The sequence below is a fragment of the Vicia villosa genome, linkage group LG1 (genome assembly GCF_029867415.1).
Source record: "Vicia villosa cultivar HV-30 ecotype Madison, WI linkage group LG1, Vvil1.0, whole genome shotgun sequence".
NCBI classification, from domain to species: domain Eukaryota; kingdom Viridiplantae; phylum Streptophyta; class Magnoliopsida; order Fabales; family Fabaceae; genus Vicia; species Vicia villosa.
In genome coordinates this window covers 13,176,002-13,248,090 of record NC_081180.1, presented here as the reverse complement: position 1 = coordinate 13,248,090, position 72,089 = coordinate 13,176,002, and the positions used below count along the sequence as shown (strand labels likewise).

The 72,089-nt window shown below is 33.7% G+C and overlaps 5 protein-coding genes across 13 annotated transcripts in view; 1 reads left to right on the top strand and 4 right to left on the bottom strand.

Moving 5' to 3' along the window:
* LOC131628896 (choline monooxygenase, chloroplastic-like) overlaps nt 1-942 on the top strand; it is a 3,365-nt gene extending 2,423 nt beyond the window's left edge. The window contains exons 8-10 of the mRNA XM_058899708.1: nt 115-208; nt 641-691; nt 791-942. Of these exons, the coding sequence (XP_058755691.1) occupies nt 115-208; nt 641-691; nt 791-928 (283 nt within the window). The 3' untranslated portion in view covers nt 929-942. The remainder of the gene's footprint in view (nt 1-114; nt 209-640; nt 692-790) is intronic.
* Nucleotides 943-1,375: 433 nt separating this feature from the next.
* On the bottom strand, nt 1,376-9,842 carry LOC131628866 (calcium-transporting ATPase 8, plasma membrane-type-like). 5 transcript variants are annotated; one of them, XM_058899692.1, is made up of 31 exons: nt 9,672-9,837; nt 7,875-8,052; nt 7,665-7,781; nt 7,535-7,574; nt 7,346-7,446; nt 7,119-7,250; nt 6,940-7,029; nt 6,715-6,784; nt 6,525-6,595; nt 6,364-6,447; nt 6,191-6,268; nt 5,951-6,106; nt 5,790-5,872; nt 5,594-5,702; nt 5,433-5,488; nt 5,283-5,325; nt 5,125-5,208; nt 4,884-5,021; nt 4,736-4,801; nt 4,427-4,654; nt 4,172-4,345; nt 4,004-4,063; nt 3,685-3,849; nt 3,477-3,593; nt 3,161-3,259; nt 2,919-3,056; nt 2,722-2,822; nt 2,322-2,502; nt 1,758-1,865; nt 1,579-1,670; nt 1,376-1,505 (listed from the first exon to the last, which is right to left on the bottom strand). In XM_058899692.1, the coding sequence occupies exons 2-31, from the start codon at nt 8,037-8,039 to the stop codon at nt 1,397-1,399; spliced, it is 3,255 nt and encodes a 1,084-aa protein (XP_058755675.1). In that variant the 5' UTR covers nt 8,040-8,052; nt 9,672-9,837; the 3' UTR covers nt 1,376-1,396. The 5 variants fall into 5 exon arrangements, with proteins under 5 accessions (XP_058755675.1, XP_058755670.1, XP_058755663.1 ...); XM_058899687.1 differs by having other exon boundaries at nt 7,346-7,455; nt 9,672-9,833; XM_058899680.1 differs by having other exon boundaries at nt 4,004-4,345; nt 9,672-9,842.
* Nucleotides 9,843-13,657: 3,815 nt separating this feature from the next.
* Nucleotides 13,658-15,796, bottom strand: LOC131601271 (protein transport protein Sec61 subunit gamma). 2 transcript variants are annotated; one of them, XM_058873055.1, is made up of 4 exons: nt 15,726-15,796; nt 15,432-15,551; nt 15,200-15,315; nt 13,658-13,861 (listed from the first exon to the last, which is right to left on the bottom strand). In XM_058873055.1, exons 2-3 carry the CDS (start codon nt 15,523-15,525, stop codon nt 15,200-15,202), a joined length of 210 nt encoding a protein of 69 aa, XP_058729038.1. In that variant the 5' UTR covers nt 15,526-15,551; nt 15,726-15,796; the 3' UTR covers nt 13,658-13,861. The 2 variants fall into 2 exon arrangements, with proteins under 2 accessions (XP_058729038.1, XP_058729046.1); XM_058873063.1 differs by lacking the exon at nt 15,726-15,796 and adding an exon at nt 15,674-15,721.
* A 14,968-nt stretch (nt 15,797-30,764) lies between these two features.
* Nucleotides 30,765-34,609, bottom strand: LOC131628839 (uncharacterized). 4 transcript variants are annotated; one of them, XM_058899654.1, is made up of 7 exons: nt 34,299-34,609; nt 33,243-33,307; nt 32,495-32,535; nt 31,850-32,361; nt 31,415-31,507; nt 31,253-31,314; nt 30,765-31,056 (listed from the first exon to the last, which is right to left on the bottom strand). In XM_058899654.1, the coding sequence occupies exons 1-7, from the start codon at nt 34,521-34,523 to the stop codon at nt 30,951-30,953; spliced, it is 1,104 nt and encodes a 367-aa protein (XP_058755637.1). In that variant the 5' UTR covers nt 34,524-34,609; the 3' UTR covers nt 30,765-30,950. The 4 variants fall into 4 exon arrangements, with proteins under 4 accessions (XP_058755637.1, XP_058755649.1, XP_058755641.1 ...); XM_058899666.1 differs by having other exon boundaries at nt 31,850-32,355; XM_058899658.1 differs by having other exon boundaries at nt 31,850-32,355; nt 32,495-32,538; nt 34,299-34,608.
* A 6,223-nt stretch (nt 34,610-40,832) lies between these two features.
* On the bottom strand, nt 40,833-41,327 carry LOC131601266 (uncharacterized). Its single transcript, XM_058873041.1, has one exon. The coding sequence runs from the start codon at nt 41,236-41,238 to the stop codon at nt 41,026-41,028; it is 213 nt and encodes a 70-aa protein (XP_058729024.1). The 5' UTR covers nt 41,239-41,327; the 3' UTR covers nt 40,833-41,025.
* Between the last annotated feature and the right edge of the window lie 30,762 nt (nt 41,328-72,089).

The following is a 72,089-nucleotide window of genomic DNA, read 5'->3' as shown; positions in this document are numbered from 1 at the left end:
TTAAACTTTTTTTTTTCTTCTATGCATGCTCTTGCTTAAGTATTGGCATCTTCCCCTAATTGTTTTGCAAATTAGCATGGTTTTTATAACTTGGGGTGCTTACATGCTTGATAGGTATGGACCTTGGATGGACACCAATCTTGTACTTCCACTAGGAGCCAACAAATGTCAAGTGGTTTTTGACTACTATCTTGAACCCTCGCTCCTGGTAATTTGTAGTTATCGCTAGGGTATGCAATATTAATCAATGCGAAGTTCAGTGGTTTGCTTTCGTATTTTGAATGACTCCATAAAAAAATACTATATTGAAAAAAAAAATTCAAGTCTCACATTGAATAGAATTTATAGAGGGACACTCCTCGCCTTAAAATCCGGTTTTGTAGGTTAGACCAAACTCAAATTCTAATATGATATCAGAGCCTATCTAAAATTCGTTGAGCCGTTGGCTTTTAAACCACTCAGATCACACTTTAGATGTCTAGTCCTAGACATCAGGGGTGTGTTATGTGTCTCATTTTTTATTTTTTATGAGTCAACTTCAAGAGTTACGACTTTAGAAGATAAATAGTTCAATACTTATTCGAACAATTAAGTCCATTCAAAAACCTTAGTGCCTGCTGACTTCTCTTTGACTGAGCAGGGTGACAAAGATTTCATAGAGAAAAGCTTACAAGACAGTGAGAAAGTGCAGGTACAAACATTTGTTTAGCAAACTCGATTGTAAATTTTCCTCAAGTTGCAACATACCTATTATTGTAAATTTGTAATGCATTTAGTAACTCATGAGCAGATAGAAGATATTGTGTTGTGTGAAGGTGTTCAAAAGGGCCTCCAATCTCCAGCGTATTCTGTCGGAAGATATGCTCCTAAAGTTGAGCAGGCCATGCACCATTTTCACTGTCTGCTGCACGAAAACCTGACAACATAAATCACGTCACTCACGATGGATAATAAATTACCGCAGCAACCAATAGGTGACTGTCTGAATTTGAAACCAATGCATGGTATGTAATTACTCTATCAGAGTGGATTTTATTTTAATCAAATATAATCTCTCGAAGTTGTTGTATATATCCAGTAATGTAGGCTCGTTTAACTTGCAATAGTAGTATAGTAGCTTTGGAATGAATTGAAAAAATTAATTGGAATTATCCTCCATTTCTAGCAGCTTGTCAAACATACGACATTAAACTATAAAATACACTCTAAAAAAGAGACTGACTGAAGTTCGTATCCTAAGCATAAAACAAATCAAACATTATCTGTTCAAAAAGAAACCTTTATCTACAACCAATTTTCTCGTATCAGCCAAATGCAGGTCATCTCCGATAAGAAAAGACGGTGAGGAGAGAGTGAACCAGAAAGATATCTATACTATACATTACTATTGAGAAGCTTAAGAATCCATCTTTCTTCTAGTTCTTCCACATTGAAATCTTCTAAAACAGTTATTCATGGGAGTCGTAGGTACTGGTATCAGTTTTCCAATCACTGCAAGAGGCCAGCTGCAAGCATTGGGAATAGAATGTTAAGAGCAAGTTGCATCATGCATTCAAGTGCATATGATAATCAACTGACCTGATAAATCCTATAAAAACACATATGAGCCACTGCTTCCAATTAAGCTTGACTGTTTTAGTGAAATTTCCAAGAAATTCAATGATGACAATCTGAAAAAAACACGGAAATTTTTTATTGCAGTCTCTACTTTCCTAAATAAAGTTAAACAACCACAGAGGACTTGTAGCAAGACTTACCTGGATTACTATAGTTAATCCCACTATCCCCATAAATAGATAGTTTTTGGTAACCCCCTTGAAAATGTTGAATTCATCTGGCTTTCGCGCGTTAAATTCATTAAATACCTGCAGTTTGGAAGAATATTTTTCTGTCATCATTGAAAAACAGAGAAACCAAATATGAAATGAAGAGGAGGACTTATGATAGAGACACGAGTACAAGAAATATAGGAAAAGGGCTATTATTGTAATAAAGAGTATGGTGAGGTTATTTGGTATATAATGAGTGGGGTAGGCTGCTTAGTTGGCAAGTTTGTTATGCCTCTTAGTAGTATATCGAGTGAGGCCAGGGAGGGTGAGATTATTATGGAAGATTATAGTTTGTTATGGACAGTTGGCGTAGTGCCTCTGTAGGAGCTTTGCTCTGTGGTCATTAGGATATTCATCCTCTTGCATTTACTTTTCTTTTCCAGAAATAATACACTACTTTCCATTTTGGAGCATTTTAAATTCATTTCTTATATATTCTGTGTTTTTATCCATTAATTCCTATATCTCGAATTCGGGTTCCTAACAACTTACTTGACATAGAACAAATGCATTGAATATTATAGTGTTCTTCACTTTGACAGCATAGGCGTTGATCTCGTGCCTTAGACTCAGTATGCTCCTGCCTTGGAAATTGAGTATAAGCAAGACAGAAACTTGGTACATAGCCTGTATTAGCAGATTCCTCCACATAATATTTGTTACAAGAGGATCTCTGAAAAATAAACAAGATAGAATCAATTTCGTAACACAAAAAAGATTGAAGCATAAAGTCAACACCATCTGATGTTTTGGTAATGGAGCTTCAAACTCCGTAGGTCCTTTTTTCGTGAATGCATTAAGTGAACCTATGCAAACATGAAGAATTCGCTAACAAAACTTATGATCCACTAAACCAAGTTCGAAACCAAAAAACAGAAGAAACATGATTGACCTTCTACCAACTGGAAGCTGATCCATAAGGTGATCTGTTGGTGATTCAGTTGCCAAGGCTAGTGCTCCTAGAGTATCCATGATTAGATTTACCCAAAGAAGCTGTTGACAAAGCAAAAGCAATAAAGAAATAGAGTCATAAGGTTGGCCTTTTGCGACTGCGAGCACAAACCAGCGAGTGACAGACAGAGAGCAAACCTGTACTGTATTTAGTGGGACATCGCCAGTGGAAAATGAAGCAATGACATTTATAACAAGAGCTGCTATATTGATTGTAAGCTGAAACTGGATAAATTTCTGAATATTTGCGTACACAGATCGCCCCCATTTAACAACCTGCATCGGTCCAGAAAATTGAAAGGTACACGAATTATGCTTCAAACATCAATTTTATAACAGTTCAAAATCAAAATCCCCCAAAATAAGAACTGAGCACTAACCTTCACAACAGAAGCAAAATTGTCATCCAAAATAATGATATCAGAGCTCTCTTTAGCAACTTCTGTTCCTTGAATGCCCATTGCAAGACCTATATCAGCCTAGACTCCAAAAAGTATACAATTTCAAAAAAAAAACTAGGTTTGAATCAGAAAATGTGTGTTAGACCAACAGGTTCAAACTGTGAATATTAGATTGACATATCAGTAACATATTTGGCATCGGTTACAATCATGACTCATCTGGTGCACCATGACAATTATTCAAATTATAAACATGATCGACTGAATCCAAAAACATGAAAAATGCTGTACAAACCTCATGCAGTGCTGGAGCATCATTTGTTCCATCCCCGGTTACGGCCACAACATGCCCCTTCCTCCTCAATGCTTGCACAAGCAGAAGCTTGTCATTAGGAGACGACCGTCCCATAACCTATTACATTGAATTCAAACCTCATCTCACTTGTCCACTTGTCAATGATATATCACTAAAGCTGTTATAGACTATAGTAGTTCGATTATACCGAGATCTTTTCAACAATGTCTTCTCTCTCTTTGTCTGACAAGGCTCGAAATGTTTTTCCTTCAATGATGTTTGGCTCTGTAGCATCCGCCAATGAACCAAGTATTCCACATTCCACAGCAATTGCTTTTGCAGTTTTAACATTGTCACCAGTGACCATTTTTACCTAGAGTTAGAGGTGATAAGTTACTGCCATTGAACCATGCATGGATTAATTTCAGGACAAACTTCTAAGTTTTCTCATTTACTTGTTTCTCAAGGAAACAAAATTTTAACAAATAGTCATTTTATGTTTTTAAGATCTTCACATATCTAAATACCTTAACACCAGCTTTTTGGCAAAGGTGCACTGCATCTTTGACGCCAGGTCGACAAGGATCCTGCATTTCGATACATAATTTACAAGGAATGGATCCTTCAAGAATGGTTATGGATTCTAAAAAAGACAAAGATGACATTATAGTATTAATTCTGGAGGAAATACATACCTTCAGACCGACAATAGCCAGTAAAACAAGATCGTCCTCTGGTAATGACCAGCAAGCAAGTTCTTCTTCGCCGGTTGGAATGTTCTCCGTTTTATCTAATAGTCTATATGCAATGGCAACACAACGTAGACTATTGGCAGCCATATCTTCTATGACATTTCTCAAAACTGTCATCTGCAAGCCAATAAGTTTTAACTTAAAAGAACTCTCAAGAATTATTGAAGATTTAGACTGAAAATCACAATGTTCTCAAACCTTTTCTTCATCCATATCCACCAACTGATCATTTATATCAAAATACCGAGTACAGCTGGCAAGAACTATCTCAGCAGCACCTTTCCAATGTATATGGATTTCAGCGTCGGGCTGCAAAGAAGGTGTTACCATTTGTAATGCTACTCCGCCTCTTTTCTTGTCCGAGTTGAATGGAAAAACATGTACGATTGATGATTCTGATCTGGTAGCCTCAAAATCCATCCCAAGCTGAGATTCAATATGATAGTCAATAACTATATGTGGAGACATAAAGCTCGGTGAAAAGAAAATCCAAGCTTAAAAATAGACCTGAAATCCCCAATGTAAAATTGCCTTTTCTGTTGGTGATCCAGAAACCTCAACACCATTGCCACTCTTCAAAGTGCAAAGAACATAATTATACATAAATGGAAATTGTTATAGAGGCAGAGTGGGGGGGGGAAAAATTGTAGCACACCTCAGGTACAAAAACACTTCCATTAGTGTTCTGTGCAGCACCTTCAATCAGCAAAGAATAGAGGATAGGAGATAGCTGCGACTTATCATTAGGCGGTAAAATCTTCTTTCCACCAACACATGCCTCAACAACAGTCATCTGTCTCAAGAAAATAAGTGTTGTTAAATAGCGGCAATAACGCTATAGCCTAGTAGAATTTGAACGAATTGTTATTGTTCTGGTTTAAATACTGCATCAAAACCTGATTCATTGTCAATGTTCCAGTCTTATCACTGCAGATAGTTGTGGCTGATCCCATTGTTTCACAGGCAGAAAGCCTCCTCACCTGCAATCAATGTGATGTATTATATTGAGCTTCGCAATCGAAATTCGAGGAAAGTGCAAACAAAATGAACATACCAAAGCTTTATCTGCCATCATTTTTTTCATTGAGTAAGCAAGTCTACAAAATAATTGACATAAAAAAGTGTTACTAGGGAGAAATAAGATCTGGAAGGAAAAAAGTAAAAAGTAAAACTAGAAGTTCAGATTTTAATTCGTAAAACTTACGTTAAGGTAACAGCTAAAGGAAGTCCTTCGGGTACTGCAACCACTACAATGGTGACCTTCATATTCAAGGAGTCACAATCATCTCAGATATTGAATTTAAATTGTGGCACTATGCAAGTACATGCATGTACTTGCAGTCTAATTCTGATCGATGCACGTACCGCAATAGTGGCTATCTTAACTACTCCATTAATAGCATCCCCGACCGAGGTCTTTCCCGCTATAAATTGAACACTTCCATCGGGATTTTTAGTGTGCCCGGAGAAATATCTATGCATAAACAGATTACCATCTCAGAGACACGTACCGTAAAAACAACCAGGTTATATCGAATCTTACAAAGAAGCAGATGGAAACCTGGCGAGTAACACAACTAGAACAATTATAGCCACAGCGAGGCCAGCGATACCGATGAAGGTAGCGAGACCATTCAAGCGAACCTATTTTAAGAACTCATAGATCAACAGACAATATAATTAAAGGAACAACGGTGAAACCTGATGTGAAATAGGATAAACCTGCAAAGGTGTTTCTTCACTAGTGTCTTCTGAAATGCTAGTCATTAGAAGCCCCCATTCGGTATTAATACCGACAGCGGTTACTAGCATAGTGCCGCTTCCGTCTGCAACTTTACATCCCGACATCAAAAAAGGTTCCTTAGAATGCTTATTGACCTGAAAAAAAAAGAAAAATCATTGTCAACTTAGAGAAAGAAAACCATAGTTATTCTTCTCTACATGGTAGAGATAAACACTTACGATCTTGCTCTCCCCGGTCATACTTGATTCATCAACTGCAAGAGAGTGACCGGTGATCAAAATTCCGTCGGCAGGAACCTAGAATTAATCAGTTAAGAACTAAATAGTTAGAAGCAAAAACAATCATTAGGTACAATAGGAAATTTTTCTAAAAGATAAACTCAGGTACCTACCTGGTTACCGATATTGAGTGGTATAACATCACCTACAACAACATCATATATGGAGATCTCGATTCTTCTTCCATATCTAATAACCTTTTCAAGCACAAATCAAAACATAATAAGGTTAAAAATATGATAAATTTGTAGCTAAGCCAGAAAAACACACAAACCTGCAAATGTATGTTTCTTTTATGCTCATTTAAGTCTTGAAACTGAAGAGATTGTTTGTAATCGGTTATCGCTACCAATAAAAAGGAGGAGAAACAAATGCGGATAATGTGAGAATCTCTAGATATATAATTATTGTGACAACATTCACAATAAACGGCAAAAGTCTATACCAAGGCCAAAAATTAATACCTGTAACAGAAATAACAAGAATAACTGCAAAAGCAATGCTTCCGCCATCATACCATCCTTCCTTAATACCCTGAAACAGAAAAGTCATCCATCGGCATGAAGGCTTATATTTTAGGATAGAATATTTCATTCTTGTCTTTCGCTTTTCTTCTCTAAATTCATTATTTTGTTAAGTTGTTAGTTTCTAGAAATACCTTGCAACTCAAGAAAAGCTCATGATCTCACCTCAGATTTTATCCCAAGTGCTAATGAAGCCACCGCAGCGACCATTAAAACAATCAAGGTCAGATCCTTGCAAGCATCCCAGATAAACATCTATTGAAGGCAACCGAAAACAAAGACATAAGTATAATACTCCGATTAAAAGAGAATCATCAAATAATCAACATCCGTCGAAATTTTACCAAAAAGTTTTGTCCTTTCTTTCGAGGGTAGTTGTTGGAACCAAATGCATTCCTTCGGATTACCAAGTCAGCTTCATCGCCTTTAGTCCCCTTATCTAAATTGGTTTTCAACAAATTTGACAACCCTATAACCTTATAAATTCAGAAGAAACTTGTGAATTTATATGAAGTTATGATACTAATTAATGTCATTACCGAGTTAAGAAAGTTGTTTTTGGCACACTTACCCCTCCATAATCCTTTAGAGCATTTGTATCATGCTCTCTTGAGATTGAAGAAAGTTGCTCTTGTCCTATTGAAAATTCTCCATTGGAGCTTGAAGGAAGTACTATGGTTCCTAATCATAGCAGTTAAAAGTGTTAGTTCATCAATATTGTACCGAAATTTCGAATATGTTAAGAAATTTTAGTTCTCACTGTTTGTGTTCTTCGCAGCTTCCTTGAAACGATATGCAGCCTGGTAGAGAAAAATAATCAACAAGTCAGTGCACTTAGCAAGTGTAACATGAGCAATAATAAGAAATAAAATCAACCAAAAGAACCGAACTTGAATGGCTCGTATATGAACTATAATCTTCCTCAGTGTTTGCTTCCTCTCTTCTTCTTTCTTCAAGTCCAAGGTGTAACGAAATCGACGAGAAGCGTTAAGCACAAGTGCAGCTTGCTAGAAAAACAAAATGAGAGACTCACAAGATGTTCAAAATAGTAACCAAAGATCCCAAAACTTGAGTGAGTTGGCTGTTGATATGAAACTTACCCTCCAACGGTTGAGTCGTTGGATGGAAGCATCCTTTGTTCTGCTAATATCAAATGGATCCGTTGAGTAATCTTCGCCATCCACATCAGCAGAACAGGTAATAGCATTGAGAGAACCGGACTCTAAGTCACGATGTGCCGGAGGAGAATCCTTTGACGAAGTCATAGTTTCCAGGAACCTGTCGCCGAAATGATGCCAAGTATTACATTATGCTTATATACTGCTAATCCATAGGCAAATTCTGAAAACTCCATTCATGATACATTCACCATGCTTAATAAAATATCCAAAAGGAGAATATATGCGATCTCTTTAAACTGATATAGTTTTCCACATTGTTGAATATTTAGATGGCTTGCTTTTTAGTTTTCTAAGATGCTTTTTGCTTTTGCATGTGTGCATATATATATATATACAAGAAGAATAACTAGTACACAAAAATGCACTAACTTGTAGCACAATCTCCACAACACATATGCTCCAAGTCCCACTTCTAAATTAAGTGTAACTTTATGTCTAACTTGACCTTTTCGAAATTTTGATCTAGCCTATTGTAAAGGGTTTGTCCTTGTTTACAATAAAGAATAATTTAAATTGTTAATAGAAAATGAAAGCAGTTGAATTAGATTTACTTGAATGAAAGTGAGTCGAACTTAAACACAGTCGAATGCGAGTTAGACTAATCTTTCTTAAGCATGTTTCGTATAAATCCGTTTAAGTTTAAGAAGATTGTGAGAGTGTCAGAATTAGTCAAAGGTACTTGAAACTTGAAATTTAGCAATATGACTTGAAACTTCTCGAGTTAGCATTAAACTCAAGGACTTCAAAAATACCGATGATTTTAAACCCCATAAATGACATTGTAAGATTTTTGTTTTTAAAAGACAATTTTTCAGCAGCCATATTTCCATTATGAACATATAGAGATATTTTTGGCAGTCATGCCCCTCAAAAACATTTAGCGCTAAAATTTTGGCGGTTTTTGGATTCGAAAACTGTCTAAAGTGAGAAAATTTTCGAAAATTGATAGTTTATGCTATCGAAAATAACCATAATGGCTAGCTTGTGCTTGTGGTAAAGATGACTTCTATTTGAGTTGTGCTTGGATTAGCACCCAGCATGAAGCTCAAGGCTCAATAACTTGATGTGAATGTAGTGTTCCTTCATGGTTTCTTAGAGGAAGAGATCTATATAGAACAACTTGAAAGCTTTGAAATCAAAGGTAAAGAAGAACTTGTGTGCAAATTGAAGAAACAAAATGTACAAACTCAAGTAGAGGCACCGCGATAATGGTACAAGAATTTTTATTCTTTAACGGAGAATCATGGGTATGGTGACACAACTGTTGACCATTGTGTATTTGTCAAGAAATTCTCTAATGGTAATCTTATTAGTCTCTTACTATATGCGGGCAGAATGTTAATTGTTGTTCATGACACTAAGAAGATTCAAAGTTACATGATGGTTTTTGCATGGGGTTCAAATTCTTGAATATCAAAGTTACATAGTGTTGTCTTATCTACTATTGAGGTTGAATATATTACATCTATTAATTGTTGAAGTGATTAAAGATTTTTCTTAATAGAAAATTTTCTATAATAGTTTAAGAGAAATTTGTGTTGTTGACATTCAAATATTAGTTGGACATAACAACATTAACAAGTATACCAAATTATTATAAGTGAGTGAACATATCAATTTTTCAGTGAACAAGTATAACATATTACTATAAGTAAGTTAACATATCAATTTTTCATATTTACTTTTCCAAATATGAAAAGGCTATACAATACTTACACTGATGAAGTTCTACTTCAAACTTTCAGAAGAACATAAAAGCACACGTACGTATATGGAATAAAGTTTAGAATGTGCAGTGTCCAAGTTCTATATGCATCATAGAAATTAGAAACAACTTATATTTATACTTGGTTCTTGATTTTTCTGTCGTCAACATCGGTCAGGATTGAAGGAAACTTCTTGGAAATTCATGTCGGAGCTATAATAGCCTATTATTATTCTGGCCCCATATGGATATATTTGTTTTCTTATATCTAGATAATTGTGTAATTGTAGTTTAGATGATTTTAATCTATAAATGGAAGCAAATGAGGAAAAAGGACTATATCCTTTCTAAGCCAAACATAATTAGTAGTGAAAACCATCAATAAGATGTTTATTTCTTTGATAGTTTATTTCTGTATGTATGGTTTAATTACGTACAGAAGAAAGTTCTTAGTAATTTCACTAAAACATCTATTCGTGGAGTGTTTAATATAGAACATATTTAAGTGAATTTTAATATATTTTTTAAGTAAATTTCAATCATTCTTATTTTATTTTTTATTTATTATACAACTTATTTTTCATTAAAAAAAGTTATAAGAGTCTATTTTTTTTATTTTTTTTAAATGTTCATATTAGATACTTTTGACTTTCTAACATGCTTTGAATATTTTACAAAAAAGTTTAAAAGATCATGCATAACAATATATTGTTTCTTCTAGGTTTAGTGACGCAGTTTGTTGCTTTTTTGTCATACATTCATATCTATATAATATTTATGTTTTAGGTAGGCCAATCAATCCAACATGATCGGCTCAAATTCGAGGTCCAATTCAATTAAAGAGGAAAATGATGGAAGAAGAATTAAAACCTATACATGTGAATAAAGGATTGAGAGTTGTAGTTGGTGAAGCTTGGAAGGAGGTTCATTCTGAGCTTGATGAAGGTTTTTAGATGAAGGTTGTGGAAGAGAAAATATTTGAAAAAGATGAGAGGAATGGATGAACCCCTCTTTATAAGAATTTGAAAGTAAGGCCTAGGAGAAATGAGTAACCTTTCATTAGGTACATCAATAATTACAAAAAGATTCCTCATGTCTCTGACACGTGCAAGGAACTTAGGCCGATTTGACTTCCTAAAACAATCTCATCATTAGTTTTATTTAACGATGTGCATGTGTTTACCTATGATGCTTAAAGAATCACCTCAATTGATGTTTGGGGACTCACCTCAAGTGACACTTGAGGGACTTGCCCAAAGGATGATTTTAATTGCCTTGCAGGGGTAGCCCAAACGTGAAAATTTTAGGTGATTAAAGTAAATCACTTAGTCCTTTACAAGCTCTCGGGCTTGAGGGACCTTGTATCAATATAATTATATTGAACCCTATATTGAGATAAGGTTACCAAGCCTAGAAGAAAAAGTCCTAAATGAAACGACACAAAGCTCATTGGTGGTGAGTCAATACCACTGGAGTTGGTCAGTCCGTCCCTCACCCACTTATAAAACATACGGAATAATGTGCCCTTACACAATGATATAAAAATATCATTCGAAGGGGAAAGTCATGTTCTATATCATAATAGGGTGAATAACAACTTCCACGTCTCACACTCCTATGAGAATAGTATGATAGCCATTCTCTGAGTTCTAAGACACATGCCCAAGAGATTTCTATAAATAAATACCTCGGTCATGGGATTGAGAAGATAGATCAATTGATTCATCGAAAAACCATATACACGAAGCTTTTTACCATTCTGCATGAACATAGTCTAAGCACCTGAAACAACCCTAAAACATCACATAAAACCTTTCATTCAAATATAGGATTACTCTAATTGTAGGTTTTTAGCAAGTACATAAAATATCTCAAAAAGAAAATGTTATGTTGAAAATTTAAAATCAAATCAAAAGTGTTAGAGGAAAAAATAATAATCAATCAGTACAAGTAGATATGTTGATAGAAAAAGAAAGGGTTAATAGTAGTTCACCCCCCGGTAATATGAACATGTGTCGGTAATATGTTGAAAAAACCGTTGTCAAAAGGTAGGGAGGGGAAAAGCAAAATTCGCTAACATTACAGAGGTGGATTACTATTAACCCAAAAAGAAATATAGCACGATGTGAGTGGAATAACTCAAATGGTAATGTTAGTTGAGATAGATGAGTGTATAATTTTAAAAAATTAAAAAATGTATATAGTTTGATAGAATCAAGTCTGATGATAAAGCAAACAAAACGAATAGAGAGGAAAAGTAAATATAATATAAAACATTAGGATTGAAAATGTCTTGCAAGAGTTTGAGAAAAGTTTTAACAAAAAGTTTTTTTTTTTTAAATTAAATAGAAGATGAATGCTAAAAACACTCTTTTCAACACTCTTTTAAATATTATTTTTTTATTGAATGAAATACATGTGAGTGTCTTTCATTTTAAAAATAGATTTCACATAAAGTTTTACAAGAGTTTGAGAAAAATTCCCAAATTTAAATGAGAATAAAAAATCCTCAAAATTTATTCCACTAAAAAAAACTATTAAAAACATGTAAATTTTTTAATATCAAGAATCTTTTTTTTATTAATTGCAGAAAATATCCATTAAATATCAATTGATTTCGTTGTCCTAGAAAAAAATATCACAAATTTTTTAAATTGATTTCGATGTCCTTAAAATATATCAACCGGTTATTTTAAATGAATATCTCATATTTGTTTAAATTTTATAAAAATCTTAATTAAATACCACACACAAAAATTATCATAATATTTTTTAAATCCTTTAAAATGGCAATCACATGTACCCCCATTTAATACATTTGTTATTCAAAATATTTGCTAGACAAAAAACAGCCTAAGATTTAGAAGAAGAATATGTTTCTCAACCAGGACAGAGGTATCTAATGTGAAGGTCAGCTTCATCTAAGGGCTTACAAACTTGTTCCCAAGAGTAAAAACAAAAAATTACATTATAGTCTTAAAAGACCCCAGAAATTAATTTTGGACTCGCCGCAGATTTCCTTATGCCTCATCCTATGATAATGTCTTCTACTTGTCAATAGCAACTACACAAAGTCTTAAGTGCCAATGAGCTTCATAATGTTGCTTAATATGCAAAGTTGTAAGCTGAAATTGAATATATCATAACTCATAAGTATGATGTTACAAATTACTTCAGAGTTGTAAGGTAAGAATTGAAACTTGACTTTCAAGAGATGAGAGCAAATGTTGAAGCCATCAATCACTCTTTGGAGATCTAACTCATGATCTCCAATTCCACTCTTGCTTTGCATGCAATCGTCAGTGGCCTCAAATATCATAGCATTTAAATATAAAATTAAATTAAATTTTTCTTTGGTTTTGTCCCATTAAAAATGAGAGCTATTAAATTATATTTTGCAGCGCACACACAGTGAAAAGTGAAAACCAACAAATCATTTGTCATTAGTGGTTGCAATAGTACTCATCTCCCGCGTCATCATTAGTGATCGCAATTGTACTCATCTCCCGCTTCTGGGATAGATGTGGGTTTGTGGATTTTCCACCATGTATCCAAACATAGCAATAATAAATTTCAATTAATTGATAATTTTTTTTCAATTAATAGATAATTTTTTTATTATAAATGCAGGCAAACAGATACGAATATGGGTACTTAGTTACCCATATGGTAGGGATACAAACGTTGATGCCCACGCGAATATGAACTCGGGTACGAGAATTTTTTCAAACCATAGATATGGGAATGAGTACTACAGTACACTACCTAGACCCTCCCAATTGTCATTCCTATTTGTCATTTAGAATCCAAACTTAATATTATAAATAATCTGATAAAATGTGATAAGCTGATCCGATTCTGGTTCAGCAATGGCTAACTAAATATAGTTAGCACCAAGAATCCAGTCTTTTGGATCCGTGCTGGAAAAGATTTGCAAGATGTTCAAAATAACTAAAAAGCAATTATGAGAAAATAATCAAAACCGATGTACAACTCCTTATCTTAACTTTTTCCTCCTTGAAAAATGGGTCAAAATTCTAACACATGGAAAAATGTAATTTTACATGTTAAACTGTAATGTTTCAGAAAAAAGAACTATGGAAAAACCAATACAAAACTAAAATTAAATGCACTGAATGTTCTATCTGCCTCCTTATGCTTCACAGCTTGAATTCCTGAGGCGATTGTAGTTTCCTTTATCCTGCACAAATAACCAAGAGTTATGTACATCATTTATTACACACAATTTGCTCAAAACACGAATTTCAAATCCTTTATGCCATATGATACGGTTTCTCCTGGCGTTCAATATCAGCAATCAAGTAATTAGAGTATCAACTCAATGTAAAGAACAATCGGTTCAAAACAGACCAAATAAAGATAAACACTATAAATTACAGAAAGAGCCAGAGTCATTACACAAGCTCGTAACAAACAGATAAGTCACTAAGAAATTAATTAGACATAATTTCTTGTACATGTATCAATGCAGTAACTGCATCTTAATGTTTACAATATATAGTGAATCAGTGATCAACTGATTACAACTCGGCAGTTTTCAAATGAGTGATAACATCTTACTGTCACAAACATGTTTATTTAGAAAAAGCAGAAGTAGATTTAAAACAAAAAATGCATTTCTATCGTTGATTTTACAGAAAAACTCAACATCAAAAAGCAATACCAACATTACAAACCAAAACCAATGAAGAGAAAGTCACCAACTAATCATAACTAGAGCAAACTAAAACGATACACTGTAAGCACACATGCAAACCCTCTTTACTATTGTTAATCATGCAAAAATCTTACAAGCAAGGACAAAGCATGGGTTTCCAACAATTACAACATTCGAGTAATTCATCCTTCAAATTAAAGGAATTTAAAAATTTAACCACAACAACCAAGCCATATCCCACTAAGTGGGTTCGGCTACCTGAATTAAATTTCTTCATAAAGTTCTATCTAAGTCCATGTTTCTATCCAATTCATTAATGTTGAGATTTTTTTAATAGTTTCTCTTATAATTTTTTTAAGTTTGATTTTTCTTCATCTAATCTACTCTTCTTACAACAAAATCTAAAGGTCTTCAATCTACATCCTATCATCATAGGAGCCAATCCATCAAATATGTCCTTCAACTTAAAGGATCTTAAAAATTTAACAACAACACCAAGCATTATCCTACTATGTATGATCTGTTACATGAATCAAATTCCGCCATAATGTTCTACCATGTTTCTATCAAATTCGTTAATCTCAAAATCTTTAATAGTTTCTTATAGTTTTTTCAAGTCTACCTCTACCTCTACCTCAAATTGTTTGATTATTATCTATCTGGTCTACTCTTCTTACAACAGAATTTAAAGATCTTCTATCTACATGACCAAACCAACTAAGCCTATTTTTCACCATCTTTGCAAAACAAAAACTAAATTTATAGTTTCAACATGACGAGATAACAAACAGATTATCTATGAAGCCAAAATGAGGAAATGAAATATCAAATAAAATATATAGCAAAGGAATATAACTTTACCTAACCAGATCCAACGATGATGTTGTTAATAGGAATGAAAATCAGCTTGACGAAAAAGCCAACAAATCCCATCACAACGAAACCAATAGCAGTTCGCACCGCAACCTTGGAGAATTCTACAATACAAAACACATAACAATAAAAACAAAGATCCATAACACAGATTCAATTTTCAAATCAAGTAAGCATCAAACGAAGATCACATAGGAATGAAATAGATCTAGAGTTTAACCTTTGCGATCTGGTTTGTGGCAGCGCTTGACGAGCCTGACGCTGTCCTTGGCGAATTCTCTGAGAGGATCGAAGACAGAATCAATGGCGTCCATTTTCTCTTTCGCTTTGGAGTTTCGATCTGAGAATTGAAATAGAAGAAAAATCAAGATCGGAATAAAGAAAACAGATCAACGATCGATTGAAAGAGAAAAAACCCTAATTATTGAAGTTTGAAAAACTAAATAGAAATCAAAGATGAACCAATGATCGATAAATCGAGAGAACGCGGAAAATTTAACAATTGAAGTCTTACTCTGTGTGCTAAGGATTTCTTCTCTATGCAACGAAGATTTATGAATATTGATATATAGTTTTGTAAAGGAATTTAATTCTCAATCAATAATTAAAAACGTTTATATTAACATTATTATTTATTTATTAAAATATTTTTAATTTTATTTTTAATATTTTAAAAATATTCATTTTCTTTTAAAGGCTAAATGTAGTGTTGTCAGTGTAAATTTATGTAATAGAATTATAATATTCAGTTATATTTTATCAGTATTTTAAAATTAAAAGCGTAATTTGGCGGGATATACGTATGTGATTGGTTGGCAGTGTAAAAATATTTTAAACGGTAAGTGATACTCTTTTTTCTTTTTTCTTTTATGTGTTCTTCTCTTTTATTTTTATTAATTTATTATAATTATTCTCTATTTTTAAACAAAATTATTTTTTATTTAATATAAATTAGATTTAATTAGTGACGAAGGCATTTAACTTAATTTTAGATTTTACTTTAATTATTTATCTAATATCTTTTTTGTTTAAGTTGGAAAAAATGTTAACTTGTGTGATGTGGCATGCCTTTACCAAAATCCTTCTTTGTCGCGTCTTTTCCGACCACGATTTGAAAGTCTGAGCTCATAAGCAACCAATTCCCTACTGGGAACTTCGGTTGGGATAACTCTAAATCGTGGTCGAACTGCGGTGATTTTCTCTTTTACTTTTATCAATTTTTTTGGCTTATCACCACTGATATAGTCTAGTTCGGGGGTAAGTTCTGACATCAAGTGGGTTCAGTCCCTCCCGATCGCAGTTGCGGGGGGATCGGACTGTGGTTCTCCTTATCAAGTCTAGCGTCAATCACCACTAGATCAACTAACGATTGGTTACTTTTATCAATTTATTATAATTGATCTCTACCTTAAAAAATTTGTATTTTTGTATTTAATATAAATTAGGTTAAATTGGTGACGAAGTCTTTTAATTAAATTTTAGATTTCAATTTAATCCTTTATCTAATAAATGTTACAGTTTAGTCCTTTAAAAATAGTTTCGTAAGCTTGGGATGTGGCGTGACAGCATGTAAGAGTCAAAATAGTGAATTACCAATTTAATAAGAGATTAAATTGAAACCTTATAGTTAGTTAAGAGGACCAAATCAGAAAAGATAATTGAACACTGTGATTAAAGTGCATTTGTAACTTGTTATATAAAAATAATCTTGAATTAAATGGCATTAAACTAAAATCTTGTTACATTCCTTATTCAAATCAAATGCATTAAACATATTCCAAAATGACATAAGGTGTACATAAACACAACTACAAAAGATACACGCAAACACTATTATAAAAGGTGTATATAAAAGATAAATATAATTATGGTTGACTCAATACAGGTTGCGACAATTTCTTGGATTTGCCTGAATTGAAAAGTGGTGGTGCATATTCAATTGGTGTTGTCTAATTTGGTGGTGCAGACTCAATTGCTTCTAGCGTCAAAGACATTGGCAATTTGTATGTAACCTAGTTGTGTCTATCCATAGAAGTTGCTCAAAAAGTTCAATGCATTGAAAAGCACCACTAAGATAACTTTAGTATGGTTGAAACTATTAAGAATAACAGCAATTCTATGTATACACTCTTTTTCTACACCAAATGCTTTTACATCGTATGTATATACTTCTTTTAACTTTGTACAGTTGCCAAAGTAAAAAAAAAATTATTAAAAAATTGATTAATATATATTTATGGTCTAATTTACGGTGTAGGTGTACACTTTAGTGTACAAGTAGCATTTCTCTAACAATAATGAAATTCTTCTATTGGGTTGAGATAACTTTGATATGAAGAAAAATTTCCTTTAATTATAATGAACACAATTTAAAATGAAAACAAAAGGTGAACAGTTATTCAAAATAGATACGACAAAACAAAACATGAACACAATCTTAAAATAAAAAACAAAAAGTTAACAGTTATTCAAAATAGATATATACGATAGAACAAAACTGGTTTTTTCCTAATTTTCTTCCTCCTAAGTCAAGATGTTCCATCCGCAACATAAGATGCATGATTAGATCTGACTAGTATTGTGTCTGCACATAATAAAATTCATGTGGTGCAATCAACCAATGGTGAAAGCATTAGATAGTAAGAAATATTCTACCCATAGTACATGTCCTGTAGTGATGCGAATAACTTTATAAATATCACTTATTTACAACCATTTTAAATATCACTTATTTACAACCATTTTTAAGATAAGTAATCAACTATGAAAATAGTGATTACTAACTTTAATTTAGGAAATTTCTTTACCCACCTCCTAACCTTCTTAGTCACCTTTGGCGAATTTACCAAAATACTCCTTGTTTTGGAAATACATTTTCGAAAACGTAGTTTTATTGGAAAAAAATGTGTTTTCGGAAATGCACTTCCGAAAACACGAAAAAAATGTGTTTTCGGAGATGCATTTCCGAAAACACCCCTTTTTTGAATTTTCGGTAATGCATTTCCGAAAACACACCCTTTTTGAGTTTTCGGATATGCATTTCCGAAAACAGCCCTTTTGGGAGAGGGATGTCTTCGGAGATGCATATCTGAAATATTCTAAGACCAAATTGGTAAGACCAAATTGGTCTTGGAATGTTTCGGATATACACTTCCGAAAGAATTCAATAATTATTAAAAAATTAAAATCAAGGTATACAATTAATAGGTATAAAATCAAGGTGAATCAATAAAATGAAGGTGAATCAATAAAATCAAGGTGAATCAAAATTTCCTAAACAATTTTAAAGTTATTTCCTAAACAATTTTAAAGTTAAAAATTATTTTACTAACTTATATAAATCAAAAACATTTTAATTTCATAAGTAAATTTTGAATTATATAGAGTTAAATATAAAATTTATTCAATAAATAAAATTAAGACAAAATCTTTTTTTAATTTTTTTATAACTAAATAAAAAATTATAACTCATTTTTAATTATGAATTAGAATAAAAATATATAAATATATAATAATAATTATTAATTTTGTAAGTGAAATATATAAATATATAATATATAAATATATAATAATTATAATAAATTAAAACACTCATTTTTTTAATTTTTATAATTATTATATAAATATACAAATATATTTATAATTAATATATAATAATTATTATATAAATATATAAATATATAAATATATAATAATTTTTATAAATATATAATAATTATTATAATTATTATATAAATATATAAATTAAAACACTCATTTTTTTAATTTTTTTTGTAAATATATAATAATTATTATAAATATATAAATATATAAATAAAAAATTATAACTCAGTTTGTAAGTGAAATTATTTTAATTTTTTTAATTAAAATTATTTTAACTTTTAAAATATGAATCAGAATATAAATATATAATAATTATTATTCATAACTCATAAATTATATCAAAATATATAATTATTATTATTCATTACTCATAAATTATATAAAATTTATGATATGTGAATTAATTAATATCCTAAAATTAATTTTTGGGATTTTTATTTTTCTTTATTTTTTCGGAGATGTATCTCCGAATTAATCAAAATTCTAATTTTTGGGATTTTTTCGGAAAAGCACTTCCGAAATCTGGAAAAATTTAGAAAAAAAAATAGGGTTAATACCTATTTTGCCCCCTGCCATATAGGGCGGATTTGAAAAACCCCCCTGCGAAAAAAAAAGTTGCAGGAATCCCCTCAACATTTAAAAATAATTCTTCTTAAAACCCTCCCCATGCCACATCACAAAAAAAGCTGATCTGTCACGTTTTTTTCATTTTTTTTTCAGAACTTAAATGCCACATGTGTATTGGACAGGGTAGAAAGACAAAAATGCCCTTCAGTGTTAACACATTATTTTGCCCATTTTGAACCCTAACTAAAATTGATTCTTCATCTTCACATTCTATGCTCTCTCGTTCATCATCCTGGGAAGTTGTTGTTGCTGATAGGGTTGCATTCATCCACATTGTCAAAAGGTAAGTTAAATCTTCTTCTCCATCGAACCGATTTTAATGACTTTTCACGATTAGTAATGTTTAGGTACCTGGGTGTTTGCAGAAATGGGGTTTTTTCGGTTATCTTTCACCATGGAGGAAACTTTGTGCAAGACAATCACGTGTTTTACAGGGGAGGGAGCGAAACCATTGTAGAAGGACAAGATGGAACCACCTCAGTATAAGAAGGGTCCTGGCAGACCTAAGAAGTTAAGGATTAGAGAACAAGATGAAAATGGATCAAGGTTGAGGAGAATTGGTGTGAGCTATAGATGCACCAAGTGTGACAAATTTGGACATAACTCAAGGAAGTGTAAGAGCACTGAACAAGATACCAATGCCCTGAAGAGAAAGGTAACAGCATTGAACAATAATTGTTGATCTTATATATGTTTATGGCTTGTATTTCATTCCACTATTGTTATGTATTTTTGTGACTAATGCAGAGAAAGGCACCAAGGAGCAAAGCTTCTACATCTGCTGCACAGGCTGGAGTTGAACCTGAATGTGACACTGAATTAGACCCTGAATTAGAGACAATGCTTGATGACATGATGCAGGCTTTTGAAGAACAACAATCACAGGTTGTGAATCCAACCCCTGCATCACCTGTTCAAGTTGAAGCAGTGACACCAACCCCTGCATCACCTGTTCAAGTTGCAGCAATGACTCCAACCCCTGCATCACCTGTTCAAGCTGCAGCAGTTAATCCAGTTCATGCATCACATGTTCAAGATGCACCAGTTAATCCAGTTCATGCATCACATGTTCAAACTGAAACAACAACCATAGCAGCTGATCAGTCAGGGTCGTGTAATGCATCTGTTACAAAAAAAATTAAGAAAAAGGAACCTGTTAGCAAGCCTAAGAGGAAGAGGGTTAGTGAAAGGATTAAGATTTTGGCAAATTCAAGGAAAATTGGTGGGCCTGGCTCAACTTCAGATGCACCATTGGTGATTGATGAATCTTCAGAAAAATGGAAGGACATTGCAAGAAGAATGACTCAGTAGTTTATTTGTCTCTTATTTTGTAACTTTAAGAACCTCTGATTATGCAACTTTATCTAGCATTTTGTAAGCACATAATGTGCCTTTTTGCAACTTTATTTGTAATGTGATTCCAAAACAAGTTTTAATTAGTATAATGTTTGATGGGAGTTTTAAGTACAATGTGTTTGCTTTCATTGATTCAACATTTAAGTAATGTTTTACAAACAATTTTATTCAACAAATTATCCCAAAACTGTGTATGCCTTCAAACAAAAACTTCATTAATTCAACATGATACATTACAATAGGACACTCTGTTTGCTTTCAAACAATAACAAGAGAAGTACATTACTTCAACATACTACATTACAATTGTACTTAAAATACATTTAACTTTGCAACATGTGTGTTACATGAATCATGAAGAAAAAACACATAGCAAAAACTACAGCAATAAAAAACTTCAGTTTCTTCCTTAAATCATCAAGCTGTTTCTTCAAATCTTCCATCTTTTTTGCTAAATCTTTCTCCATTTTCCTCATCACATAAACAACTTCTCTGTCCATGACATTTGCAACAGTTTCGCCACAAACCTCATCATCCCAATGAAACATGTTACAATCATCTTCCCTCCCCCAAAACTTACACCTCCAATACTTTCGTCCAGGATTTGCAGCAGATTTTGAAACAAACATCTTCATGGACATGTTATGGTCGCATTTAGGAGTAACCCTGCTGTTTGGAGAATTGCACGAATAAGAACAAACTGGGTAACTCATTCTTGCGGATTGGATGTGGATTGGATGAAGAATTAGATGAAGAAGAAGAATTACAAGAATTGGCCGCGCGGATGAAGATGATTTGAGGTGACGGGACTAGCAGCAGTGAAAGAAAAACAACGATGGAGAAGAAGGTGGAGGTAACATAGATTTAGGGTTTCCAAGGAAGAAGAAGACATTTATGTGTTAACACTGAAGGGCCTTTTTGTCTTTCTACCCTGTCCAATACACATGTGGCATTTAAGTTCTGGAAAAAAAATGAAAAAAACGTGACAGATCAGCTTTTTTTGTGATGTGGCATGGGGAGGGTTTTAAGAAGAATTATTTTTAAATGTTGAGGAGATTCCTGCAACTTTTTTTTTCGCAGGGGGGTTTTTCAAATCCGCCCTATATGGCAGGGGGCAAAATAGGTATTAACCCAAAAAAATATTTCGGAAATGCATTTCCGAAGCGGGGGTAAAGTGGAGTTTTCGCTGAGGGTGACCCCATAGGAGGTGAGTAAAAAAAAACCTTAATTTATTTCTTTTTGCAGAATTGTCGTTAATTGTATGAAATTATTTTCCTCTCATAGAATTCAGAAACTCACCTTAATGGATGCATGTAACATTTTCAAAACAAATTAAGCAACCAAAATAATGTAGCAATTTTACATTTCAACAAAACAGTTGGCACAAAATGAAGTTCTCCTCCCTAGATGATGTACTAGAACAAGCTGAAGCTTTTGGTGTACTTCAAAAGTACTTTTATTGTTGGTTCTTTAGAAAACTGAAGCCACAGAATATTCAAGCTCTTTCATCTTCGACTTCTTTTCTTCTTCACGTTTTGGAAAATTTCGCGTTCTTTGAACTAGGGTTTCTCTTTGTCTTCTCTTGTTCTCCTCTTCATTTTTCAACTTTTTCAAACACAATAAAATGACACTTGAAGATTTCGACATAGCCAAAAGATTTCAACACAAAAACAACTAAATTCAAAATATTAAAACAAAAAACTAGTCATATAACACAATACCACGTAAACTGCCACATATGTTAAAATTAACGTTTTTCCTTAACATTTAACATAAGGGATTAATTGCACTAACAAAATTGTTGTTAAGAGACCAATACATTATGTTTATTAAATAAGAAAATAAAGAAAAACTCTAAATTAAGTTAAGGGACCAAAAAATGCATTAAACTTATATATTTATTTATTTAGATGGTTCTTCATAATTTAAATAAACATTTTTATCAATTGACAGTTTAATTAGTGTTGCAAAGTTATAATTTAAATCAAATGTACTCAATTTTTTCGACGTTATGTGTGGTAAGTTATGATTTTTTTTAAAACTCAGCATTAAAATTTGTGTTTAATTAGTTAAGCATATTTTATTATCAAAAAATATTTACAAATTTTTCACCTTTGAAAAAGCATATGACTTATATAAATTCTTAAGGATAAAAATGTAAATTATTAATAAAATTTCTCCTTACTCTTTATGAACCAAACATATTTTTAATGAAAATCTCTCATTTCTCCTTTCCTCCTTTCTTTTGAGCCAAATATATATAATTAGAATAAATCTTCCATCTCTTCTCCCTTTTCATCCTCTCTAGGAGTGGGAATAGGTCAGAACAATTAACATGGGCTTACGACCTAGCCAATATAAGTTTAGGTCAGACTAGAACTTGACCATAAAAAAAAAACCTTTTAAGACTATTATACTAACGCATTCAAATAAATATAAATAACTTTAATATTATTAATATATTTTATATTGTACATTGAGTTAAGGCTTAAATATGTTGTTGATCCTCATAAATATAGTCATTATTAATTTTAGTCCCTCTAAAATTTTCCTTCAAGGAATGATCCTTCTAAAATTTCACCCACACTTTTGGTCCCTCCAGCAAACGTCCGTTAATAGAGGTGACATGGCACTGACAAGTGGCGATGCCAACATGGCAAAGATGCTGACATGGATGTCAAGTTGTATTTTGTCCCCTTTTTATAGAGATATATATATATATTCCGTCGCAAAATCCATCACTAACATGAACATTACACAAAAACTCAAAAACCGTAGCTAATTTGTAGCTAATTTTAAGAATTTTTCTTCACCCACCTCCTAACCTTCTTGCCCACCCCTGGTGAATTTACCACAATACCCCTTGTTTCGGAAGTTCATTTCCGAAACTGTACTTTTTTTCTTAAAAAAGGTGTTTTCGGAAATGTATCTCCGAAAACGTGTTTTTTTTAATATAAAATATTGATTTCGGAGATGCATCTCCGAAATAAAGTTACTTTTCAGAAAATGTGGTGTTTCGGAAGTTCATTTCCGAACGCACCCCCTTGGAGAATTCGGAAATGAACCTCCGAAAATATGTCTGGACAGAATAAAATGAAAAACAACAACAATTCGCTTTATTTAATCGGGTGAATATTACAACGATAATATTACATAAAATTAAAGTTACATATTGTTGAACACGGGTAAGTGGGGATGAGAGAGTGGTGGGGAGAAAAAAAGGCTTCCAAATTTCAAAAGGTGTACTACTGTAAGTAACAAATGACGGAGGAGGTGTAACCGGGGCCGGAACATATGACGGAGGAGGTGGATGTCCGGAGGAAGAAGAACCGGAGGTACGTCCACCGCGAGACAAAGGAGCCAATCAATGTAAGCTATAATTTATCATTATCATCAGGGGACGTCATTACAAAAAATTGGGAAAAAAATCTTATTATTTTTAACCTTGATTTTTTAAAAATGACGTCCCCAGATGATAATGATAAACTATAGCTTACAATGATTGGCTCCTTTGTCTCACGGTGGACGTACCTCCGGTTCTTCTTCCTCCGGACATCCACCTCCTCCGTCATATGTTCCGGCCCCGGTTACACCTCCTCCGTCATTTGTTACTTACAGTAGTACGTATTTTTATTAACATGATAAATCCAATACAAAAACATTGTGCGATACAATCCGAAATCCGAACAAAACAAAACAAAACACGTCAAACAAAACAAAAACATGTTATTCTGTCCGACGAGCGTTACAAAATACACATCAAACAAAATAAAAACACGTTATTCTTCTCGACGAGCAAACTCCTCCGAATGAAGATAATTATACCAATCTTCATCCCACTTAGTATCAGAACCATCAGCGTTGATCACGCCTGAAGGCTGAGCCTGCGCGTCCGAGCCATGGACTCCCAGGGGACGAGAAGCAGAACCAGTCAAAAGCTTCTTCTTCTCCTTCACCTCCTTCACCTCCTTCACCTCCTTCACCTCCTTCTTTGAAGAACCCTTTCTTCCCTTAGCGCCCTCTTTAGAAGACGCAGTCCTGCGTGCTTGTTGGTTGTCTGACATGTTCCTGTAAACAGTTGAAATCGATTAATATGCGAGACAAAATAAAAAACAAAAAAATTTGAACTTCTGATACAATTCGGAAGTTCATTTCCGAAAACTGGGAGGGAGGTGTTTTCGGAAATGAACTTCCGAAACACCCCTGCGATGCACTTTTCTGCAACTTCCATGGCAGACCTAGGGATGTCAATGGGGCGGGGCGGGGACGGGGGATACATTCCCATCACAATCCCCGCCCTCGAATTTATTCCCCATCCCCGCTTCGGGTCCCCGCTACGGGGGAATTTTCTCCCCCATCCCCGTCCCCGCGGATCCCCGCGGGTCCCCACGGATCCCCAAGGTTCAGGGGGAGATCCATAAACATGATTTTTATTTATTATTTTAAATCAAATTAATAGTAAAAGCTTTAAAAACTAACCACAAAAAATTTAAAAATTATTCCTTTATGATAAATATATTGCTTTAACAATATTTAATCTATAATATTGAGTGTCATGACCACAAAAATTTCAAACTAAAAAAATATTGAAATAATAGTTTAGATCCCACTCTTTTACTAACAATACATATATATATTTTAAATTTGTGTATAAGATTAATTATATGAAATGAAAAATAAACTTACATAATAATTTAAAATTATACATAAATTAAGGACATTATGCTATTTTAGGCGGGGCGGGGACTCCACGGGGCGGGGGATATTTACGCCACCCCCGTCTCCGAAGTTCCTTCGGGGAGACTTTGTTCCCCATCCCCGTCCTCGTGGGGAGAAAATTCCCCGTCTTTGGGGCCCCAAACGGGGAATCCCTACGGGGATCCCCAATAACGGATGCAAGTTGACATCCCTAGGCAGACCCCTAAACCAAACTTCAAACCAAATCAAAATGCTTCTAAACAACCTAAATACTACTAACAACCTAACCATATATCATTTATGCAATTAAAACCCTAAATAACATGCATTTCAATAATAGATCTAAAAATTTCAAAACTTACAAAGTGTTAGGATTGAGGGCTTTTGAATGTTGTTTAGCAGTTTGATTGGAGCCTTGATGCAGCTTTGGAATTCTGTTTGCACAAATTTTCGTCTTTGCCACTTTTTGTTTTGATTTAGGGTAAATGATTGGGGGAGGGGGAGTGTTTTGATAAATCTGCAGAAATCGCAGTATTTCGGAAGTTCACTTCCGAAATAATGTTTTCGGAAATGAACTTCCGAAATAAGTCAATTTTTTCAAAAAAAAACGCTTTCGGAAATGAACTTCCGAAGCAGGGGTATTTTGGTATTTTCGCTGGGGGTGACCCCCATAGGGAGGTGGCCAAAGAAATTTTCAATTTTAAACACACCATTCTTATGACCTAGACTTCATTTTTTTATGATTTTTTGCAAGAGAATTTATCACATTAGAAGGATCTCTCTCAAAAAAATTAATTTTTTTTATTTGAGATGAATTAAAATAATTTTTTACGAGTCAATTTTCTATAAAACAGAAATAAGAAAAAAGTTATCATATGATTGAGTTTTAAGCTATTATTTTGCAGAGAGTCATATCATAACATATGTAAAGTATTTGCAAGGTCTCATTGCATTTCTAATAAGTCTCGATTTATTTTAACATTTTATCAAAACACATGTATGTGTTTCGATCGAAAAATTAAAATAAATCGAGACTTAATCTAAATGTCATGAAACTTTGCAGATAATTTTATATATTATTTAATTCCTTGCAAAATATTAGCTCAAAACTCAATCATATTCCAATGTTGCGTTATTTCTATTTCATGAAAAATTGACGCTTAAAAGATTTATATTTAATTCGCCTCATGCCAAAAAAAAATCAATTTTTGTTGGAGAGATCCTTATAATTTGATACACTAATGTGGAAAAAAATTAAAGTATGTGAGCCGTTTTACAATCAATAGGATTAAATCTCTCATTTTGTCACTTGAAAAAAAAAAACAAATTTATGTATTTCGATAAAAAAATCAAAATAAATTGAGACTTATTTGAAATGTCATGAAAATTTGTAGATCCTTTTTATGTTTTATGATATAACTCCCTGCAAAATAATAGCTTAAAACTTAATCATATGCTAATGTTTTCGTTTTAAAGAAAATCGATTTGTAAAAATTCATATTTAATTCATATCAAGTCAAAAAAATTAAATTTTTTGTGCGAGATCCTTATAATGTGGTAAAGTTTCTTGCAAAAAATCATGAAAAATACAAAGTCTAGGTCATAAGAATGATGTGTTTGAATTATCTAGGAGTTAGCTACGGATTAGATGCAGATTAGCTACAAATTAGCTATGGTTTCGGGATTTTCATATGATGTTCATGTTTGCGACGAAATATCTGTCGCTATAAATAAAATTTATATAAAAAAATTATAGGGTTAAATAAGTTTTTAGTCCCTATAAATATTGCACTTTTCACTTTTAGTCCTTATAAAAAATTCCGTCGAATTCTGGTCCTCACAAAATTTTCCGTCACGAATTTTGGTCCCTCCCGTTAGATTGCTCTAACGGAGGCTTATGTAGCATGCCACATGTCTCGCCACGTCAAGCAAAGTAGAATTAAAGAAAAAATAGACAGATTGCGGGGGTTTTAAACCCCCTCTAAAAGTAGTTCTCTCATAAATAATAATAATAAGGCTTAATTGCAAATTTAATCCTCCATATGATTTATTTAATTTATACTAATTTCTTATTCATATTAAAAATATTTCACAGGAATTATATTTCAAAATAAATTCAAAACTGTAATAATAAGCTATTAATTTGGATTTTTAAAGGAGGGATTTTTTAACTTTAATTAATAAAGTATTTTATTAAAAGATAAAAAATAATTAAAAAATTATTCCAATAAAAATATTTTCAGAATGTTGTTGGCGCTCTCAAATCCCAGCCAGCTTCTTCCTCATTAATCTTAGTTTCATTATTTTACCAATTTCATTAGCATCAAGTAAAATATTATTATTAGAATCTCAAAATTAACAAATCAATAATCAATATCTTAATTGTTATCTCAAATTAGAAATTTTAAATCCCTAATTTAGAGGTGATTTGACTAAAATGAATCAGGATTGAGGATGAGTGAGGGAGTAAGAGGAGAAGAAATTGTTGTTCATGGTTCAAAACCCATATCTGGAAAATTCTGGAAAACTCATATCTCTGAAAAATTCTGGAAAACCCAGATCTATGAAAAAAAGAGAGATGAATTCCAAATCAAAACGTCATTTCATCAAAGGATTGCTGAAAATTAAAACAGAGATCCCAAAAATCAAAAGGTTGTGTTTCGATTTTGTTTGCTACCGTTTAATTTGTGTTTTAGTTTGTTGAAAATGAATGAAGTTTTTTCATTTTGCAGAATGGTTTATCCAACGGGCTGTGCAACAAAGTCTTCAAGCGTTGTTAATTTTGACAATTGAATCCACTTGATTGAATTTGGTTTTCATTTGAGTATAAGGGTCACTGTATTATATTTTGAATATTGAATCCACTTGTTGAAATATTTATTATTTAGTGGTATTTCTGACTTGATGTGATTAGAGTTGAGCACTTTAGGTAATTATAGGTTAATAGCAAAATTGTTTTATATATATATATATATATATATATATATATATATATATATATATATATATATATATTGGTTTTAGTAGTTTAAAAAATGCTGTCAGGAATTTACGAATGAGACTACCCATTAGGGATGTTGTTTAACAATATTTATGAATGTATATTTAGTTATAAATAGAGTTAAATTTTATGTACATTGGTTTATAGTTGATTTTTTTTTTATGTAATGAATATATATAATATGATTTAAAAAAAGAATATTGTGACACAATTTTTCTATACATGATCTTAAAGGATCTATACAATACATGAAATATTATATGCAAAAGTGTGAAAGGAAAAATATGCACGTTTAACAATTTGAAATCTGAACGTTTAGGCAACGGTTATTCTAGTTCTGGCAACGTTTTTTGGTTATTGTCTAAACTCATATTTGTTGTAGTGTAAGTGCTGAAAATTTATTGTTTTTTAAGTTATTTAATGGGGGTTTAAAACCCCCGCAATCTCATTCTTTTTTCTTTGGTGTTGACTTTAATTGACGTGGCGTAACACGTGGCGTGCCACGTAAGCCTCCGTTAGTGGAATTTAACGGGAGGGACCAAAAATAGGGACGGAAAATATTACGAGGACCATTGTTTGATGAAAAATTTTGTAGGGACTAAAATTGAAAGTTGCCATATTTTGAGGGACCCCTAACATATTTAACGCAAAATTATATAAAATTGGGACAAAATGACACGCGGCATCAATGTCAGCATCTTTGTCACGCTAGCATTTTCATGTGTCAGTGTCACGTCAGCTCTGCTAACTGATGTTAGCAGGAGGGACTAAAAGTATGGATAAAATTTTTTTAAAGGACCATTCTTTAAAGAAAATTTTTTTACTAAAATTAAAATTACTATATTTATAAGGTCCAATAACATATTTAACCCTTGAAATAAAATATAAAAATAATCTTAGTTATCTTGAAGAACTATGAGAATAGGTTGAAAACACCTTACGAACAATTTCATAAGTTTTCTTAAAAAAGTAGTCTCGTAAAATTTATGCTATCATGTAAATTCAGATAAGTCGATGCAAACAAACTTTTACTATAAGTGGTCTTTTAGTTTTTTAGTTCATATAAACATTAACTGAATTGCTTATTTACATGTATTTAAATAAAATAGACTTTTAAGTAAGTTAACAGATCAATCTGACATTCAAAAAGGTAAGTCTAAGGGTGGCAAACGGGCATGCCCGTACCGCAAAAGCCCGTAAACAAACGCGATGGGACGGTCATAGTGGAGGATGTGGGCCTAAAATTTAGGCCTACCCCTCAAAAAAAGTAAGGGTGGGACAAGGAAAACCTATAGGCATTGTACCTTTTAAACTTAAAAACACAAAAAATTATGTAAATGACCATGGCCGCAAAAGCCGACAAAGAAAACGGGACGGGGCGAGGCGGACACATTAAAAGGTGACGGCATAAATCCTTGGCCCGCCCCATACTAAAGGGCAAGCAAAATGGGCATACCCAACAAACCGAGCCCATTTTGCCACTCCTAGGTAAGTCTATGACAGACTATAGGTTAGGCTTAGACTTTGATCATTTTGATTTGGGTTTACTTTGTATTCTAGTTATAACACAACATAATACAATTAAAATGGATGATGTCAAATAAATTCATTTTCAAAAGAGTTTTTTTACTTTTATTTAAGTGTCTTTTTTTATAGTTTAATATTAAAATTATTCAATTATACCTTTTTTTTTCTCAATAACTTGACTTCACATTTTCTATAAAATTAATTATTCTTTTAATTATTATTTAAAAAAAAGTATGATCGAATATATTTGAAAAGAAAAAATAAGAAAAAGAAAAGAATGGAGTATATTTAATAATAGTAACAAATTCACAAAAACAAGTCATTTTCTTTAAAAATATTGTTAAAAACAAATAGCAATAACACTTAATATTAAAAATATATAAATTTATTAATCTAATATTAGTCTAATAGTAGTATTGGTGGTGAATAAAAAATTAAAGTGAAATAGTAGTTTGTAATCATTATTAATTTTATTTCATTTAAAATAATTTTAAAAAAAGAAAGACTTCAAAAATTTCAAGTTCGAGCCAACTAGTTTATGTGTTCAGAAGTTCAAACTCAATTACTGAACAAAAGTTATGCGGGTTGGGTCTGATAATCAGTACTTATCGAAATTCTTTATTCAATTTTAAAAAATGGAGTGTTAAACAAACAAAAAAAACCAGAATCAATTAAATTAAACCGGAAGATCCCACCCCAGAATCCAATCACTTAGTTATACTAGATGCAACACTAGGTCCATTTAGCAGCACACAAAAATTCGTATAACTGTAGAAATAGTATTGTTCAAACGAACAATATTGTTTAAATGAACCATAATTTAGCAAAATTTTGATGACAACACCGGCTTTAGCATGGTGCTCCAGTAGCAAATATGAAAACAATTTCTTGACAACAATAATGAAATTAAACCAATATGCTTTCCAGTCACTCGTCATCTGAATAATTAAACTTAACTGAGTGGGAATGTAAATCAATAACTCCTCCTCTATAGGTCCCACGTTTCTTCTTGGTCTTCTCATGACGAAAATCCCTGTTAAGAGATATTTGATGTCATCAAAAAGTAAAATAAGACAGTGATAAAGATGTATATTGAAGAAACTGCACAAACTTTAAACAATTATATCCATTAGCCGAGTAACAAAAAAATACAGCAAATAAATATTGACAATTTTTGTGCATGAAATACAACTGCAGATATTGGAATTTAAAACTACTCAATAACTGACCTTCCTCTGACTTGGCCAAGAATTTCTTCTGCTTTTGCACCATATCCACTCTCAGCACCACCCTGCAGACAGATAGACACATACACATTTCTTAGATAATGCAACTGGGACAAAAACCACAAAAAAAAACAATTGCATGGAAAGCATATCAATTTATCACACCTTTGCCCAATAAGAGTTATCCTGAAGCCTCTCATCGACAAAGTCTATCTTGTCAACTTGTACTCGTTGAAATGCCGCCTTAGCTGGTTTTTTCTGCAATTTCATTGGTCAGACAAAAATTCCAACATAAATATTAGCTTCAGCAGTGAAATTCGAGTCCTAAATATACGCATCAAGACAAACATATAGCACTTTGTAACAGTCCGCTATTTGATTTAAAGGGACGCCAACAAACAGACTAATCGGAAACATTATGTAAGTTTTAGACGATTCAAAACATTTTTTCCTTTAGAATAAGGATGGGAAAATGAAATGTATATTCCAACTTAAATGGAGAAAAAAAAGCTCACTGACTATTTCAAAGTGCAGTATCTATAGGCCAGGAAGCATAGTATATACTGCATTCAGAAAGAACTAATACTAGTTATGGCATACCTCAGTTGACTCCTTGTTCTTTTTCTTCTGAGACTTTTGCTCAGAAGATTTCTCTGCCCCATTCTCATAGTGCTCATCTGTTTTCGCTGATTGGTTTCCTCCCTGAGGTTCTTTCAAATCTTCTATTTTTCTGCGCTTGGTTTCTTCATCTTCCTTTATTTCAGTCTCTTGTTCACCATTTTCTTTAGAATTTGGTCTTTTTCTTTTCTTAGAATCTTTCTTCTCAGGTGTTGCTTCTTCAGTTGATGCTTTGAGATCCTCTTTTTCTGAAACATTTGCACCGAGATCTTCAATCTGTTCTTTTTCATCCCCTTTACTTTTTGACTTATCTTTCTTTTTCTTTTTATGTTTGGACTTCTTCTCTGTTTCAGTACCATTTTCTGTAACCACAGTCGGTGACTCCAATTGGTTATCTTCCACATTATTAAGAACAGATTCAGAAACTAAGTTGCTTTTCTTTTTCTTCTTTCCCTTAGACTTCTCCACTTCATTTTTGGAGTCCAAACCTACAACTAGCAGGTAATTGGAAATCCGCCATTAAGACTTAACTTCCACGACTCCAGTAGCAACAAAATGAGATGAGAAGAAAATCTGACTATGAGAAAGGAAAAAAGAATTCACTATTTCAAGGATTTATAGGCATACCTTGCTCCTTTTGATCATTGATTGCTGTCTTAGCATCCTTGCTACTGAAACGAGAAGAACAAAGAACAAAAAGCTCAATTAACATAAAAAATAGGCAAAAATTATATAACTAACTGGCAGCAGCAATTAGAAAAATGAGATTGCAACTTCCAATCATGAGTCTCATTCGTTCTCAATCTTTAGATAACAAGTCATGGATAAATAATTTACACTGTAGACTATAGTGTTGTAAAATAGAAGCCATATCGGAAATGGTGCAGTGGCTCACGTGCCAGCCGCCATAGACAGTTTGTGGAGCAACTACCACCAGTGAAAATTGCAAAATTATGAATATCTTATAGCAGCCAGATGCAGCTCTTCTCTGCTATAGTATGCTACTAACAATTACGACTAGTGTCCAACTTTCTAAGTAATCATTGATATTCTTGATACGTGGGGTGGACAGACAACTGCAACCCGCCCCAAAATGCAAAATCCAAACCGAAAAAATGACACATGGGCGGGTGAAACCAGGTCTCGGATTCACATTTTTTTATTTTTCTTTTTCAGTTCTGTGTGGGTTTAAACGAGGGGGTCAGTTTGGTAAAAGCCAAACATCGGTAACCATTCCCGCCCAATAGACTATACATCAAGTAAAGTTTACACAGAAAACTAGGAATAGTTTTAAACTTGTGGCAAACAACTGGTCAGTGTACAGTATACAGATTTCAGCAGTGTTTACTAGCAAAGTTAGAGCTGTTGGCCTTACCTTGTTTCTAAATATTTACGGCACAATTCTTCTAGATCAACTGTTGAACCCTCTGTATTATCTTTCTGCATTACAAGCAGAAGCAACAATGAAAAACAGCAGGAAAATCCAGCAAAATCTGTCATTGAACGGTGAGAAAGAAAACACAAATATGGAATACAGAGGAATTCTGGTCTAATTGCAATAACTGTACATTTTATAAACAATAGCTTCTCATATAAGGTGAAAATAGCCTCTGCGCTAATTGTTAAGAAAACCTCAATTAAATCTATATTCTTCTTAAATGTGTAAACACTGACGAGCTTAACAAAGTTTTGTCATAAATGAACAATCAAAAACACGCTTTAATTGATAAGCTCTCATAATACAAATCAATCTAAACCAAGTCACAACAACACATATTTTGTAATAAAATCAGTTTACATAAAACTTCCTAACAGCCCCAAATGAGTTATTAAATTATAATTTCTTGCATAACTCTGAAATTAGCTTATGCATTTCATTATATTTAGAAATTCCGTCATAAAATCCGACTTGCCCGTAATCATCAACAATCCTATAAGGACTTTTTGGCTAGCGAAGCCCGATAAAAACTAAAGCCAACAAACTTATAGCTCAAATAAGCATTAACAGTATAAGTGTTAGAGCCTGTTTGAATTGGCTTATTTGAGCTTATCTTATGGCATAAGTTTTGTGATACAGTTTGGAAGCACACGGCTTATAGCATTATTTATAAACTTCTTTGAGCTTATGTTTACAAGTTCTCAAAGATTACTTGTGAAGACGATTTATAGCACGTATAAACATAATTTAGATTCATTTGCAAGCTTTTTTTATAAGTGCTTATTTTAAAAAGCACTTGTGCTATAAGCTCTAAATAAGCTGTTAATCCAAACAGTCCCTTAATCAGGTATGTGTTTATGTATAAGGTATTTCAATAACAATAGATAAAACTAAATCAAATTCATAAAAGCTATAAGCTGTTTTCATTCGGTTTTTCGTAAACTCGTGGAAATAAGTTTAAAACAGCTTATAAACACATGATAAGTTACCAACCTCGATTTTCGCTTCCGAGAGAAACTTTTTCAGCGTTTTGGAGAATCCAGAGTGCTCCAAGTAAAGAGCAATGGATTGATGAAGAAGCAGCTTCGCCTTCTGTTCCGAGTTCACGGTTCTGTTGTCGGCGTCGTGCTTCATGGTTCGGTTGCTTAACAGAACTTGGCGAGGAGTGAAAGAGAAGAGGGTTGAAATTCCTTTGATACCTGATGGATTTGCAGGCATGCGAAAAGGATTCTTCAACCTAACCACTCTGAATCGTTGCTGTTAACTGGTTAGGGTTTATTTAGGGTTTCTTTCAGACATGTGCTCTTAACAAATCAACCCTAGACTTCAGCCTTAATTACGTTTTTGACATTTATATATGGGCTTTTCTAGGAGGGGCCGATAAAATGAAAAAGAGCGACTGTTACTGTATGCACCGCCATGTATTACTATTATATTGTCACCCCACACTCCCCACATTTATATCTGGCAGCCCTTAAAATATTATGAAAAAATCAAAAAAAGAAAAAAAAACTTGTTCAAAGTTTTCACTGAAAAATATAAAATCTCCTATATGATACCACAAATTTCAAGCAATATTGAAAACATTTTTAAAAAGTGAAATTTTTATCATAAATTTTAAAATTTCCAAGAGACTTTCAAAAATTTTGAAATTTTCAATAGATTTTATCGAAAATTTTAACATTTTTGGGAGATTTTACCATAAATTTTGAAAATTTTAGTAGATTTTATCGAAAATTTCGAAATTTCTGAGAGATTTTACTAGCAATTTCAAAAATTTTAGGATTTTATCAGAAATTTCAAAATTTATAGAATTTTACCACAAAATTTAAAATTCCAGAACTAATTGCAACTTACCGAAAATTTCAATATTGTGCCAAAATTTCGTTTGGAAAAAATTGTTCTCATTCCAACAAGGGCATTTATAAATTAATGAAAAATAGGGGTGTCAGTATAATTTGGGGGTGGTAGGTTAAATTATCCAATTTTGAGCTACTCTTTTTTTTTACTACATAAATAAATAATACATGTGCTATTTATAGAGAGGTGTGGAAGTATGCCTCAAAGATTTTAAGTGATACAAAAAAAATCTTTTTTTTGGCACTGTCATGGCGGAGTTGTGGTCTGACGACAGTGGTGGCTAGAGGTGGGCGTAAATTGGGCAGAGGAGGTTGTCCAACGATGATTTTGGGTTAGGGGCTCGATGGAGGCTCGGAATGGAGAATTGGTGATATTGCGTCGATTCTGGGGAGCTCAACTCGGGTTGTTAGTCAATTCTGAAAGTATGGTCCATTAGGGTTTCAAGCCTTTTTATACTCGGTTCTATATCACTTTGTAGAATTGGGAAAGAGGTCAAATCCTAGTGAGAGAAAGTTAAAGAAGTAAGGGTGGGAACTTTTAGGATTTGATTGTTCTAAAAATTATAAGACTTTTAGAAATATCTAAGGGAATAGGAAAACACTTATAAACACCTTAGATTTATGTGATTCACATATTGAGAGAAGGAGAAATCAGGAAACACTTGGGTAGAAAATAGGACATGTTTTTGTTAACATGGAAGACTATTTTCTTGTAACTCATCTTATAATCTCTTGTAACAACTCTTGAAGTGTAATGAATTAGAAAGTGTTTTCTCCCTAAAGTAGATTGATTTGATTGAAGTGGATAAACAAATTTTGTATGTTCTCTTATTTTATTTTATTCTTGCTCATATGAATTTGTGTACATTGTTTAGTCGATTAATTTTTTTTAATGTTATTTATTTTGGTTTTCATTGTTCTTTGCCTCACACAATAATATTATTGGTGTGACTCATATTTGCAATTCAATTTCACAATAAGTGGCGCCCACAAAGAAAAATGGGTTAAGATTACAAGTGAACACACGATCGGTTCAAAATGAGACATAGAAGCATTTTTTTTAGAGACAATGATTTTGTATTCTGGAAAGTGAATATGCAAGCAAAATCAACTCAACAAAAGTGTTTAAACGTTTTGAAGGGCGAGACATTGATGCCTGGACACCTAACATAAAAAGAGATGATTGGGATGGTTTATAAGGCCAAGAGTGTCATTATCTTATGTATTAGAGATAAAATTTAAATAGAATCTCTAGGGGAAAAAACCAGTGTGGAGATGTGGGTTAAGTATGAGTCGTTGTATATTACCAAGTCCTTAGCTCACGGATTATGTATGAAATAACAACTCAACTCATTTCAAATGGTAGGGGACAAATTTATTATAGAGATATTGGCATAATTTTACAAGATTATTGATGACTTATTGAGGATGAGGATAATGTTTTACTCTTATTAAGTTCATTATCCATATCTTTTGGGCACTTCAAGGATACCTTTATTTATGGTAAGGAAGGTATCATCCCCTTGGGTGAAGTTCATGCACTCGTAAGGTCCAAAGAGCTATCAAAGATGGAAAGTTGAAGATTTGAAGCATGTATAGACGTATTATCCTAATACAACCTCAAAAAGGGAATATGCCTTATTCTTGGGCCAAGAATAAATGGATAAAAATAGGTTGGCACAAGGAACAAAGAGGATAGTTATAAAAGGAAAGGAACCCCTACATTGGAGGCAACTTATATGGATTTGGGGAAAACCTAAGAAAGAGATGAATCAAGGATGTGTTCACCATTCCTCGCCCCCATATACATTTATGTTGTGAAGCTGAAGATGGGAGGTACGACACTGAAGATCACCTTCCATTTGAAGATTACAAAGGATTATTAAAATTTTATCTGGTCAGAAACAAGAAGTCCCATACAATGTTGTAACAATGTGAAAGACAAGATGATCTGAATTAAGCAATGAACAATTTAAACAAATAACAAATAAATAACACAAAGAATTAGTAATCCAATTTGGTGCAACGTCACCTATGTTTAAAGGGATGTAACCCAAAGAAAAGGAAATCCATTTATTCAAGTAGTCAATAGTATTCGACGGACTCATCTGAACTCTTTCAGTTCAATGTACTTTTCCAAATATTACTTGTGAATTTCACATCAGGTCCCCCTGAGTATGAGATCCCTCACTTTCGCCCAAACACTCTTTCACGTGTTGTTAAAAATCAATTGTTTAGGATGTGAGACATTTCGTAAATACAGATCAAAAACTCTATCTCTCTTGTAAATAGAAACGACTGACAATGATAGAGTTTTTACAAAATACAATACATAAGACTCAACTCAAAAACTTATATTGCTAATGAATTATCTCTTCAAGTGTGTTTTCAAATAAGGAGTATGATCTCTTTATATAAGTGTCTTGATTCATGTAAAAATCCCATTCATAAAAATATACCAAATCCAATCTTCAGCGAAACTCAATCTTTTAACTAAAACAAATCCAATTTAAATATTTTCAGCTGATTTGGTTTAATAATTTTTTGCTAATATAAATTTGAACCAAATCAAATCTTTAATAAACCAAATCTTTTATTGAGAGCAAATCCAATTAAATCTTTTATTGAATGCAAATTCAATTAAATCTTTCCAAAAGAAATTAGCATAATATGGAGCAAAATAAATCTTTTTGAATTAAATCTTCTAAAATAAATCAAGATTTAAACGATCGAAAATAAATCTTTCAAAAAAGTACGCTAGAGGAAAATCGAGGCAGGTTGTCTCAACAACATTTGAGGCATCTTGATAAACATGGTGTCTACAAAAATATTAAATTGTAATATCAAAGTCCCCCTTTGACTTTTTTAGGCAAAACAGAAATTTAAACACCTCTTCTAAAACAATATAACTCGGTAGATAAAATGCTCCACGGATAAGCTAACATTTAACATAATACAGATCAGAAGTGAGTCATTAGAAATGTGAGTCCTTCTCCCCGTATTTCCCTCAAAAGATCCAAGGGAAAAGAATTCAGTGACAACAAAATTCCAACCGAACAAATCAACAAACGAAGAGGATCAATAGGTTCAAACAAACAAATCAATCCGCAAATCAACAACAAGCCAATAAAAATATCAAAGAGAGACAAAAAGATGGAGTAGAAGAGTCACTATTAAAGGTGTCTTCATCGATACCAGCACCATCATCCTCATTTCTAGAGTTGCATCTTTTTTAATGTCAAGAATAGTAGGTTGAGATAAAAAAATCTCCGAAAGATTGAGGAGTCAAGATTTTGATAATGCCTTCGCATAAATTATCCCTAACAGTGGTTGTGACTATACATTATTTACTTAATCACTTTAGACATAAATGAGCAGGGCTATAGTGGTAAACACATCAAGTTTTACTTGAAGTGTAATATGCTAATGACAATTTAGACATAAAGTAATCTTAATGAACCATTGCTCATCCTCATGTTATTTACGAACACCCTAAAATTTAACCATGACCACTCGTGTAATGACACCATACAATATCACTAACACTAGATAAATCATAAAATTGATCATAGTCCAATGTCTATGCACATTCTGATTTTGTATACTTACACATATTTTTGTTAGCACAATAATCAGGGGAGGGTCGAACGAAAAACATTCTTATTTTTGTGGGTCTTTCCTTTGACCTACACACCTTTTGTGTGAGACACACCACTTACCCACCTAAAACCTTAAGGTGATAGGTGAGTGGGTTCTCTCACTTATAAATGTTCAAGTCACCACATTTCTATCCAATGTGGAAACACTTGTTATATTCCCAACACTTCCCCTCAAGTGTGAGTCCATAATGCTTCCCCTCAAGTAGAAGTTCTTTCTTTCACATACACTTGAACTGCTGTTAAAACTCTTTCAACGAGATACACTTTACCCACATGCGGAACGCTTACCCATGACCATGTAGGATTCTTTTCGATAGAAGTAAGTCGGTCATTTTTTCGAAACCAGACTCTAATACCAATTTGTATTTGTTAGTTTGTTATCCACAACAATACTAAAAAAAAAATGTCGTTTTTTATTCATAGAGCTAAAAACACACAACACTATATTTATAACTTAATCGTCAAGTTCCACTTGCTTTTAACTTATTCTAATATAGTTACTACCTTGATGAGATCCTTCAAAATTAAAATATATAAAAAAGAGTAACAAAGTTTCTTTCACTTTCACATGTTGCTTTCGGTTGTTGGACGTTATAGTTGGCATCAACCTGGTTGTGGTAAAACAACAACAGGATTCGATTTGGTTGTTATAAGATGGAAATTCTTGTGCTCGTGGCTACTATTTACAACAACACAAACACGACACTTTTTTACTCAACCTTTGCTCATTGTTCTCTGATTTATGTAATGGAAAATGACATGGTCACATATCTAGGAAAAAACATCGTGATAAGGTCCTACTGAGTTTTGTTTTAACTAAGTGTATGGTTGCATAGTTTATTTGTTTTATTGTTTTCTATATGAAAATTTTGGGTGGATTAAATCTTCAAAGCTCACGAAAGCTCCCAAAAAGAGTCATAAAAGTTTTAAAAAGAGTACAATTATGATTATTTATTCACCAACAGTTTCTATTAACAACTTTTACTTCTAAAATGTTTTGAAACTTGGGGCGCAAATCTACTAGAGGTTTAAGATTTTCCTTTTATAACATAATTAGGATATTTCATCACACTAGATGCTCTAAACTTAAAACTCTTATAAAATAAAAGATAAACACAAAAATTAAAAAAAAAAGTATTTGATTTAAAATTTTGACCAAATTCATGTCTTTTCTAAAAGTTGATTAATTACTTATAGAATAAGTGAACTAATTTGGTGCATAAAAGTTATTAAAGTCTGGCAAATATTTATTACACCATTATATTTAATAAATAATAGTAGTTGATTATATAATATATCTTATTTTTCGATTTTTTTTAAATGTATTTTTTTGACTTTAATGCGTGTCAAGAAAGTTAATATTTTCTTTTTGTTTCTTATCTATACTATTTTTAACTACTTAAAAATTTATTTAATTTTTTTCATTCAATTTAATAAATAATTAAAGATTTATATCAAGACAGTTTAATTAGCCGTTGTACATATAATCAGATTGACGCGTATTTAAATTTATTATATTTTATTTATTCAAATTTTGGATAATTTTATAGGGACTAAAAACATATTTAACTCTTATTTAATTATCCTTAACTATTTATCAATTTATTTTTTCTTTCAAAATAAATATTTTAATTTTAAAAACATCAATTAAAATTCTTTTTATCAAAAAAACGACTTTTAAAAAGGAATAGATGGAGTAGAACTAGAAGCTTAACCTATTAGTCAATTAAAGGAACTTTCAATTTTTTTATTATAAAAACCATAAATTTTTATAATTAAACTATGTATATAGAAGGTCACTAATTTAAAAAAAAAAAAAAATCAATTTCTTAAATATAAAGCTTAATTTTTCTTTCAAAAAAAAAAAATTTAATAATAAAAAATATTATAAAAAAAAAGAGAGAAAAGTTGAATCTCAAATGATCCACATTTATCACAAGTCACTTTCACCAAATTGTTTTATCCCAAAAAGACAAGAAAAAAGACAGTACTGATTTCAAGCCTTCAACTTCCAACATCAAAATGCAAATCAAATATCAATAATCTTTTTCTGGATCTACAGTTCCACACAACCTTTGATTTGATTCAAAAGTACTAAAAATGGGACCAATTTTAAGGTACAAGTTAACCACATTGTACATGTTTTACCCATAATAACAAACATCAACATAATCCTAAACAACATTAATCAATAAGAACAAACTAAGCATTCTCATACAAAATTTCTAACCGTCTAGAACAAAGAGTACAGGAATATTTTCTCTTGATTTGAAAGCACATGGGTAAGAAACAGAGCTTGGTTTGAACCTCAACATCCATGGCTTCAACTTTGCCTCCACAGAAAGGACAAGAGCCAGGTGCTTGTTGTCTTCCTAGTTCCTTCTGTTCTCCTTCCCAAACGTAAGACAAGCGCATTTTTCTCTTGTTTTGCTCCGTTTTGATGATGTTTGTGTTGTGGGGACTGAAATGAGAAGAGGAAGAAGTGTCTTAATCTTGGTATGGGATTAAATGGGGTTCGGTTGGTTGTATTTATAGAGGGGTAACTTTGGTTGTTGTTGCGCAATGTTTTGGATTTCTATGGGGTTAAAAAAGTAAATACATTAATATTTTTTGAAAAGAAAAAAAGTGCAATATACGTGTTGACTGTATTTTTTAAATTTAATTATATGTATTTTTTATATAAATTATAATAAAATAATTTTAAAATTGTACTTTTTATGATTTTTTTTTGAGTTAACTATTGTGTGATCTCGAAGTTTCTTTGAAAAATGTAAATTAAAAACAATGCATTTAGACTTGAATGATCTCGATTAAAATGAAATTTTGTAGGGTTGTGATATACCAATGTCGCATTATTAATAAAGATGTTATACTTTAGAAAAATGGAGATAAAAAAACTTTTAAAGTTTGTAAAACAAGTTGACTAAAAGTTCAATTTTAAAAATGAAAGAATTAAAAGTTAATTTTAATAAATGAGGTGATTAAATGAATGAATCAAAAGTTTTTTAAAGATTTATAGTGGGATTGCAAGAGAAAATGAGGATGGAGAAAGAGAAAATAGATTATACATTGACATGATAAATTAGTTTTCCACTTTAAGCTAAAGAACCATTGTATATTTTACATAGATTAAAATTTTTAAATTACTTATATGATACGACAGAATGATATATTTTTATTGGATGACAATATAATATTATTTTATACTGTTAATGAATCTCCATTAAATTCATGGAGAAATATGTAAGAGACGGCGTGAAAAAAGAGAAAAATGTGATAAATAAATAAAATTTGAAGTATTGTTTGATATAAGAGAAAAATAAAATAAATAGAGCAAAAAAATAGAGATTAATTAGTATGCATTGTGAGTGTAAAAAATTTTACACCATCAGTGCATCATAACCATTCAAATGAATTATTTTAATAGAAATTGAAATAAGTCAAATACTTTTAACAAATTAACGATTGTGATTTATTGACAATGTAAGACTTCTTAACAAAATCACATTTCTCATCTCTTTCTTTTTATCTTCTGAAGAAATTGTGAAAATGTCAGGTCTCACTCTTTTTCTCCTAAATCAATCAAGAGAAATTCAAGCTCTCTTATTTATTTCTCTCCTAAATAAATCAAGAGAGAAATCCATCTCTTTTCCTTAATTCTATGTCACTTAACTATTTATTCCTTATTTCTCTTAAACTAATCACACCCTTAAAAAGTATTGCAAAATTAATGCAATTATTCATATAATAGCTCAAAACAAAACAAAAAAAGTTGAATAAAATGCTACATTTGTTTTTATATTTTGATTTTAGTCAATATTATGGATGAAAAATTAAGTTGCGTGCGGTCCATCCAACTTAGACCTCATTTATTTTAGGTTGTTCAATAGTGGCAGCAAAAAGGGTCAATTCAAGTGTTTAAGTTTAAAATTCCAACTGCATTGTTTATAGACAAACATAAGAGTTAGTGAGCCTACTCTCGAAACAAAATTTTATTTTATTATTATTATTCTCATTCTTATTATTATTATGAGATAAGATGAGGAGTGAACAAAGTCACGATGACAACGCCCCTAACACGCATGATAAGATTAGAAAATAATAACTGAAAAATTGAACAAGAGACACATTTGGATCTAGGGGTGGCAAACAGGCATGCCCGTCTCGTTTAGGACCGCCTTGCAAAAGCTTGTAATAAAATGGGGTAGGGCTAAGGGGACAATGTAGAGGATGTGGGTTTAAAAACTTGTCTTGTCCCATAGAAAAATAAGAAAAAATATAGTAGAGGGTGCAAACTTACAACTTTGGCTCGACCTGCAAAAAAATACGAGAAAACGAGCATGTATAGTAGGTCGAACTTGTTTTGCCAATAGATCTGGATCATTTAGAAATGGGGTTATGCCATTTGGATATGTGTGGCCTTATTACTTCACTACTACGAAAAACACATATAACAACGGTCGCAAAAGACCTATAATAACGGTTGAACAACTATTGTTAGGTAGGGTGTGGTTGTAAGTGAATTATTTACAATCATGGTCTATTACTCGTGATAGTAAACATGATAGCATGCTACATACAACCACGATTATATTAAACAACTATTGTTGTAAGTCTTTTAATAAAATTAGAAAAAAAAAGTAACATTAGAACAACAGCAACAACAACAGGAAGAATAACAAGAACAACAACAAGAACAAAAAAACAAAAAGAAGAAGAAGAAGAACAATAACAACAACAATAATAACAAACAAGAAGAAGAAAAAGAAGAAGAAGAAGAACAACAAGAACAAGAACAACAACAACAAGAACAACAACAAAACGATAATAAGAACAACAATAATAATAATAACAAGAACAACAATAACAAAAAAAAAGAACAACAATAACAAACATTGCTAACTCGAATCCATACTTTCCTTGTCTCGTTCAAGTTGGAGAAGAGATGACGGAGTTATGAAATTTGTTAATGAAAGAGATGATGTTTTCGAGTTTTGTTTATGAAAGAAATGATGTTTTCGAGTTTTATTTATGAAAGAAATGATATGTTCGAGTTTGGTTTAGTGGAGAAATAGAGTGTCGTAAATGAAATATGACATTTGGAGGTAGAAGATGAAGTTCGTCTAAGTTGAAAGTTCGTCTAAATTTTAGGTTTCATGCGAATCGCTAATAGTAGTGTCTTGCGCATTGATTATCACTAAATGGACGTAACAAGATTTGTTTAAAGACAGTGAAGAAACTCAATAAGTGCGCTACATATAACAACAATTGTATTAAATAACTATTGTTGTATGTTTTTTACTAAAATATAAATAATGCAGCAATAGAACAACAACTAGATCCAAACTCATAACAATGCGCAACATATAACAACATTTGTATTAAACAACTATTGTTGTATGTCTTTTAATAAAATATAAAAATTGCAGCAATAGAACAACAACAACAAGATTCAAACTCATGACCAGACGTCACTTTTCACCACGGATAGAAGTTCCAACTGTGGTGAAAAGTGGGCTTAAAAATGAAAATAAAAGAAAAGCGCCTAATTGAATAGATTCTATCATGGTAGATCTTTTGGCCAAGGTGAAATAGAATTCGGTGGCGTTATGCAGGGTACTTTTTGTTGTAGTGATTGTCTCACATATTTCCTCTTCTTTTATACTTTATTTCTGACTCGAAGCTCCCCCTTTCCTTTTAACGGACTAAGCATGACTGGTCAACTAGAGAGTGTGAGTTCAAAATCTAGTCTCAGTCTACCAAAAACATATCAATTTTTCCACCTCTAGTCAACTCATACTCAAATATATACATACAAAGAGGAAAAAATATGGTAACCCAAAGTTAAGTCTGAAATTTAAAAAAAAAATAAAAAATTCTCACAGTCATATTACTAGATATAATATCTATGACTATGTTGAAATCAAATATTTTCTTTATATATAAATATAAATTGCGTTATATTAATTTATATTTTACAATTTAATAAACATGCTTTGTTGGTGTTAACTAATTTTATATGTCAACATCTAATACAAATTAACAATTTTATTTATTTGTAACCATATTTTAAAACTAGCCTATGTACTTGCAAGAAATATAATAATGATGACTATGTTAGAGCGTGATTGGTTGTAATTTCACAAAGAGAAAATGAGAAGAAGGAAATATGTAAGAGAGTGTGAAAAGAGCCAATAATGATGGAGAAATGAGCCCATTCAAATGTTTAAGTCTAAAATTTCAATTCTATTATTTATTTGCAGACAAAGAAGTTGGGCGGGCCTATTAGCTAAACAATTTATTATTATTATTATTATTATTATTATTATTATTATTATTATTATTATTATTATTATTATTATTATTATTATTATTATTAGACAAGAGAATGAGTGAACAAAGTCATGATGATAACACCCCCACACTTGTGATAAGATTAAGAAATAAAAATTAAATAGAGTGACAAACAAAAGAAACATATGAAATTAGGGGTGGCAAATATACATGTTCGTTATGTTTAGGCTTATTTGTGAAAATGTGGAAAAATCAGGATGAATTGGAACAAACATAGTAGAGGATGCGGGGACAAAACCTTGCCTCATCCCACAAAAACATAAGATTGGGGCACGACAATAAATAGTAGAGGGTGTGGGTCTAAAATCTTGACTCGATCCATGAAAAGATGAGGGAAAAATCGACATACACGGTGGGCCAACCCGTTTTACCATTCTTATCTAGATCATTTGGATATATATCTCTCTATTATTCGTCTCATGCATTTCCTCATCTTTTAACATTTTATTTCTGACTCGGAAGCCAGACCACCCTATATATTTTTGACGGGTTAATCATGGTTGGCCAGCTAGAGTGTGTGAGCTCAAAACCTCGTATTAATATCCCAAAACATACTGGCTTTGCCTATGCCATCTCCAATCAAAATATACACAAATATTTACCAACGAATAAGAGGAAATTAATTTAAACCGAAACTATAAATAAAATACTTTCACAATCAAAATACTAGATATAGTATTCATGACTATGTTAAAATCAAATATTTTCTTAATATATAAATATAAATAGTTATGATAATTTTTTATTTAATAAATATATATTATTTGTGTAAAATTATTTTATATGCCTACATTTAATACAAATTAATAATTTTATTTGTTTGTAACCATGTTTTAAAATTAGTCCAAAAATAAGGATTTTTTTATGTAAAAACACTTATTATGACCATCAATATTTTATTTTTTCTAAAATAATATTTTTTAGAGTCAGATAATATATTTAAAGAAGTAAAGGATTAAATAGATATATTCAATACAAAAATTTCAAAAAAATAATAATTTGTGAAATCAACTTTAATATCTCCAAAATTTTCCCCATTATTTATAGTTATTTATTTTGTTTGTGTGTATCGGCCCATCAATCAGGAGGCCCGTTCAAATTTAAAAAATGAGGTTTTTTAAATACAATTATAATAATTGAAAATAGTATATAAAAAATATATTTATATATTTTAATCATTAAAATTTAATTATAATTATTTTGACTTTCACCAGTCTCATTTTTTAATTGTATTAGTTTTTTATTATAACATTTTTTATTAGATTTTTTAATAACATTTTTAATATTTATTAAAATTAATGTACAAAAAATTGAAGTTTTAAAGATTTAGGGATCCTTTAAAATTTGAGGCTAACGTTGCTCCTGCATAGAATCGGGCCTGTGTTAGACACTGCATTGAGAAATTGTAGATAACCTGACTAGACATATAAAGAATAATTAATTATATTTATTTAATTTTATACGATTGAGATTTTTTTTTAATTAATAAATTTAGGTTAACTAAAAAAAGGCTTATACAAGACGATTTCAATGATCTAGCTCTTAAGAATTGTAACACCCGAGGCCAAAGAAGGCGAGGGGTGGTTGCACCGCATGTAACACCTAAGGTCGAAGAGGGTAAGGGTGATCGCCACATTGAAATCCTGAGGCAGTGCAAGTATGAGAATGTATGGTTAAAAGGAAGCTTATAAGGATTGATGGGTACTACATATACCAACAAGATGCATCTTCTTTTCGGTAGCCTGTTCTATAAGAACTTCATAATTAAGCGTGTTAGACTTGGAGCAATTCTAGGATGGGTGACCTTCTGCGATGTTTTCTATAAAGCGTGTGAGTGTGTCTATAATTCTCTCATCTATATTTATGTTTGTTACATTCTTTTCATAACACTTCTCATTCCAATACGATTTAGATATTATTTTTAAAAGAAAATAAAATATATACACTTTTTATTTAGATAACTAGTATTGCTCCCAATCCCATTTAGTCGTAAATAATTGTGAATATATTTTTAGAAATGACATGATAAAGTGATATAATAAATAGATTTAATTGAATTTCTATACAAAACACATATATTAGTAATCTAATATGTCATTTAAATGTTTCTAATCCTAGTTTAACTGGTAAATATCAATTACGTGTTTGAACTTCTAATAGTTATTAAGGTATCGATTGTAACTCATATATCAATTATGTGTTTATGTGTTCGAGTTTCTAATATGTTTTTGGGAAATGCTAACGAGTGTCCCTGGGGCACTCTTTAAGTAATTAAAGTGGTAAGTTTTTTTTAAAATGCGTGTATTTAATGCATTGAAAATGTATTGGAATTTAAAATATTGACTTTTGTAAAGAATATTTTCTTTATTTAGTATCCTTAAAGAGTGCCCCGGGGGCACTCGTTAGCATGACCCTATGTTTTTTTACATGTGCGAGCATAGGAAGGTAGTGTACTATCATCACAGTATGGATTGTAACGTAACGTAAAGCATAAGGCTACAAGCCTACAACAATTAAGGGAGGCGTGTGATATATTTACTGAGCAGAAACACCATAGATGCCTTGACTCTAACTTGACTCTCCCAACAAACACTTTATATAGAGATCATCTTTCTTTTACTACTTCTTTCCATGCTTCACACGTTTATCTCATTAATGAAACTAAAATATGCATACACAAATTTTTCATTCACTATCACTAACTATATACTGTATTGTATGAGAGTAGAACTTATTGAGTACAGTAACAGTTTGTGGGGCATTTTAAAATTCAGATCTAACTCATTTAGTGTTTTAAAATCCATCCATTATTTAATGAACTTGAAAATAAAAACTGTTGGAAGAATTTTTTAATTTTGATGTCGATTATGTGGATGGACGATGCTTTTGTTTCTTTTGATGACTTGCACACAAAGAATGCCTAACGAGGACACACATATATGCAACACACAACACCTAAAATTAAGAACAAGGTAAAGTTGTACACATGCTAAATTGTTTCATTGACAATTAAAGGATATATTGTACATGTTTACAATCTTATGCAGTGGAGGTTAAACTAAGAGAGGTCGTACCTTCTTATCTTGCTAGCTCTAATTAAATTATAGTTTGTCTTGTTTTTAGATATGACAACGGATAGGTTTGGGTGTTGATTTCACACTACTCAAACTCGCATACGAAATTATCACCGAATTCGAACTCGAACTCAAAGATTACTCGGGTGGAAAAATAGCATACACGCTCACACTCGTTGTGTACAGGTTTTTTCACCCAAATTCGAACCTGCAACAAAATACATAAAATACATTTTTGCTACAATTTTCCTACAACTTTCCTATATATAATATTTCGGGTTTTGGACGCGGGTTTCACACTACCCAAACACGTACTCGAAATATCGGATGACACCCGAACCTGAATTCAGACAATTCAGATTTTCATCAGTTGACTCGGGTTTGGGTGCAGGTGGACCTCACGAATTTGGGTGCGTGCCATCCCTACTTGTCTTATAAATAGAAATAATTGGTTTGAAATTTATTGTTAATTTAGCAAATACTATATGGTATATGAGTGTGAGAACTAGAAGTGAATCAGGAAGAGTCAACACGATTCAATGAGACTTTAGGTGTGGTTCACTACATCTTATGTATTTCTTACAAATTCTATAAAAATTTAAAAATCTACTAACAATATAAGAAAACAAATGCCTCGTCTAATTATGTTGTGAAAAACGATGTCAAGAATAAAGTATAATAGGGAATTAGAGAAGACTAGAAGAACAACAAGGATTGGTTATAACTACTATTCTTTCCTTTCTCTTAAAAACCAAGATTACAAGTTACAAGAATAACAAATAACCCTTTCACCCTAAATTAGGATTTGCGGTATGTGTCATACCCCAAAATTTGTCTTCCACATTTCATCCTCAATGACTCAAGGCTCAAGGGTTTTATCAAGGCACTCTCCTAAACAAGGACCTCCTGAACTAGGGTTTTGCATTCTCTTAAGAAAAGTGATGAAACAAGATCCCCAATGGATTCCATATGGCTCATTATATTTCAAAACATATCCTTGTAAAAAGTCAAGCTTCAACTCCAAGGATTGCTCACTCAATGGCTCAGATGATCCATAGTCGACTAGTTTGACCTAAAAGTCAACTATGGTCAAAGTATGGTCAAAACTCCTGATTTTTTGTAAACAAAAATATTATGAAGTATAATTAATCATTTTATCAAAGGTTGATCATGACTCATCAAGAAAAAAACTTCAAAATCAACAAAGGGTATAGTTACTAAATTAGGGTTTTTGGTCTAAAAAGTCAACTGTACTTTGACCAGGCATAACTTTCACATGGAACATCATAAATTTCTCACTCAAAGCCTATTTTGAAGGAAATTGGATTCTATACAACATTGTCTCTCACATGACCAGACCAGAAATGCTTCATTTGGGAGATATGGTACAAAAGATTATAGGTCCTTTTCAAAAGTCAACCAAAAGCAGTTTTTTGTCTAAGGGCATATCATCAAGATAAGATCTCCAAATGAAAAATATGTTCCAAAGTGGCTTGTAAAGGACATGTTGAGGTTTCCAAAAATTCCTAGAACTCTTTCATATCCTAAAAATTGAGAGAGATATGCCTTGTCAAAGTTGGGAAATTTTGAAGGAAAAATGTGAAGTAAAAGGGGTTCAAATTGGAGTTTCTTGCAAATGGGCCTAACTTTTTAAGGTTTAATCTTGGTCCACAAGTTATCCAAGCTATCAAATTCATTTGCCACGAAATATAGTAATTTTATTTGATTTTATATGATTTTTATTCATTTAAATAATGATTTAAAATTAAGTAAATCAAGGAAAATAAAATATTTGGTTATAGGCCTCATAATGATCAATTTCAATCAATATTTATGGCATATTTTCAATACAATTTCGTGCTAGTAAAGATTGGGAAGATTAAATCAAATTTTGGTCCAATATAGAAAGATTTTATTCAAATTCTAATCAAAGATCAATTCCACAAAATATAAAGATTGGATGCAAGTTAGTTAACCTAGGAGACTCCTCTATAAATACAAAACACAAGGCATAGGATTAGGGAACGAAATTCTGGGCAGAGAAGCATATTCAAGAACTCAAAAATTCATCAAGAAGCTTGAATTCGGTTCTGGAGAATTAAGCAGTTGCAAGGAGATCTAAGGATTGCAAAACGTTCCTTGAAGGATTCTGAAGGTGTCTGGATCATCACGCTGCATGAACACCCTCAGAATACCTCCATATAAGCCCAGGTATGTCGTTCTGAACTTTGAATCGATTAGAGTAATTCATGCATCTTTAAGTGAATTTGATTGTATGTCATGCTTTGTTTCAATACTGTGAATGTTTCTGGATATTTAATTGAATTTCTGGGCACTTTTGACATGGATTACCATTGTTGACCGAGTTAGGGTTTATAGGTTTGAAATTAGGGTTTTGTGCTAGGGGTGAAATTAGAGGATATTAAGGGTACCATGGGGGTCGTGATGCTTGGACGAAGGGGATTGTAGGGTCGCGAAATATTTTTATTGCATATACGTGATTTTTACATTGCAGGGTTAAATGGCTACGAACGAATTCGTAGCAAAATCTTAGCAAATATTTACTGGTTTTTTCAGGCTCATTGGGGAAGATGATGAGGTGTCCTTATCTGGTTTGCCAATTTGAATTCCCGCGCGCGTTTTTCCTGTTGTTCGTTTGTTTTTTATATAATTAATTCAGGGTGTTTGTTTAACGCGTGGTGAACTTGGTTGGGTTGGTGCGTGTGTCCGTTAGTTGCCTGAGGGTCCATGGTTCGATCCCTGGCCCTTTCTATATTTTTTTCACAAAATATCTCCAGTAATCTCATGCATACACAACTCTATGGCGCATCGTTGATAAGTGCCAAAATATACTTATTTTGTGTACGTAAATAGTGGCACTTATCGATACTTTTGTTAATAGCGTTTGAATAATTCCCCGTTTTGTGTATAAATACGTATACTTTGTGAATAGTTGTATTTTCATATAATTTTATACCATTTGATAGTTTTTCCTTTGTTTTTATAGGTATTCATGCTTATTGGAGCCTTGAGGAATAAAGTGTCAAAGACACGGCTTCGATTTCGCAATTTTGGTGAAAGCCCGCTTAGCCACCGTCAAGCGGACTTCCAAAGACTCAAAATAAGGATGACCAAAATCATCATTTTGGGTTCCATTCATTCATTATTGGATAGAGCATTGAATAAGCTTTCCAACGCTTTGAACCGGGCGCAATTCGGAGTTACGGTTCTCGAGTTATGGCGAAAACAAAATCTGATTTTTAGCAGACTCCGCTAAGCGGAGGGGGTCCGCTGAGCGGAGCTCCGGCGGAGCAAATCAGAGTCTGGATGCAATTTTGAGTCCGCTGAGTGGAGGGAGTCTGCTAAGCGGACTTGCTAAGACAGCAGCTCGTTAAAAGGGGCCAAAATCCCATTTTTAGGTCATGGGTTGGGTATTTTTGAGTCCCAACTCCATCATTTTCATTCTTAGATCAAAATTAGCTTAGAAAACAACTTCGGAGGTTGCATAACGATCATCGGGGGTGGATTGAGCGTCGAACGGAGCTGACAAACCGGGAGATCTTCGGTTCATTTCTCTTCTTCTTTGTGTATTTCTCTTTGGTTGGGTTTTGTTTGTATATTTACTTGAATCTTATGTATATTTACCGATTATAATATTATGTTTAACTTGCTTTACAAATCTGTGTTGATGTTGTTCTGGATTTTTGCTCTATGTTGGGGATTTAGGGTGTTTTAGAGATAAACTTCTTGAATCCTTATCTAGGATGATAATCTGTTGGTTCTGAACTCTAGAGATAGATTTAGAGCTAGCATTCACTGTTTGTATTTGTTTTTAATGCTTTCGTGTTTGAGCGGCGCGCGAGAGATCGCCGACGCGAGAATACGGATGTTCTCGTGACTTCGCGTTAGAGATAACCTTAGTTGTGAGATGATCTCGTTTGTGCTCCAGAGATGGACGCTTATGTGAGAGATACGTGATGACATAGATGAGTATCGTAGGTTGAGTATAAAGGGTTGGTAAGTGTATGTTTGTGAAGAGTGAATATATTTACATTCCTGATAAGTTATTTCTCTTCTAAGAATGTGTTTATTTTTTTCCTGTCTATATCTTTGTTTACTTTTTGCTCATTCAATCCCGAGCTCGAAACCGTAGAAACTGTTGAATGGCATCTCTCCATCTCCGAGGACGATAATTCCCGGATCAATATTTCCAAATCTTTTTTGTTGCTTGCCCTATACTGCATTCAACAATCCTGTCCCTCTGAAATCTGGCCATAGGATCCTCAATTCCTTAGATCCAACGCCCCGGGCTTAAAGACCATACCATAAACCCTCAGCTTAACCACATTGAATCAAATCCTCTAATTCTTTCTATTTATTTTAATTATTTACTTATAATTACATAATTATTTTTTAATCTTTATTTATATTTATAAATCTATTTTTTTTAAATTGAATTAAAATATGATGAATATTAAGATTTAATTTATTATTCGCTTCGATTAAATTTATTGATCGCGGTGGGTAATAATCGATTATTTAATTATTTAATTAATTAAAATAAAAATAAGGTTTATTTTGCTAAAGGTTTTAACCATCTTATTGGTTACGATGATTAGCATCTCTTCTTCTATCAATTTGTTATTATTTTTAATCAAAGCTATTGATTATGAGGAGTAACGATAAAATTAAATAACTAATTTTTAAAATACATTTATTTGCTATTAGTGATAATCAAATCTATCGATTAGAATTGTTAGCAATCCTTTACTAATCTATTAATTATGGTGATCAAACCTATTGATCATTGCGATTAATAGTGCATATCTAAAATCAGGGTTGTACGCCAAATCTTAAAACACTTTTCATCTTCAAACTACGGATTTTCAACACTTCGATAAGGTAACTCAAAATGCCTTCTTACATTCATATCAAATCTAAGGCGTACAACCCTTTTCCCGAACTACGTAGACTCTGATCCTCCCTAAGGAGGTACGTAGGCACTTGGCAACAAGGCGAGTCCCCTTCCCCAAAACCCCGATCAGGTTTGAATCTTATTGTTAACCCTAATTGGCTTTTATGTCACTATCATCTTTATTAGCCATAAACCTCACAACACTCTTCAGCTACAAACCTTAAATTCCAACCTTAGGAAAGGGTTAAGGGTGCCTAACACCTTCCCTTGACCTGATTATAATAATCTTACCCGAATCTCTTAACTGCGTAGGGTTTCCTATTCGCCGTGGTAGAATAGGTGGCGACTCTAAAAGTCTAATTTTTAGGGCAGGTTGCTACAGTATGCAATGATGAGAGACTAGTATGCTATTTATAATAAAAACGTAACATACTAAATTAATGGGTTTTTTCACAAATACCCATTACAAGCCAACTTAGGGTACAAGCTAACTTAAACATTTGAACATAACAAACATGCCCAATTCGAAATACTAACAACCCTAGCATTTCAACACCCACATTCTAGAACACACTTCGACTACAGTATGTAGGTCTTCGACACAATCTCTGTCAAACCAGAAGTTACCCTTCAACACACTAGAGTTCGATCCAATTCTCACAAATCTCCACCTTGAAACAAACTCTATAACACCAAACACTACGCCAAAATTGATTTTTTGTATCGCCTAATTTAATAGCACTTTTAAATAAAATGCTATTAAAAGAGAAAAAACAAATTTATAATAGCACTTTATGGTCAGACGCTATTATAAAATACATACAATATAATTTTGATAGCACTTTAAGAAAAAACGCTATTATTAAACATCACTAAGATAGCGCTTCCTTTGAAACGCTATTAATATTCTTCACTAAGATAGCACTTTTTATAAAACGCTATTATTTTACTAACCTATGTTATCGTTTATTAAAAAGTGCTATTGTTGAACTTTATCAAATACATAACAAAATGCAAAAAAAAAAAAATATAATAATAAAATTAAAACAAAAAAAAAACACTTTGGCGGAGACTTTTTCGTTTTGGGGCACAATTTTTGGCCACTCACCACCAAAAACCAAAACACCCATTCTCTCTGAAAACCCAGAACCCACTCACGCTTGAAATCTTCCTTCGACTTCGATTCACGCACGTCTTTGTTGAACCTACCATCCTTCGATTCACTCACGCCGTCGAACCCCCAACCCAGCCAAACATTCTTCTCCCTTCGTCATCCCAGAACTCACACACTCTTCACCATCGATTCACTACCAAAAAGTGAAAACACGGTCGATTCAGATTCACCACTTAAACAGAAAGAGGAAACAACGGAGAGAAAGAACGAACAAAACTCATTCTCCATTGAACTCATCCCTTCGTCGACTCACCATCATCGTCCCTCTCTTCATTGGAATCTGGTAATCTTTATTTTCTCATATTATTGCTCTGCGTTGTAAAATTACAAGGATTTGAAATTTATGATAGTTGATTAATTTTAAGAGAATCATAGGATCCCTAATTGTTGACTAACTATAAGAGATCCTAGGATCCCTAACTGTTGATTAATGTTAATTACTGGCTTGCATATTCCAATCAAGTTGATTAAGTTATCAAAACTTAAATATGGCAAAATCTTGTAGACTTTTGTGTATTTTATGTTCATCTTGAGTGAGTGAAGAGAAACTAATAACACAACTTGAAGATTCAATTTGGAAAGTCGGTTTTGGGATTGTGAGGGATATTCCATAGTTTGTTTTTGTAATTTCCAGTTTCCAGTAGCTTGGTTTTCTACCTGCATGATTCACAAGTAGAGGTAGTTCTTAATGGATAGATGCTCTATCTTTCAAGTTTTTGTTAAAGTAAAATTACCTATTTGTGAGAGAGTCCTAACTTCTCATCCTTTAGAATTACCTTTCAGTTTGACCGTTGCTCGTCAGTTTCTGATGGATTCGGACTTATCGGTTGCCGTTGTTGATAAATGTGTTCCTTGTTATGGTGCCACTGGCGCAGGTATCAATACAAACTTGCTGTGAAAAAATATCAATATGAACATCCTCAAATGTCTTTCGCTTGTTAGTTTTATTGTTGAATTCTTCTTTGATCAATTGGTCTAATCCTTGATTGAATGTTTTGTTAGTTAATATAATCCGCCTCTTGTCATGACAAACACCATCTTATATATTTTAGCTGTTGATTATCCAGTTGAGAAGCTTTCTTTGCTATGTTTTTGATGACAGAGGCACACTTTTAACTTTCGATAGAATGGGTGAAGCTTCCAGTTTTGTTAATGTGTGGGTTCCATCCTTCCACAAGCATGATATAGAGCCTAGGAATATGGAATCATACTTCAGCTTAAAGAGAGATCCTTACAAAAATAAAATGAAACCTGATTTTGTGAAGGTTCGTAGAAGGTTGAAGCGTAAGTATGATGAGTTCAAGGTCGTAATCAATGGTCTTCTCGAGTCTATCCGTCACAAGTCAGATGCTTTTCATGCAAGAGAGGAAATCAAGGCCATGAAAGTTCAGAGACAAAACAGTGGAGATGAACCTGTTGAGCCTATAAAAATTCCGAAAACATGGATGGCTGATGGACCTCATTGGCCTGGGACTTGGTTGAACACTTCATCTAAGCACTTAAAGGGTGAACTTGCTGGCATCATTCAGGTACTAATTAGCAAGCTTTTGAAATTGCTGCTGCAATATTTGATACTATAAAAAATCACCGTAAAAAATCACCTTGAAATGGATCTCATTGAACCAGTCTATGTCGGAACTGGTTATCTGTTTAGAAAGGTCTCTCTTTATGTAGTTGCTGCCTTATGCGTAATAAGAAGCATGCCAACACCTCAGAAGAGAATCGGGCACTAAAGATGCGTGACTCTGATGATGAAGATATGAATCTTTCATCCTTCCCTAAGAAATTTGGGAACTCAAGCTTCCTTATTGACTCAATTCCAGTGGCAGAGTTCTAAGGTAGGCCACTTTCTAATTTGTGTCAATTAACCTCTTATTATGATTGAGCATTGGTAGTAGGCAGTTAAAATGTGATGTATACAACATTTCTGTATAAATGTATGAGCTAGTACTTTTCTTATGGCGTGAATATGATTATTTTAATTTAAAAGTATAATATTATTTATGTTTGTGCACTGCACATGTTCAGTGTTAATGCAGCTATGTGGTTTGTTGGTTTCAGTATGTGGATTGGAAAAGAACTTGTTACAGTTGTATAAATACTCCAAGATATTCATATAAAATAAATGATTATCCTTTGCATAATTATAGTATGTAAATATTTATGGAGATAATGATACTTTATGGTATAGAGAAAAGTATGGTCAAAGATAACTAAGTATAATTATTATGTCTTTCTTTGTAGCTTACTTTTATGTAGTTTCTCAAAAGTTGTGAGAGACTAGTTGAGCTATGGTTTATGTATAAAGTTAATTTCTTATTTCTTTTTCGTTTCATACATAGTTTAGGTAGAGAAGGCTTTGTGATTGCTTAAATTATAGCCAATGTTTTACCGCACCTGACACGGTTACCTGATAGAGGGATGGTTCTATGGATACAAAAGAATTAGGCATCGCTATCTCAGAAGTGTGGTTCATGTAAGTATATTTTATTTAGAAATTTATTAATTTATCATTTACTTAATTTCATTTATAATATAAATAACTTTCAAAAATGCTAACTTCTTGTTTTTCTGTTTATTACATTGTACTAAATTAGAATTGTGTGTCTTCCTTCTTAAAATTCTAACTTCAAAAATGACTCATGAAAATATGATCCCTTAACAAAATTATGGATCAGGAAAACCCATTTAGTATGTTAATTTTCTTTGAATTATATTAGTATCCACCAGTGTCCCATAACTTGAAGTAAAGTGACATGTTTATCAATTCTTCTCTACAAAGTTGGGCTTTTTTACTTCTTATATGTATATGTTCCCAAACCTGAAAAACTAGTAGAGTCAACAACCTAGTGATAAAATGAACATTCGATTGATTGGAATACAAGAATGAAAATCACCTTCTCTGTTGCACAAGGTCTTACTTTCTTGCATGACGAAGGGCCTTTTAAGGTGATAAACATTCTCTTTGTACGTGGTCTTTAGATCTTATTAAGTGATTGCGATTGGGAGATGAGTTATTGTGTATTTATTGATATAGATTGAAAAAATATAGCATGAGTAAATATTACTCTAATATTTTTATAGTACATTAGATTTCAAATTTTATGTTTAATATGTTTCTATCTTCACTGACACACCTTTGAATCTCTAGCAGGCAATGTATAATGATTTTTCAGCAGCGAACATACAGATTGATACAGATTTCAATGCAAAGCTTTCAGGATATGGTTTTGTTGGACATATTGCTGAGGAAGCGTTTTCAAGAAGTTCAGCTGTAAGTTCTTTGACTCGTGTGTATGCGCATTGTGTGTGCTGATATAGAACATTCATTTTGTATATCTATGTTTGTTTCGATAGTTCTGTTCTCGTTCTAAGTCGAACTCGGCGCAATGGTAAGGTTGTAGCCTCATGACTCTTACCTAAAGGTCGCGAGTGGGGGTAACGCTACTGCTCTTAGCTTTGCTTTTAGTTTTGTTCACAATCATTCTTTTTCGTGAATACAGGTGGCAGGAAATCTTTCTGTGGAGACATGGAGAAAGCAGCCTTAGTTGGAAGCAAAAATAGTTGTTGGTTTTTAGATTTGGATTGAAGTACTCTTAGTTGGAATGCATGCATCTACAAATTTGACTATGCAAATGTCCTCTTTTTTGTAGTACACTGAATGTACTTTATATATGTTATGATATTTAAACACGTGGATTTGGTTAAAAATGTTTTTTGGTATTGATGAATCATAATATTTATGCAATGAGTAACTTAGAGCGTTACTTTATATTTGCACACCAAAAGAGTGATTTTGTGTTATTTGATATTTCAACACCATAATATGTAGCTTTTTGATATATGCACACCAAAAGAGTGATTTTTTGTAAAAAAAAAGTACTTCAATAGCGTTTTGTAAAGAGTGCTATTAATGAAACATCCTATAATAGCACTTTTAAGAGAAAGCGCTATAAAACATATGCCATTTATTAGGGCAAAAGTGTCATATATTAGCGCTTTGTTTGAAAGTGCTATAAAAAATGTGCCCTATAATAGCGTTTAGTTTAAAAGTGCTATCAAACATGTGCCTTATAATAGCGCTTAGTTTAAAAGTGCTATCAAACATGTGCCCTATAATAGCGCTTAGTTTAAAAGTGCTATCAAGATCAAATAAAAAACGCGCAGAACTCTATACTTCAGTAGCGCTTAAGGAAAAACGCTATTAAAAAGCGGTACTTTAATAGCGCTTTTAAAGTGCTATTAAACAAAAAAAAAATTACAATAGTGGCGCGGTCAATAGCGCTTTTAAGCGCTATCAAAAACAAAAAAAACGCTATTAAATAGCTTATTTGGCGTAGTGAAAGAACAAACTAGCTTTCTACATGCAACTTTATACCCTGCATACAGTGGAAAAACTTGCAACTCGGAAATGTCTTGGAGATCATATCAGCAACTGTCGAAACCTTCAGCACTTAGACTTCTCCACGCTCGACTACTTCTCTAACAAAATGCAACCTCACATCGATGTGCTTAGTTCGCTCATTATATGCCGAGTTCTTCGACAGGTGTATTGCACTTTGACTATCACATTTAACAGTGATACCTCGACCTTGAAGTTTCAGCTCCTTTGCAAAACCTTCAAGCCACAATGCTTCTTTCACAACTTCAGTTAGGGCAATATACTCCACTTTAGTGGTTGATAGAGCAAAAACCTTCTGAAGTGTTGCTTTCCAACTAATTAATGTACCAAACATAGTGAAAACATATCCAGAAATAGATTTTCTAGAATCCATACAATCTGCATAATCAGAGCCGACATATCCTTCGATTACTGCTTTACTATCTTCACCCGAGGCTCCACCATAAATTAGGACCCTATTCAGAGACTCACTTGTGTACCTTAAAATCCACTTCAATGCTTGCTAGTGAGCCTTTCCAGGATTCGCCATGTACCTGCTTACAAGACTTACTGAATATGCTATGTCGGGTCTAGTACATACCATAACACACATCAAAGAACCAACTATATTAGCATATGTGATACTATTCATATAGGTTATTTCGACATCAGTACTAGGACACTGATCAATACTTAGCTTGAATTGAGGGTTTGTTGGAGTCACAATATGCTTTGAATTCGACATACCAAACTTTTCAAGAATCTTCCGTAGGTATGCCTCTTGAGATAAGCATAATTTCGACTACTTTCTATCTCTTCGAATGTCAATCCCAAGAATTATGAATGCAGCTCCCAGACCCTTCATATCGAACTCCTTATTGAGTTCAACCTTCACCCTCATTACATCTTCGACATTGTTGCTTGCTATGACAATATCATCCACATAAAGCAACAAAATTATAAATGAATTACCAGGTTGAAATCAGAAGTAAACGCAATGGTCGAACTGACTTCTAATGAAACTTATACGTGTCATGAACTTGTCGAATCTCCTATTCCACTATTGAGGAAATTGTTTCAGCCCATATAAAGATCTCTTTAGCTTTCACACATAATCTTCCTTCCCTTTTTTGACATACCCTTCAGGTTGCCTCATCAGGATCGTTTCATTTAGATCACCAAACAAGAATGCAGTCTTCACATCCATCTGTTCCAGTTCAAGATCAAACTGTGCCACTGTGGCAAGCAGCATTCGAATGGACCTATGCTTCACAACAGAAGAAAACACATAATTTAAGTCGACACCTTCTTTCTGAGTGAAACCCCTTGGGACCAACCTTGCCTTGTATCTTTTCGACGCCACTCCTTTGATTCCTTCCTTAACTTTTAAAATCCATTTACAGTTGACTAACCTTACTCCAACAGGTTTCTTGATCAGTTCCCAAGTGTGATTATCATGAAGAGATTTCATTTCATCATTCATGGCCTTCATCCATTCAGTCTTATTTCGATTCCTCGTAACTTCCTTTTAGTCTATAGTTTCTTCTTCTAGTACCTCACTTGTAGAGATTAAGGCATAAGCTATTAGATTTGCATACCCAAGTCTCTGAGGTGGCTTGATGACTCTTCTCGACCTATCTCTTGACAATAGATAGTCATCGACAATTTCCTCAACTTCCTCAACATATTCTGCTTCTTCTTCGACTTTATCAAGGATATGCAATTCAGCATCAACAGGAATTTCTACTTGTACCAGCTCTTCATCAGATGTTTCTGTATTTCGACCAACATCATGAGTTTTCTTAAAAGTCATTTCAACTTCATTGAAAACTACATCTCGATTGGTGATACTCTTCTTGTGACCTGGCTCTATGCATCTGGCCTATAAGCTTTGACTCCTTCAGGGTATCCCATGAACATGCATTTCAGAGCTCTAGGTTTGACCTTGTCTTGCCTAATGTAAGCATAGGCTACGCAGCCAAATACTATCAGTCTGTCGAGATCTGGTGGATGTCCCGACCAAACTTCTTCAGGTGTCTTCATATCTAATGTTGTCGAAGGACATCTGTTTATCAGATATGTTGCTGTCGAAACAGCCTCTTCCCAGAACACCTTCTTTAACTCAACACTAGTTAACATGTGCCCCTGTTCAATCTTCTTAAACCTGAAGATGTAGATTAGCTTGTGTGCCTGTCGGAATTTGAAGGTGGAAGAGGATTGAACACTAGAATACCAAGAAATTTTCCCTTGATGATGCAGGGACTTTTTCGGAGATGGGCTAAAAGATGCCATCCAGGCGAAGTATTATCATAGATGGGCTTAAAGATGCCATCCGGACGTTGACAGAAATTTGTCTGAGATGGGCTTAAAGATGGCATCTGATCTTGATAATATGAAAGTCAGAATGAGTCATTAGTCGTACCCTGTGCAGGTTCTTCCTGATGCCAACACTTGAAATTATGTAGCAGAATATATTTAATAATGAATTCATGAGATGCAATGCATATGTCTGTCTTAAGTTTTTGAAAAACATTAAAACAAAGGTGTAAAAGCGTGATATTTTTAAAAACGTGATATCAACTCAGCTTTTATGGCAAACCTTAAGGAGTCAGATACCCTTTTGGTGACAGTATGCTTTCGAACTAACCATGCTTCAGTTAGGACTTTCAAGTGTTGTAACGTGGATTGGTTCACGGTTTAAGAAACAAAGGATAATGACTCAAAGTTTATTTGTACCCATCCCAATCTTCATGATGTTCTTCGATCCTATGCTCAGTTAACTTTGCGTTTAAGTCCTAGCAGAGCTTGAAGTCATACCACTGACATTTGATGATGGTTAAAGCACTGGAATTTTATTTGGACAGGCAGTCATCCTTTTTCTAATATTTTCTTTTGTTGAGGATTTATAGCAACCTCTTTTGGTTTTTTGACTTTGTTATCCCTAACTTTTGCCTGAACTATTTATTTTGAGATTACAGTCAGCGGGACGATTCGATTTTTGATAAGTCTCCTTCATAGGTTTAGACTTAACAGCTTTTTCTTTTTGGTGGTTGTTGACTACCTGACTTAATGGTTGCGGGAACCCATCATTATTTATGTAGACAATAACTAGTGTGATTGAGTCAACTGAGTAACTACCCTGCCCCGGGTTATGATTAAGTGTTTTAATAATTTGTATGCGAAAGAGAAACTTCTACACCTTAGGCTCAAAGGGTTTAACTAGGGATGAACATCCTTATATCTCCACTGTTTAGGAATTGAAACAATCCCTGTACATCGTCAGCTTAGTCCGCTCAAAAGCATACTGTATGAGGTTATGGTATCATTTTCGTGCATTCTTGATTTGTATAATGCTTTTAATATGGTTGACTAGGAACTAACAACTATAAATTGAGCTTTAATCTTTCGAGTTTTGAATTTTTATTATAAGAAGGTGCTTGAAGAGTGATCACATGAGGAGAGTGAATATTTCTGATTCCTTTTCAATCATAGGGCATGAATGATTAACAATTTTCTATCATGTTTACACTCTAAATAATTTTATGTTGAGTATTGTTCTTTGTATGATTTAGTTTCTTTTCTTTTTCAAGAAAGGGTCGCGGTGGTGAACCTCGTATCTATGCCATCTTGATAGTAGTTGGCGGCTTTATAGCATTCCTTATTGTTTTAGTTGTTATTACTCGTTTGTTGAGGCTTCGATGATATCGACAAGCCGCTGCTCGAATATATATATATATATATATATATATATATATATATATATATATATATATATATATAGAGAGAGAGAGAGAGAGAGAGAGAGAGAGAGTCACTGAGTCAACATTTTACTCGACTGTCTCGCTGCAACATGCTGAAACACAGTGCATGGTGTATGTCTACGAGTTTGAATCTGGAGACTGTTAGCTGAAGATTTCGTCTTGTAATATTTGTCCTTCGAAGAAGTGGAAAATCGAAGGAAAGATGGTTACTGATGGCCATCCCTTAAAAATAAAAGATGGCTACTGATGGCCATGCTTCGAGAATAAAGATTTTTGAGCTCGTTATGAAGATAATGAATACTGAAAGCTAGCGAAAGTATGTGTCTTCGGGGACTTAGACAAAATTTATAAAATATATTCAAGTATTACTACTTAGCGTGTTTTCGTAGTGTTTTTAATACACTGCCACGCGTCGAAGACAGACTCAGGCGGGAAGATTTGAAATTCGAAGACGGTTTCGTAACTGTCCAAGTAACAGATGGCGTCGCTGGAAGTTCTTATGAGAGACGTGGCAGCAGATTAGTGTAGGACCGTTAAGGTCGAAACTAGTATAAATAGGAGTCTTAATGTTAGGATTCTGTGTGTTCATCTTGTACAAATCACTCACATATTTACTCAAGTATCAAGCGTTAAGAGAAAGAGTTCGCTGAGAAAATGTACGTATGACACCACCACTTTAATACATGTGTATTATCTTTCGTTTTCGAATATATTTCAGAATTACTGCATTCCATTTACTTCTTGCCATTTACATTTTTGTATCTTTACTTTAATGTCATTTACTTTCGAATTACTTTCATGTCATTTATTTTCAAAGTCTTTAACGTTTCTGCATTCTAAGATTCTTTACGTTTTAACAGTCCTTTTAGTTTCATATGTTATGTTACTTATCTTTTCATTGAAATCAGACTTACATATAACAAAGTGATTATCAAGATTACTTGTTCTTTATCGAACAACGCTTATTGAAGGAGACGAATCATGAATATGGTTCAAATAAACATTGATAACAATCTTTTTGACTATGTGTCCTAGGATCAATCTAGTCGATCCTGCGAGTAACCAAATCATATTTATTATAGTTTGGAAGACTAGCGGTTGTTTACCGGAAATCACCGTAAACAAATTGGCACGCCCAGTGGGACAGTGTCAAGCGGATTGTTTTAATCAATTGCTTTATTTTTGTCTAGACAATATCAAGACCTTGTATGAACCTTAGGAACGGTAAATTAACGAACAGTGCACAACCGATTCCCAAACGAAGGTACAACAGGAAAATGGTCGTTACGGCCAGTGCAGGGGGTGATCAAGATCCCCCACAAGGTTCAGGATCAGGAGCGGCAAATTTGACTTCCACTCAAGGAACACGGGATACAACGGGTCCAAATGGATCGAGACCTGCAGATAATTCCCAGGCTATGCCTGAAAATAATACAGGACCCTCAGGGACTATTCCAGTTTCAGTGTCGACAACCGCACCCTCATCCACAAGTGCAGAGGACGTACCGTTTTCCTCGACAAATGCTGCAAACAATTTGTTTGGTCAAGGCACGAATTCTGCTTTCGAATGGAGACCAAATAATCCATATGGAATTCCATACCAATATGGAACAGGCGTACGAGGGGCAGGACCTATATATGCCCCAACTAACAATGCGACATTTTCACCGAATGTTGGTTCAGTGGGTCGAAGTGCACACAACACTAGTTTTTCTACCCAGATGCCCCACTTTACCACAAATAACCAAGCAACATTTCGACAAGAAATGGATGCAAGCAACCATGATATGCTAGGGGCTTTGGCCAGAGAATTGACTTCAATTTTAAACCCACTAGTGACAAATATTGCTACTACAAATAGGGAAAACGTGGAGACTTTCCAAAAGATATCATCTCAAATGAATCGAATGGCAGAGTTCATGGGAGTAACACCACCTAGAAGGAAAGACAAACAACCTTCGAATCAAGAAGAGAGGCCCATTATGGAACGTGTACAAGATATAGTTCCGTTATCTAGGACAGCCACTAGGGATGTAGGCCCCTCACGAAGAACAGAGACAATCGAAGGAACTCCAGTAATTAACTTAGAGGCTTCAAATCAAAGAACCATTCCCGTTCGACAGGAAACGGAGGAGGAGCGACCCAGATTAAGGGTTGTGGGTAGGAACGAACACCCAGATGAGGTTGTCCAAAGAGTCAGAAGAGAAAATCTGGCTACAGAAAATAACTTAACTGCCATGATAGAAAGGGTTATGGCCAATAATGGCCTTAGTACTGGACTTAGACGTCCAAATTATACATCCCCTATATCAGATTATATCATGCAGACAGAATTGCCTAGGGGCACTAAGGTACCCAAATTTACAAAATTTTCAGGCGAAACTAATGAGTCAACGGTGGAACATATTGCTAGATATTTGACAGAAGCAGGAGACTTAGCGGGAAACGAGGATTTAAGGATCAAATATTTCCCTAGTTCGTTGACAAAAAATGCCTTCATTTGGTTTACTACTTTGCCACCAAATTCGATAGATGCGTGGGCATACTTAGAAAGGTTGTTCCATGAGCAATTCTATATGGGCCAAACTAAGATAAGTTGAAAGAATTGGCCAGTGTTAAGAGAAAATTCACAGAAACAATTGATGACTAATTGAATAGGTTCCGTCTGTTGAAATCAAGGTGTTTTACAACAGTCCCAGAGCATGAACTTGTCGAGATGGCTGCGGGTGGTCTAGATTATTCAATAAGAAAGAAACTAGATACCCAATACCTTAGGGACATGGCCCAATTAGCAGACAGGGTTCGACAGGTCGAACGTCTAAAGGCAGAAAAAGTTAGGGCAAATAAAAGTTATAAGAAAGAAAGGGTAGCGTACGTCGAAGCCGAGGACGCTGATGATGAGTCTTTCAATGACTCATATAGCCCTGAAGAAGTCGAAATAGACTTGGCTGAGTTGAAAGAGGCGCCACCTTATGCCTGCAAATTGCTAAATCCTGCAAATGGAAAAAACCCAGTAGAAAACGATAAGAATGATAGGTTCCCTAAGAAAACTTATACATTCGACGTTACCAAGTGTGATGAAATATTTGATTTACTGGTAAAAGATGGCCAAATGATACTGCCTCCAAATTCCAAAATTCCTCCGTTGGAACAACGGAAGAAAAGAGGTTTTTGTAAATATCATGGTTTTTTAGGCCATAAAACTTCTCAATGTTTTCTTTTCAGGGATCTAATTCAAAATGCTATCAATGATGGAAGGTTGAAGTTTGCTGACAAGACCAAGAGTCACATGAGGGTCGATACCAATCCCCTGAACATTGCTGACGCTAGCCTCTGTGAGGTAGAAGATATCAACATGGTGGAGGCATCTGAAGTCGAAGTTGTGGAAACTAAAACAATGTTCAATGGAAAGCAGGCTACTGAAAGCCTAAATGGTGACATAGTCTTCAATACTGATGTTGAAGAATCTTCCAAGACAGAGATAACTGAAGCATCGAAGGAAGAAAACAGTGAGGCCACTGAAGACCTCAGGATGAAACTCCAGAAAATCCAAATCTCTGAAGTTCCTCCAGCAGTGGTTAACATGGTTAGCGCCAGACGCCCAGTGTCTGAGTTTGGCGAACTAGAGACATGGCTGACGAGGCAAAATGGGGGCATCGAAGTTCCTCCAAAAACTGAGAGCCTCAAAGACTACCTCTGGAATTGCCATGAGAGAAATGGTGGTAAACAATGGATGTGTCCAAGGTGTTCGATCATGCTGAATCGAAAGGTCGAAGCCAACTTCGAAAGGACTCGACGTGAAAGATGGGAACACCCAGGAAGAGAGCCAAATCCCCTACTACAACTGTACCCAAGGATGGAGGAAAGCTTAGTAGGATTTTTGGTCATATGCCACAAAGGAAACACTGAAGTTGCTTTGTGCCCCAGATGTGGGGCAGTCTATGATGAAATGCTAGCACGATCATTCGAACGTGTGTACTGCTACATGAGTCGAGAAACTCAGGGGTTGCGTCCTAACCTGTACGGTTTCGACATATGGACTCCAACAGAGAGGCCTGATAGCCCACACCCCAGAGCTCGAAGGGTAACATTCAAAATCCCCGCAGATGCACCCAGGGATAGGTGGGTGCAAGCTGATGCAAGAACCAACAAATGGCGAAGTTGGGACCAAGGAGGGAGAACTGCAATGGCATATAGGAAACAATTTCAAAGGCCAAGTCGAGAGGCGTATCGATTGGAGAATTATAAAGGAAAAAATCCTATGTCTCGGTCCCAGTGGAGAAGGCATCAGAGAATAAAAAAGGCTCAGAAGGAATACAGGCCAAGAGAAACTGGAGAATCTAGTAGCAACCAAGTCCCACACCAGGGGGCAAAATCAAACAAACCTCCGGTGGAACGCAGATTATTCGAAGCTTAAAACTCTTGGATGAAGAAGAAAAGATGCGTTCAAATTCCTGGAAAGAAGAGGATAGAATGACAAATGATTTTGATTCTGATGGAGTGTCATCTATAAACTTGAATTGCAATGTTGTATCCGTACTCCCTCACGAGTTTAATCAGGAAACTGAAGTGGAAGACTGTGAAGAGGCTGATATCGAAGAAATGGCAAAACACAGACCTGTGTGTTACTATGTGCTGAATAATGGTGCAGTTGAAGAACAGAATGCTTTCTTCGAAAGGCCTGATGAGGGTATGCGAAATCATTTGAAGCCACTCTATATCAGGGCAAAGATTGAGAATGTTGGCATTAATAAAGTCCTAGTTGATGGGGGAGCAGCAGTGAACCTAATGCCTCAATACATGCTAAAGAGAATTGGTATGTTTGATACGGATATAAGGCCACATAACATGGTTTTATCTAACTACGAAGGCAAAATAGGACAAACACTGGGAGTCGTTCAGGTCAATTTGACAGTAGGCTCAGTTACCAGGCCAACTATGTTTATGGTTATACCAGCAAAAGCAAACTACAACCTTTTGCTTGGTAGGGAATGGATTCATGGGGTAGCAGCGGTGCCCTCAACAATGCATCAGAGGGTGACAATTTGGAGGGAAGATGGTATAGTGGAGAATATCGAAGGTGATCAGAGTTACTATATGGCTGAAGTCAACCAGGTGAATAAAATCAACTTCGATAGGAACCTGGCAAACATAGGCCCTTGTCATGCTGCAGAAGAAATGTATACCCCAAATAAGAATGCATTGTACTATTTAACTTTACACCCAAATGGATTCCAATGGGATAGAGAGATCATGGATGGTCCAGCAGATACAACACCATTGGAGAATTATCCGACAGTACGGCCAACAGGCTGGGACGATGACATTAATCATGTCTGAGTCTTCGTTCTTCGAAAAGATTTCGGCCTATGTGGCCGAGAACAAAAGGAAGGTGGCTCTCGAAGCCGAACTATCAGATACAAAGATAGATGCAGTTCTAACCAAAGAAGGAATAACAGAATTGGAGATACGTACGAGTTTCGAACTCTCTGAAGACACGGCTCCAGACGAAGAGATCATAAGAGAAGAACCAAATCAAAAGTTAGATGCAATATACGACGAGGAACCTTTGGGAATCGAAAAAGACCCAATGGCGTCGAATATAAAGATGTTGGCCCAAGATCCACTTGAAGAAGTAAATCTTGGAGACAATGATCAAAAAAGGATAACATATATCAGCGTAAAACTAGAACCAGAATTAAAAGCAACGGTCATCAAAATGCTGAAAGAAAATAGAGATTGTTTTGCTTGGGATTATGATGAGATGCCTGGTCTAGGAAGAGACTTAGTCGAATTAAAATTTTCAATAAAAGAAGGGAAGAAGCCTATAAAGCAAACTCCCAGAAGATTCGCGCCAGAGATTCACTCGAAGATTAAAGCAGAGGTCGAAAGGCTCTTGCGTTGCAAATTTATCCAAACTACAAGGTATGTTGAATGGATTGCTAATATAATACCTATAATTAAAAAGAATGGCTCATTAAGAGTTTGCATAGACTTTCGTGACCTTAATGCAGCTACTCCTAAAGACGAGTATCCCATGCCTGTAGCGGAAATGCTAGTAGACTCAGCCGCAGGTTTTGAGTATTTGAGTATGTTGGATGGATATTCGGGATACAATCAAATCTTTATAGCAGAAGATGATGTATCCAAAACAGCATTTCTTGCCCAGGGGCAATAGGCACTTACGAATGGGTTGTGATGCCTTTTGGTTTGAAAAATGCTGGGGCAACTTATCAAAGAGCAATGAATTCTATATTTCATGACTTTATAGAAACATTCATGCAAGTGTATATAGATGACATTGTGGTAAAATCTACCTCAGGTATGAGTCATCTCGATCATCTGAGCCAATCATTCGAAAGAATGAGGAAATATGGCTTGAAGATGAACCCCCTCAAATGTGCTTTCTTTGTGCAGGCAGGTGATTTCTTGGGTTTCGTAGTCCACAAAAAAGGGATAGAAATTAACCAGAACAAGACAAAAGCCATTGTGGAAACCAAGTCTCCATCCACGAAGAAAGAACTACAATCATTATTGGGTAAGATAAATTTCTTAAGGAGATTTATCTCTAACTTGAGTGGACGCACGCAAGCTTTCTCACCTCTACTACGGCTTAAGCAAGGAAAGTTTGAATGGCGTGCTGAACATCAAGAAGCTTTCGATCAGATAAAGAAATACTTGACTTGTCCACCAATTCTGTCTCCCCCAAATGGGAAGAAGCACATGCGCCTATACATTTCAGCGTCAGATAAAACAATAGGCAGCATGCTGGCACAAGAAGATGAGAATGGCATCGAAAGAGCCATTTATTACTTAAGTAGAGTACTCAATGATGCAGAGACTAGATATACTGATATAGAAAAGCTCTGCCTTTGCTTGTATTTCTCCTGTATCAAACTTAAGTATTATATAAAGCCAGTTGATGTTTACGTTTCATCTCATTGTGATGTTATTAAACATATGTTATCTAAGCCAATACTACATAGTCGAATAGGCAAGTGGGCTTTGGCCCTTACTGAATATTCATTAATATTTCAGCCTCTCAAGGCAATGAAAGGTCAAATTGTGTCAGACTTCATTGTCGACCATGCGGTGGTTGAGAATCATCAGCATTATGTGGACTTAAAACCTTGGAAGTTATACTTCGATGGTTCAACACATAGAGAGGGTACTGGAGTTGGAATGTTGATAATTTCTCCTGATGGAATTCCAACAAAGCTCAAGTATAAAATCGAAGGTCCATTATGCTCCAACAATGAAGCTGAATACGAAGCATTAATTGCTGGACTTGAGGCTTTGTTAGAATTGGGGGCAACCAGAGTCGAAATTAAAGGAGACTCCGAATTGGTCATCAAACAATTAACAAAGGAGTACAAGTGTATCAAAGAGAATTTGATCATGTATTTTGTCATTGCAAATAGGCTACTCAAGAGATTCGAATATGTGGAATTAAAACACGTATCAAGGGTGAATAACCAGGAAGCAAACGACTTGGCACAATGTTGAAAGTATTTGTGGGTAAATATTTTCTGTAATATATCGTATCCACAGGGATTGGTTAATATCACTGCCGTTCTATAGTTGTTTATTTTGAGTTAAGAAATTTGGTTTGGTTTGTTTTATACTAATAATAATATCAAAAGCAAATAATAAAATAAAAGCGAGTAAAGGACTTTGTGTTAACAAATAAAGAAAGATGTTGAGTCTTTAGGGTTCATCAACCTAATCCTATACAATTATCAATTAAATCACAATAGAACAATCCTTTGAATCATTATCTTCACTTATCCTCAAATAAGATTCCATGTCTGCAAATCAAATTAGATAACTTTTACCGGTATGAGATTCGATCTCTCCAAATCACAATAACGATAATAGTAATTAAGAACGATAATTATGAAAATCCAATTACAATTCCATCTCTGCAAATTGCAATTGAATCAATATAGTAACCTAGGGCAAAAGTTAAATCCTTTCTTTCGATCAAAGATTCAACAATGATGTAAATTAAAAACAAGGTTTCTTATTGATAATAAATTCAAACAATTGTTCACAGGGATTAATCAATGGTAATGTATATTCATAGGTTAACTACTACCTTAGACTCAACAAGAGGAATTTAGCTCTCCATAGACATGAAGAACACACAAGGATTAATGGAAGAATTCATCTTCATCAAAGGAATGTCTTCGCTTGATAGAGAATTGGTCTTCTATTGATGATTGTGGCTGCACCTTCAGATTCCTCTCCTAATTTCGCTCTTCACCAAGTTCTCTACAAAAACTTTTTCTCTTGGAAGCTAGGGCTTTTAAACAGAATTTTTGGGCTTTTAACGCCGAGACCGCGGCGCGGCAACGGGCTGGCGCGGCGCGCCCCTCAAACAGAGGTATTTTCGCGGCGCGCTCTAGGACTCTCGCGGCGCGCTCTTTGCAATTTCCATCTTTTTCTTCTGCCTTTGAGACTTCCAGCTCTCTTTCCTCCTCATGTTCTTCTCAAGCTTCAATTCAGCTCTAAACCTGCAACAATAACACCCACAAGTGATTCGATTTGCTTTACGCACGAACTAAACTTGTTCAGTTCAATTCTTAATAAAAACCTATGGATTTATCACAATTTGCATTAGTTTAGAGAAGAAATCACTTATATTAACACATGAATTTACCATTAATTTACTCCTAACACACAATTAGCTTCAGGATATAAAGTATCAAAAGAAAAGTTGGAGGAATTGATTGAAGTAAGAGGAAGAGCAATGTCGACTAAACTTTCTCCAAGTGATCTAGAGAACTCACAATTGGGTTATGCCAACAAAGAAGGATTCGAAGTACTAAATATAGACTCGTTGGCAGACACAGATTGGAGGAGTCCAATTATTAACTATCTGAAAAATCCTTCGACGGATACAGATAGGAAAATCAAGTATAGAGCCTTGTCATATTTCCTGATGGGAAATGAATTGTTCAAGAAAACTCCTGAAGGGGTATTGTTGAAATGCTTGGGTGAAGCAGAAGCATACTTGGCTCTGTCGAACGTACATAGTGGGGCATGTGGTGCACATCAAGCAGGGCACAAAATGAAATGGCTCTTGTTTCGTTCTGGGATGTATTGGCCTTCGATGTTAAAAGATTGCATAGAGTTTGCGAAAGGGTGCCAAGAGTGCCAAGAACATGCAGGTATCCAACACGCTCCAGCAAACGAATTAAGTACGATAGTAAAACCGTGGCCTTTTAGGGGATGGGCATTAGATTTGATTGGAGAAATTCACCCCAAGTCATCTAAAGGTCAAAGGTACATTTTGGTAGGAATAGACTATTTCACAAAATGGGTCGAAGCAATACCACTGGCAAATGTGGATCAAGAGGTTGTGATTGAGTTTATTCAGAAACATATTATATATAGGTTTGGAATCCCAGAAAGTATAACAATCGATCAGGGATCAGTCTTTACTGGACGAAAAATGCAAGACTTTGCCAGAGAAATAGGTTTCAAGTTATTTACTTCTACACCGTACTACGCTCAAGCAAATGGACAGGTTGAAGCAGCAAACAAAATAATAATTGGCCTTATTAAGAAACATGTGGGAAAGAAACCCAAGAATTGGCATAAG

Bases quoted from the DNA above. Each gene is read 5' to 3' on its own strand.
- LOC131628866 (XM_058899675.1), bottom strand. From the start codon at position 8,039: ATGACTTCGTCAAAGGATTCTCCTCCGGCACATCGTGACTTAGAGTCC. The intron at 7,456-7,534 runs GTGAGAACTAAA...TGCTATGATTAG, and splicing joins AGCTGCGAAGAACACAAACA to GAACCATAGTACTTCCTTCA. The intron at 1,866-2,321 runs GTAAGTTGTTAG...TCCAAACTGCAG, and splicing joins ATGCATTTGTTCTATGTCAA to GTATTTAATGAATTTAACGC.
- LOC131601271 (XM_058873055.1), bottom strand. From the start codon at position 15,525: ATGGACGCCATTGATTCTGTCTTCGATCCTCTCAGAGAATTCGCCAAG. The intron at 15,316-15,431 runs GTTAAACTCTAG...TTTGTATTGTAG, and splicing joins CCACAAACCAGATCGCAAAG to AATTCTCCAAGGTTGCGGTG.
- LOC131628839 (XM_058899650.1), bottom strand. From the start codon at position 34,523: ATGCCTGCAAATCCATCAGGTATCAAAGGAATTTCAACCCTCTTCTCT. The intron at 32,539-33,242 runs GTAAGGCCAACA...TTCTCGTTTCAG, and splicing joins CGTAAATATTTAGAAACAAG to TAGCAAGGATGCTAAGACAG. The intron at 32,362-32,494 runs GTATGCCTATAA...ATTACCTGCTAG, and splicing joins CAATGATCAAAAGGAGCAAG to TTGTAGGTTTGGACTCCAAA.
- LOC131601266 (XM_058873041.1), bottom strand. From the start codon at position 41,238: ATGCGCTTGTCTTACGTTTGGGAAGGAGAACAGAAGGAACTAGGAAGA.